General features: G+C 53.2%; 1 protein-coding gene across 1 annotated transcript; it reads right to left on the reverse strand.

Moving 5' to 3' along the window:
• Positions 1–14137: 14137 nt before the first annotated feature.
• Positions 14138–40839, reverse strand: CRACDL (CRACD like; the record flags this gene model as incomplete). The annotated part of the gene is made up of 9 exons (XM_080711461.1): positions 14138–14280; positions 14675–14819; positions 15751–15905; positions 20181–21735; positions 25709–25918; positions 30286–30444; positions 31451–31586; positions 34286–34457; positions 40770–40839. 9 exons carry the CDS (start codon positions 40837–40839, stop codon positions 14138–14140), a joined length of 2745 nt encoding a protein of 914 aa, XP_080567587.1.
• Positions 40840–71052: the final 30213 nt, after the last annotated feature.

The following is a 71052-nucleotide window of genomic DNA, read 5'->3' on the forward strand; positions in this document are numbered from 1 at the left end:
ATCCTATCTCAAAATAAAACATATAAAGGACTGAAGGTGTGGGGTGTAGGTCAGGATACAATTGCCAGGGCTGCAAAAAAAGCGAAACAAGAACAAAAAAAATTAAAAACCAAAGAAATTACTGCTAGGCAGAATCTCCAGAGAAAGCACACCTTGAGGAGGGGCGCACACAGGTGTCGTCCTGCTTACGGTAGGCTAAGTCCCAACAAAGCCACGCGCTGAGATCAAGTGAGGCTGGGCGTGGTGGGCACGCTTGTAATCCCAGCATTTGGGAGGCAGAAAAGGGAGGATCGCGATTCACAGACAGCCTCAGCTACTACTTAGTGAGACCCTGTTTCAAAATAAAGAATAAAAAAAACAGGGCTGGCAGTTTAGCTTGGAGGTAGACTGCCCCTGGGTTTCCATCCATCCCCAGTACTGGGAAGAAAAAAAAAAAAAAAAAAAAAAAAAACGAAAAAAAGAAAAGGAGAAAATATCACTGAAAAGTGCATTTTTAAAAATTTTTATTTATTTTGGCACTGGGGATTGAACCCAAGGGCATTCTATCTCTGAGCTACACCCCCAAGTCTATTTTTATTTTTTTTATTTTGAAATGGTCTCACTAAGTGGCTAAAGCTGGCCGGGAACCCGAGATCCTCCTGTCTCAGCCTCCAGTGGCTGGGATGGCAGGCGTGCACCACCACACCTGGTTCTAGGAGTGGTTTTCACCGTCTAGGCCCATCTCTGTCATAAAGGAGCACGCCGAGCAGTTATACTTTGCAGATGGTATTTAAGTGGTGCCCTATAGAAAATGTAGAGTTAAACGCCCCCCTTTTCCGTCCATTTTAAGTAACATTCTTGGCAACAAATGTCCACGCATTTTGTAAAGTGGATATAGGGAAATGTTGCAGAAAACCACCTGCATACCTTCCCAGGCCCTAACAACCATGGCAGCCGTCAGAGGCCCGGGAAGTCTCGGCACTACAGAAACACGCAGCCGTAAATCTGTAGTTTAGTCTCTCTGGAGGAAATGTGAGCTCCCAATCAATCAGCCTTGCCCAAGTCATTTATTAAATTTGTCCCTCAGATTTATAAAGAGAGCCAATTAATTATCAATGTTCTTTCTGGCACTTGCCGCTCTGGGTAGCTCTTGGCGGGGATATTCTGTTCCGGGAACTCTGACTCACAGCTTCGGTTCCCGCATCGGGGCCCCTGAGCAGCTTCTCCTTCTTTCAGCGCTTCCCGGGGCGCAAGGCTTGGAGGGACAGGCTAAAGGGCCCCGAGGGAGGGCGCTTCAGGCCAGCAGGGCCAACTCAGGACACACCGCTCCATCACCTCCCTGCACCGAGGTCAGAGCGCCTTCCCAGAGCCTCGCCAGGAGCACCGGCCGGGCCAGGCGCCAGGGGGCCGGCGTCTCCCCACTGAGCACGGCGTGGGCTTGGGCATCAAGCTGAGCCTTCCAGGCTGTGGAAATGATCGATACTTATCAAAGTCAATCACTGAGCTGAACATGAGGAGGGGAGGGGGAGGCTACTTGGGTGATGTGCGCACGTGCCTCCGCCATCTTGCACTCCATTAGAATGTACGGCTACAATGCACCGATTAAGAAATGGAAAAATAAATAAGAAACGATCGATACCGTCAATGCACAGGGATGAAGGAGAAAACAGGTCAGTCTAATGGATTAATTCTATTTCCTTATATGTCCCAAGATACGGAAAACTGAGTCCAATAATGTATTATTTGGGAAAGAATAAAAAATTAGTTAAAATTGCCGGGCGTGGTGGCGCACGCTTGTAATCCCTGCATTGGTGAGGCCGAAAAGGGAGGATCGCAATTCACAGCCAGCCTCAGCTACTACTTAGTGAGGCTCTTTGCAACTCAGTGAGACCCTTTTTCAAACATAAAAAGGACTAAAAAAATTGGGCTGTGGGTGTAGCTCGGAGGTAGAATGCCCCTGGGTTCCATCCCCAGTACCACACACACACACACACACACACACACACATACAAATATGGCTGGGGGTATGGCTCAGAGGTAGAATGCTTCAAGGTTCAATCCTCATTATCACTACTACTACTAATAATAATAACAATAATAATAAAATCAAGAAGTTGAAGAAACATACACAAGTCGAGAATCCTGTATCTGAAATGCTTGAGGCCAGAGTGTTTTGCATTTTGGGTTGTTTCAGATTTTGAATATCTGCACATACATAAAGAGATATCATGGGTGAGGGACTCAGGTCCGCAAGTGAAATTCACTCATGTCTCACGCAGTCCTGGTCCACAAAGCCTGAAGGCGATTTTATGAAATATTTTAAATAATTTTATGCATAGAACAATGTTTGTGTACATTGAGCTATCTGAAGTTTCCACTCATGGTGTCATATTGGTGCTGAGAAGGTTTGCACTGGTTTCCACGGTCCTACACTGGTTTGATCTGCCCTGACCGCATTCCTTTCTTTGTCCCTACGCAAAACCTTCCTTCGGCCATCTCACTTTCTTCCACAACATGGTCTCTCTGGGCCCCAGCTTTACACGTGACTTTCTGGCCCAAATGCAAATCTATGAGTTCTCTGTACTTTGCATTCTGCTCCTGTTATCTCAGATCATCTGGCTGAACGAGAGCACCAATGTCTGTAATGCAGTCTGAATACTTTGCTCTTTTGAGATTTCCTCCACCAGCCTAATCAGCATATCATCTTTAAATAGGCCTCCCACAAAGTTTCAGGGGCAAAGTGCTGATAAACTTTTGCCAGAATGCAATGCATGCGGCCTCAACTCCATTGTCCTATGGTACCCTCTGTGCTCTCTGAGATCTCCTGAGCAGGCTTCCGTCTGCCTTTCTACCAGCACGCTGGTCTGTTTCAGTGTTCTCACCACTGTGACCCAAAACACCTGACGAGGAAGGAAGATTTATTTGCTCACAATTCTGGAGACTTCAGGGGTCCAGTCCATGTTAGGCAGGTGAAGTCTGCAGAGCTCAGGGAGTGACACAGGGAGCGGAGAAAAAAGAGAGTGTAAGAACTCTGCTCTCACATCATGGAGACCAGAAGCAAGAGAGACAGCAAGAGGAGAAGGGACCATATATATTCCCCAAGGCCACATCCCCAGAGACCCTGCCTCAGCAACAGAACCCAGCCTCCAACATGGCTGCCTCGTCTCTACGAGGTCTAGGGGCTCATGCTCTTCCTCCTCCTCCTCCTCCTCCTCCCCCTCCTTCTCCTCCTCCCCCCCCTCCTCCTCCTCCTCCTCCTCCTCCTCCTCCTCCTTCTTCTTCTTCTTCTTCTTCTTCTTCTTCTTCTTCTTCTTCTTCTTGCAGTAATAGGGATGGAACTCAGGGGCATTCTACCTCCATGCTACAGCCTCAGCCCTATTTTTTCAAATTTTGAAACAGGGTCTCGCTGAGTTGCAAAAGACGTCACTAAGCAGCTGAGGCTGTCCTTGAACTGCAATCCTCCTATCCCAGCCTCCCAGATGCTGGGATTCCAAGCCTGCACCACCATGCCCGGCTGGCACATTCTTAATTCAAGCCATAACATGGTCCTTTCAACTTCCTCTCACAAACCAGTTCCAAAGACTCACAGAAACAAAAGCTAGTGGCAACTGGCCAGAGGGGAGAGAGTGAAAACTGGGGCAATTCTTTTTGTAATAAGTGACCGCCCGCCAGAAGGATCAAGCTGGCCTACTTGCGGCTCTTCACAATGGCTCGGGGATGCTCAGGCCCAAGAAGTCGCGTGTCGCAGCCCAGACCCAGGGAGGCAGCCCTCAGCCCAACGCAGACGGCACCAGACCTGAGCGTGCCCAGGCGGCCACGCGCAGGGCGAGTCAGGCCACCAAGACCGAGCGCACAGGAGATGGGCGAACGGGAGACGATATGCTAAGTGTGGGCAGCCAGGCACGGGAAGTCAAGTCGGATGTTTGTTCTCTTAGGGGAAAACTAGAGAGAACAGGAAAGAAAAGGACTTGAGCTAAAGGAGGAGAGAGGCCAGCAGAGGAGAAGGGGATGAAGAGGGCCGTGTTGGATACCTATGTGCAGCCGGGCGCCGCGGGCACCTCGTCATCCCCGCATTTGGGAGGCTGAGACAGGAGGATCGCAGTTCACAGACAGCCTCAGCTCCTTAGCGAGGCCCTCCACAACTCAGTGAGACCCTATTTCAACAATAAAAAGTCTAAAAAAAATAGGGCTGAGGGTGTAGTTCGCAGGTACAGTGCCCCTGGGTTCCATCCCCATGTGGAGGAATCACCAAGCCCACTAACACGCACGGGGCAGGATGTGGAGGGAGACACACCGAGGCTGTGTAAGTGCACGCCTGTATCACATTGAACTCCGCTGGGATGTATGATTACAAAGCCCCAATGAAAGTACAAGAAGTCTGCAAAAACTGATTTTCCTTCAGTTATGGAGGCCAGAGGTTAGAAATCAGAGCACTGACCATGTCTGCGACCATCTCCCCCACGGGGTCTGCTTCCTCATCTCATGACGCCAGGCCTGTGGAAGCAGGGCCCCTAGTGACCCCCTCTTTACCCTGATTGTCTCTTGAAGGCTGTCTCCACGCACACTCTCCCTCTCCTGCCACACCAGAGCTCGGGCTTCAGCCCATGGATTCGTGGGACAGACGCAGCCTGACAGCTGGGACGCCCCCGGGAAGAGATGGTAAAGAGAAGTCCTGGAACTGCAAGGCCAGCACAGGGCTGTGCATGGCTGCAACCCATACCGCCAGTGGACCGCGAGGACTCGCCCCCAGGTGCCGGTGACCCAGGATGCGCTGCCGGGAGGGGAGGGCCGGCTCTGCACTGAGCTGCGGTACACTCTGTTCCCACTGTATTTTAGCGCCACAGGTGGGCAGCGCTTTGAGAAGACAGGGCAATTCGAGGCTGAGGCTCCTGCAGGCTGCATCCTGTGGGCACCTGACCTCCGCCTCCTGCTCTAACCAAACCCTGAGATGTGGGGGTCAGCAATCATAGAAAACCTGATCCAGCCGGCGCGGTGGGCACGCTTGTCATCCCCGCACTTGGGAGGCGGAGACAGGAGGACTGCAATGGTTTGAAGCCAGCCTCGCTGGCTTAAGAGACCCTGTTTCCAAAAATAAAAAGAAAATAGGTCTGGGAGTGTAGCCCAGAGAAGGGCTTCCAGGAACCCCAGTACCACAAAAAAAAAAAAAAAAGAAAAGAAAGAAAGAAAAGAAAGAAAGAAAGAAAGAAAGGAAGAAAAGAAGAGAAAAGAAAAACCTGACACAACCTCCTCGGCCCCTTCCTTGGGGAGATCAAGAATCTCACTTGAAAGCCTCGTGCCTCTGAAAGATGGGCTTCATCCTGTCTCCAGGCCTCCCTAGTGACTGGCTTTGTGTTTTCTTTGTTTTGGTAGTGAGTTTGCATTTATTTTTTAAGTTTAACACCAGGATTCTCATCTCCACGGGGGATCTTTCAGAGGAAACTTGTCCTTCCCTGGGTAGCAGGCTACAAGTGGGGCTTCTGTTTCTGCAGATGTACTAGCAACTGCCAGTGACATGCGGCGCAGGGAGCTCCCCCAGGACCGAGGCTCTCCCTGCAAATACTGAAGCGTGCTCTTCTCTCTGGAGAGGTTAAAAGGCAGGCTCCTGGGGCTGTCTTCTTAAATAATCTTTTGGGCACACATACATCTCCCCTTTGTTTCCATGCTAACGAGGATCATTTCCCAGTGGGGATGGCAGGACACTACAGCGCAAAGTAAATGTCAGCCACTGCCCATCACAGGGGAGACTCCAGACCACGCCCGCAGCTTGAGCCATTTCTGCTATTCAGTCCTAAAATGTCTGCTTACTAGGGATTATTTTCATCTGCCCAGAAAACAATTTTCTTCCTCATGGGGGATAGAAAGAGCCACCCAACAGGTTTCAGGGGAGGGTCAGGAATTGACTTGGCCCTCTCTTTGATGCTAGAGCACCCGTCCTTTTTTTTTGTGTGTGTGGTACTGGGGATTGAATCAGGGACATTCTACCTCCAAGCTATACCCCCAGCCCAATTTTTTATTTATTATTTTGAAACGAGGTCTCACTAAGTTGCGGAGGGCCTCACTAAGTAGCTAAGGCTGGCTGCGAACCCAGATGCTCCTGTCTCAGCCCTCCAGGTACTGGGATGACAAGAGTGCGTCACCACGCCCAGCTAGAGGCCCCATGTACTGCCTGGCCAGTCGAGCATGGCTTCCCTCTGGCCACGAGAGCCTTTCTACATAATAGCCTGTTTGGATTAATTTCCTGGTAATGTAATCGTGAGGGCAGTGTGGAAAACGCTGGCACCCAGGGTCCCGCGTGGCACTGATGTCTAGACGCAGGGCAGCCTGGCTGAAGAGCCAGTCAGGCCTAACTTCTTGGGGGAGCAAAGACCATTCCAGCACCCTGGAGACATGGCTGTGCTCCATGGCTGCTCACCGTGGGTGTGGAAGGGCTCACTCCCAGCCCAGCCTCCTGTCCCATGCAGGGCGAGGTTTGTTCCTGGTAGACTTCCTTCCTTGATGGGGTGTGTCCATACAGCGCCTAAGGAGAAGCAGCCTCCCTCGCCTGAGCAGCCTGCAGCCTAAGGCAAAACTTTAAGTAAAGTGATTCAGCAGAAAATGGGCTAAAGATGGCGCCTGGAGGAAGCTACGAAGGCGTGGTTTCCCTTTCATTATGGGTAGGGAGACTGAGCGGTTTTTCCCTTTCTACCTTTAAAGGAGCTTTCTGCACACATGAATGGCTCATGTACTGGCCTGGGATTGGCTGTAAACTACGTGCTAGTGATCTTTATATATATGATTGCTTGGAGAGAAATAAATGAGATCTTGCTTGACTTGACTCCCGGCTCGTGCTTGTGTGTGTTCGAGTCGTCGGTTCATCATCTCTCCAAGCCCCGCCGCTGTTGGGATGGATTCCCGACACTTCCTTCCTTCCTTCCTTCCTTCCTCTTTCTTTGTTCCTTCGTTCCTTTGTTCCTTCATTTCTTTCTTTCTTTTTTTGGTACTGAGGATGGTATTCTACCTCTGAGCTACACCTCCAGCTCTATTTTTTATTCTTTATTTTGAAACAAAGTCTCACTGAGTTGCAAAGGGCCTCACTAAGTAGCTGAGGCTGGCCAGGAACCTTGAGCCTCCTGTCTCAGCCTCCCAAAGCTGGGATTACAAGTATGCGCCACCACGCCCGGTTCTCCTGGTAGATTTTCACAGAATGAATCACATCTTTCTTTTTCCTTCAAGACCAGAGGAAGACATCTCTCCTGCTTCCTCCTGGGGTCTTTCAACCAAACACCTCTCTCCCTTCTCTGACGCCTCCCACAGGAACGTCCTCGCCTGCTGTCCAGCTGTCCTCCCAAGCCGTCCCTAGGAAGTCGGGGTGCGTATGGGGAGCACATCTCTTCTGCACACGTTCCATTAGACTGACACTCACTAGGGTGCCTCACACAGGTAGGTGTGTGTGTGTTGGGCGGGACGGGCTGGGGCTGGGCACCCGCTTCCCGGAACAACTCTAAGCGGTACCAGGGGATCTCGGGTCCTGGAAGTCCCCTTCTAGCCATGGCTGCCACCCAGCCCAAGACAGACTGCAGTCTGGGAGGAAATAAATACAATATTTTCATACTGCACTTATGGTCAGTATCCTGGCTTGGATCAGAAGTGTCCCCCAAAAGCTCATGGGTGGGAAGCAGGGACCCCAAGACAGCAAGGCTCAAAGGTGGCCTTTTAGGCAATGCCAAGATCACGGGGAGGGGTCCAGTCTCATCAGTGGATTATTTTGATGAATTAACCCATTGGTAGCTGAATGCACTGCTGGGAGTTGGAATCTAGTTGGAGTAAATAGGCCACGGAGGCTGAGCCCTGGAAGGGCCGCATCTTCTCCTGGCTCCTTTCTCTCCCTCTCTTTTTCTGCTTCACAGCTGGCATGAGCTAAGCAGCTCTCTCTGCCATGATGTTTTTGCCTTCAAGCCGGTTGAACTGACCCTTTGAAATCGTCGGCCACAATAGATCTTCCTCTAAGCTGTTCTTGTAGATATTTTGGCTATCATGGTGAAAATCTAACACAGACAACTAACCTGTGATCCTAGTACTTGGGTAGAGGACCGGGGGTTTGAGGACAGCCTCAGCAAGTACTGAGATTCTTCTTAGCTCAGGGAGACCCTGCTTCAAAATAAAAAGAAAATTGGCCTGGGGGTATAGCTTACAGGTAGAACACCCTTGCATTTTTATTTTTTTATTTGTTTGTGTTACTGGGAGTAGAACCCAAAGGCTTTCTACCTCTGGGCTATACTCCAGACCTACTTTTACTTATTTGGAAACAGGGTCTCACTAAGTTGCCAAGAGCCTCACTAAGTAGCTGAGGCTGGCTTCGAACCTGTGCGATCCTCCTGTCTCAGCCTCCCGAGCGCAGGGATTACAAGGTGTGCCACCACGCTTGGCTGAACACCCCTGGGTTTAATTCCTAATGCCAAAAAAGTAAAAAAGTAAGTAGGTATTTTTCACTTCATGGGCCCAGAAAAAGCAGAATAAAAATCGGATGTACTAGTTACCTGTTGCTGTTTAAGTAGCCCAACACTTACGGGTTTAACATGATGATAAACATGGATCGCCTCCCAGGATTTGGGAGCAGCCTGGCTGTGAGGTCTGGCCTGGGGTTTCTCGTGAGGCTGTGGCCAAAGTGTCAGCTGGGCGGCTGTCACTGATGGCTCAACGAGGGCTGAAGAAGTCAACCCCAACGCGTGTCACTCACGCGACCGGCAAGCTGGTGCCACGGGCCTCAGCATCACAGCAACTTGCCAGCCGTGTCCACGAGCAACACGGGTGCTTCCTTCTCAGGAGGGTGCCTCCAGTCTCCCCGGTAGCCTCAAGATCTGCCCACTGACTTCCTCCAGTGATCCGAAAGGACAGAGAGAGAACGCAGCGACGTCTTATCCACTCACGGTTTCTGTTTCCATGGTTTTGCAGTAAATTAAATATTTCTGGAAATTGTAAGTGAAAAACTCCAGAAATAAACAACTAGCAAGTTTTCAATTGCCTGCTGTTCTGAAGAGCAGCTCTCCCATCATCCTGCTCCACACGAAGCATCCTGCCGTCCAGGGTCCATGCTGTATATGCTACCCTCCTGTTAGTCACTTAGTCGCCATCTCAGTTATCACCTATTGCTGCAGTGTTACGGTGCTGGAGTTCAAGGAGCCCTTACTATACTTAATAATGGCCCTAAACTGCAAGAATAGTGAGGCTGGCCACACAAAAGCCACAGAGTGCTTCCTTCATGTGAAAAGGTAAGAATGAATCTCAGGTATATGAGAATAGGAAAATATAGTTTACCTAGTACTGGGTCCTCTCTGCGCTTCAGGTGTCCATTAGGGGCTTACGATCCATTCCCTGGGATAAGACAGGACTATCATCGTTATTATCGTTAGAGAACAATAAATCCAATCTGCACTCAAGCATTTTTTTTCTGTCTACTGGGGACTGAACTCAGAATCATTCTACCTCCAAGTTATACCCCCAGCCTGATTTTATTTCTTATTTGGAAACAGGGTCTAAGTTGCCAAGGCTGGCTTTGAACCTGTGATCCTCCTGTCTCAGCCTCCCAAGTACTGGGATTACAGGCGTGCCCACCACGCCCAGCTGTAGGCTCCACATGGAGAGAAGGATAAAGGATGTGTGGACATTGTAAAGCCACTGCCTAAATGTGGTACTGAGGCTGGGGCCCGGGGGCAGTCTACCTCCCAGCTACACCCCTAGGCTTATTATTTTTTTATTCAACACAGGGTCTCACTGAGTTGCAAAGGGCCTCACTAAGTAGCTAGGCTGTCTTTTAACTGTGATCCTCCTGTCTCAGCCTCCCAAATGCTGGGATTACAAGCGTGAGCCACCACGCCCCACGCCTGGCTAAAACATTTAATTTAAATTTAAAACCACTCCCATCAAAATATTTACCTAGAATGCAATCTAAGGATTGCTGTCTTCCCCCACCCCCAGTAGTCAAGGCTGTCCTGGAACCGCAATCCTCCTGCCTCAGCCTCCCAGATTACCTCTCAGCTACCACGCTGAGCCGGATTACTGCCTTTCGATGTCCTGTTCTCCCATTTTCCATTCAAAACTGATGGAATCCTAGAAGCCCCATGGATCGCATCTTCTTGAGGTTGCGGGGGCATGAATGTTTGCTATTACTTCTTGATGGCTAGTCCCTTTGGGTGGACAGACACCTTGCCCCACGGTTCCTGGGGATGCCTGGGCTGTCATCAGGGTGGTGGCCTGCCCCGCCCAGAGAAATGACCACAGCCTCAGGAGAGGTTTACCCACCGGATGAAGCGAGAAGGGAGGTCCTCCGGGATGTTGACACTGGGTCCCCTGGACTGCATGTCCTGGGAGGTGCAACAACTAGGGGCGGACGCAGTCTCAGGAGCATGCTGGGAATTAGAGACCGGCTTGCTGGTGGTCTTAAGGGTCTGCTGAGGACAGGCTCGAATGAGGTGGGAGCCGTGCTTCACTGGGCTCCCCTCGGCGAGGTGGCCCCGTACGCTCCAAAGAGATGCTCACGGCTCTTAGAGCCCTGCACGAGTGAGAGGCCAAGGGGCTCCGGACAACCGAGGGAGCTGTGCCCTGCCGGGCGGCCAAGCTCCGAGGCGAGGGTCAGATGTGTCTCTTCTTTGTGATTCCACCCCTGAATATTTAATAGGCTTCGCTAAAGAATGCTAGGTGTGCACAGAATCCTCCTGCAGACTGCAGAGCCACGGACACCCTAGCCCCAGTGCGCAGGGGCCACCATGGCGAAGCCAAGAACCACCCGGAGAGCTCTGCACCCCAAGCACAGAGTCCAGTGGTGCCGCGCGGACCTTACACGGCTGCTCCAGGGGACAGATGACCTTGGGGTACATATACACAGGAAACGTGCCGTGAGCTCGAGCCCCCGTGCACCCCGGCAGCACCCTGCACCGTTCGCCCGAACATGAAAGCGCGTACTAGACACACAAACCGTGGTGAGGAGCCGGTCGGTGTCCAGTTAGCTGGGGCTGGCGGGCAGCAATGACCAGGTTGCCACTGCCATGGGCCCTCCCGGTCAGCAGGACCAACACCCAGGGCTTCTGTTTCTGGAAGGACAAGGGCAGGTGGCGGGTGTGGGATTTCCTCCTGGCCTGGGTCCACGGAAGGTGCGGTGTGCTTCCGAGAGACTGCCCTCGGCCACGTTCTCGTGTCCTCCGCGTTCATTCCCGTGACATATAAACTTACCCTCGTGGGTCTCTGCTAACAAGTGGGGCTCCGCCGGCCACAAACCCACCAGCCACCGCCACTCCTCCTGTTCTCATGCCTATGAAATGTCTTAGAAGTTTTAGCTTGCCAGGCGTGGTGGCTCACGCTTGTCATCCCTGCGCTTGGGCGGCTGAGACAGGAGGATCGCGCAGGTTCGAAGCCAGCCTCAGCTACTGAGTGAGGCTCTCAGCAACTTAGTGAGACCCTGTTTCCAAATAAAGTAAAAATAGGTCTGGGAGTGTAGCCCGGGGGGGGGGTCCCGGTTTCCATCCCCAGTACCACCAAAAAAAAAAAAAAAAAAGTTTTAGCTCGAAGAGCAACTTTGACCTCGGCGACCCGCACTCTGCGGCAACGTTTCCTTGAAAGGACAGAGGACCCCGAGGTCAAGCGCACGGCTTCCCGTTACCCTTTCTTTTTCTATTTTTGGTGCTAGGAATGGAACCCAGGGGTGTTGTAGCTCTGAAGCTCTGAGCTACGCCCCAGCCCTTGTTATATTGAAGCCCAGCCTCACTACACGGCCGAGGCTGGCCGTGAACCTGCGACCCTCCTGTCTCGGCCTCCGCAGGACTGGGGCTGCAGGTGTGTGCCACCACACCCGGATGGCTGCTGTCCTCGGGCCCCAGATTCACCTTCGTGACCGTGACCCATGCGCTTTAAAGACGGAGCTGTCACCGGCGGGTAGCGGTTAAAAGTCACTTTCCAAGCACTTACCTGCGGTGATATCTTGACCTTACCCTCAATGTGCCTCAGTTTCTCCCCTGAAAAGTTAAGACCAGCACTTACCCCCGTGCCCGTGGGAAGGACTTCCAACAGCGGGCCTGAACCTTCTGGGCGGTGCCCGGTTCCGTTACTGCGCCTCGTGTTTTTCTTAGGAAACCCAGGCGGCCGATTCCTCATCGGCTTTCTCATCTCCGGCGCCTCTCCCGACTTCCAGTCACGCCCAAGCTTTGGCTTGTCTTAGCTCCTCTTGTTATGGTGGATGGGTCTCCCTCCACCTCAGTGCAGAGAGGGCCAGGTGCACGGCCAGCCCCGGCAAATCCTCTCTCCTGTCCTAAAAGCCTGGACCCTTCCAGCTCAGCAGGTATCAGAGAAAACCAAACCAGTCCTGAAACAGAGAATCGCAACATCTGTTTGAACAAAACTGAACTGAACACTGTTGTTCTTACAGTGAAATCTTCTGCCGGGTGTGGTGGTACATTCCTGCAATCCTAGTTCTGAGGAGGCTGAGACAGGAGGACTGCAGGTTTGAGGCCAGCTTCAACAACCAGTAAGACCTGGTTTCAAAATAAAAAATGTAATTGGGCTGGGAGGTGGCTTGGAGGTAGAATGGCCTTGGGTTCAATCTTCAGTACCAAAAAGGAAAAAAGTTTCATCTGTCACATTTATAGCTGACATGATTTTTTTCCAGTTAAAAATATCATCTAAGTCAGGCGTGGTGGCGCACACGTGTAATCCCGGTACTTGGGAGGCTGAGACAGGAGGATTGCAGGTTCACAGCCAGCCTCAGCTACTTAGTGAGGCCCTCTGCAACTTCATAAGACCTTGTTTCAAAATAAAGAATAAAAAATAGGGCTGGGGGTGTAGGTCAGAGGTCAAATGCCCCTGGGTTCCATCTCCAGCACCACACACACACAAACTCATACTCACCGTGGGATGTGGTGGGATGTTCTCTAAGAATGCAATGATTAAATCCATTTGACTCGGAAAAAGCTGTCCCCGGACTTTGTCAATAAAGGTCGACTCAGCAAAGTTGTCTAGTACTGACATCTAGCAAGGTAATTTTCATTAAAATGGAAAACACAATAAAAGTAGCAGCCCTTAGGATAAAGATGATCTTAGGACAACATTAGATTTTAGTACACCATGAAGTCACGATTCTGATGTGAGCGTCCACCTCCCCCGGAGCCTGGCTTATTCAAAGGAACACAGTGGAACTGTTTTGAAACCTGCCCAGGCCGGGTGGAACAGGCCTGGAGCCCTAGCTGCTCGGAGACAGAGGCTGGCTTGAGCCCGGCCTCTGAGAACGCAGTGACGCCACGTAAGAAGCCAACAAATAGGCCACGTAACCGGAAGCCAGCGCTGAGGTCCGAGCGCGCGCCTCCGCCTCCATCCACTGCCTCGCTGCCAGGCCCCGGGAGCTGACACACCAGCCCCGTCCCAACGGCAACGCCAGGGAGGCGGGCCAATCAGACGCTAGGACACCGTTAGAGAGACCTTCTACTTTTACTTCCTTGTCCTGTCTAGATGAAGAGAGCTTACGTTACCCTCTGCCTTCCAAAAGGAAGAGCAAAGTTTTCAGGAATAAGAACCTCGGAAAAGTCAAACTTCCAGCCCGGCCCCGCTGGCCTCGCCACGGAATGCACAGAGGGTGATTCCCGCGGCGCAGGGCGCCCCCTGCGAGCAGAAACGTCTCCACACAGGACAGAGGCTTGTTTGAAAGCATTTATTAAACAGGAAATGCACTGCGCACGGCGGAGGTCACAGACACCTAGTGGAAAAGTTTAAAAATGTGTTTTGGAGACAGTCTAGGGACGGCTGAGTCCGGCTCAGTTGCTCTCCTCTCCTCCGAGCGGGGGGTCTTTGGGAACTCGGGGTTTGATGCCTGCTCCTGGAAACGGCCCCCCGTTCTACGGCGAGTGTCATGCCTGGTCGCAGTAGACACAAAGGGGAGGACAGGCTCCAAGGCCGGCCCGCGGCTCACGAGCGGCTCCTGCGCGGCCTTGCACGGAGCATTCGCCTGTGTTCCCGTCTCTGCCTTGACCGAGGCCTCCTGGCTTGAGGAACTCTGTTTTACCTGCTTCTTCCCTGGCTCATTAGAACTTGCAGAAAATCAATCTTGAGTTTCCCAGTCTGTTTGCCCTGATTTATCGGCAGTTTTAAAAACAAAGGGGACCTCTCTCAAGGGAGCGGACGCTCCACGGACACGCCGCGCCTACTTTATGATGTGGGGCCTGTCGCTCCACGCTTGAGACTTCTTCCTGGCCAGCTCCATCCAGGAGGGCTGATCGGCACTGGCGTAGCTGGCTCGCTTGGGCTGATGCAGCTCCCTCTCCGTCATCGCTGCAGACTGGGCGGCTGGCAAGAAGACAGGGACGTGAGGCAGGCCGGGGGCTTTCACCTGAGCTCTTGCACTTTTTGAAATCGATGGCAAGATCTTAGCTAGGTCCCTGAACATAAAACTCACCCCCAGGCCCCCCTGCTCCCTCGTGAGAGGCTCCACACTCTCCCTTGAACGTGTATTTCTTACTGTCCTAAAGGAAATCTCGACGCCTCTCACTGGCCTGTGCTGAAGTCCTTTTCTGTCTTGTTAGTCAAGGATCCTGCTGATCCTGAGATCTTGAGTTGCAGAATCAACCCATCACCCTGACACACACACACACACACACACACACACACACACACACACACACAGCTTCGGAAGCAATCAGGTCAAGCTGCCAGTGTTCTGCAGCACCAGCCCATCGCGTACCCAGGTTCTGGTGGGACAGGGAGACCCCTCTTTGCAGCCCCTCTTTGAGGCTGAGCTTTGCGCCCTGCCGCTGGGTCACACTGGGCTTAGCAGGGGTCATCAGGAAAGACTTGCTGCGGACAAAGTCGGCCTGCTTCTTGGGTTCCTACGGGGACACAGAAAGACGCATTATTCTGCTGCAGAGATGCCAAGAGGGTGCACACACAGAAGAGGAAGAGGCGTGAGGCATCTTTTCCAGATGAGCTGCTGAGAACAGTGCCTGGCTCGGCCTGGCTCCGGCCCACTCTGGCACGGGCCTCTTCCCTGTGCCCACATGCACCCTCAGCCCACAGGCTGGAGGGCGGGGCTTCCACAGGCAAATCAAAATGAGTTGGCCTGCCAGGCGTGGTGGGCACACTTGTCATCCCAGCATTCGGGAGACTGAGACAGGAGGACCGCGGTTCACGGACAGTCTCAGCTACTTAGCGAGGCCCTTTGCAACTCAGTGAGACCCTGTTTCAAAATAAAGATTAAAAAATAGGGCTGGGGAATGTAGCTTGGACATAGAATGCCCCTGGGTTCCATCCCAGTTCCGCTAAATGAATGAATGAATGAATGAATAAAGTAATTAATTAATTAATTAATTGGCCTTGGAAATCATTTTGTGACTTTTCTGCACTGGGTCTGACCACACATGCTCCAAACTGTTTAACATTGCTGTATACATCCCCTCAACTTGTGTGAGTCTGGAGCTTGGGTACAATGGTGGCTTGTGTAGAAATGAAGGGGGTTAGGTCTGCGGCAGCTCACATGGTCAAAACACGCTCCTGGGTGTCTGGGTGGCTTAGAGACCCGCCTGCTTCTGAGCAGCTGTGTGGGCCCAGCTCGGCCGCGGCACAGCAGGTGAAGAACCAGGAAGCTGGTGGACCGCCAGCGAGCTTCACACCGTGGGACGACAGCTGCCTATGGGGGCCTCATCTGGCCCGGCTTCCCAGCGCCCAGGGCCAGGAAGAGCAGGTGCCCGCCCCGCCTGGAGGCTGACCTCAGGCGGCCTCGCCCTCCCCGCGCCCACGGAAGCAGGTGTTTGCTCTCCTCACCTGGGCTTTCTCAGGGGCCTTGGCTGGCTTCCCCACGGCAGGCTTGAGGAGCTGGGCCCCGGGGCTGTCTTCCTGGCTGGCGGGCGGCTCCGGGGCCCCTCGCCGCTTCTGCCGGGCCGCGGTGATCCAGGGCGGCGTGGGCGGCCCGTCGGCTCCTGTGGGGGCAGAGTCCTGCGTTACGGACGGCCCTCCTGTTTCCCCTGGCTGGCCCAGGCTGGCCGGCGGGCCGTCCGTGAAGTTGGTGCTCGCTTTCTTTCTAAAGATGGACCACAGACATTATGCTCCTCTGGTGAAAATGAAAATGTAACAGAGAGAGAAGTGCAACTCTCCCTCTCAGTCAGAGGGCTTTGAAAGCCAGCTCCCTCCAAGGGACCTCTGGAAAGACAGAAGCAGACATAGAGAAACAGAACCGCTTCCTTTTACGGTCCTGGGGATGGAGCCCAGGCGCACTGCATCTCCGAGCTGCACCCCTGCCCGATTTTTTAGTCTTTTTTTTGTGTGTGTGGTACTAGGGGTGGAACCCAGGGACTTTCTACCTCCGGGCTACACTCCCAGACCTATTTTATACTTTATTTGGAAACAGGGTCTCACTAAGTTGCTGAGAGCCTCACTCAGTAGCTGAGGCTGGCCGTGGACCTGCGATCCTCCCATCTCAGCCTCCCAAGCTGGAATTACAAGTGTGTGCCACCACGTATGGCTTAAAAGAAATCTCTTAAACAACAGCACAGCCAGGCGTGGTGGCGCACACTTGTAATCCCCGTGCTTGGGAGGCGGAGACAGGAGGATCACGCAGGTTCGAAACCAGCCACGCTGGCTTAAGAGACCCTGCTTCCAAATAAAAATATAAAATAGGTGTCTGGGCGTGTAGCCCGGAGGTAGAAGGGCTTCCAGGAACCCCAGTACCACCAACAAACAAACAAACAAAACAAAACCCCCCAAAACAGCACAGGTCACACGGCTCAGCTATGTAGCACTTGGTTCCGGCAGAGAGGGGCCTCAGAGGGAAGCCAAGGAGAGCCCCGTGGCCGGGCCCAGGGCGGAGGCCATTCCGGTTCTAACAGTTTTCTCAGGGGAACTCCAGTCCTGGAAACAACGCAACTAGGCCGGGTGTCCCTCTGCATACATCAAGAGCGCACCTCGGTGTCTGAGCACAGCAGGCCCCTGAGGGCCTGCCCCTGCTGTTAGTGCCTATTTTCTTCCTTCCCAGCTTCCTCGTCAACAATGCAGATGGGCCAGGATGAGGCAGGAACCCAGGATGGCGTCTCCTGGCACCAGCCACAAGGCTCTAGGTGGTGCTGCCCGGTCCTTGCCCCTGCCCTGTGGAGGCCAATGCAGGAAACCAGCTCAGCGGAGGGTAGCCGGCTGCAGCTCCCGGGGCGCCCTGCCTGCTGCTGACCGCACCCACACCGGTCCGCCGGGACATCTGTACGGTGACGCCCTCCGGGGATGCCGGAGCTGCGCTCTGCGGCTCACGGTGAATAAGCTGGCGGCCCCTGATCCAGCCTCTGCGTCTTTAATCTCTGTGGACCTGATTCTCCTTCAACAAGAGGCCTGTGACCAGCTTTGCCATTTAGTGAGACCCTCTTAAAAAGGAAAAAATGTATATACTAGGGCCCGGGAGGAATTCATCTAACTTTATAATTTCTGTGGCTTTGAGGATGTTAATATAAATATACATAGATGTACAATTCTCTTCTACTATTTAAGAAAAGCCCTTAATAACTACTATACTGCACTTTATAAATAAAAGAAAAAAAACAGCGGGGCGTGGTGGCGCAGGCTTGTAATCCCCACACTTGGGAGGTGGAGACAGGAGGATCGCGCAGGTTCTGGCTTATGAGACCCTGTTTCCAAAAAATATATTAAAAAATAGGTGTCTGGGAGTGTAGCCCAGAGTTAGAAGGGTTTCCAGGAACCCCAGTACCACCAAAAAAAAAAAAAAAAGAAAGAAAGAAAAGAAAGAAAAGAAAGAAAGAAAGAAAGAAAGAAAGAAAGAAAGAAAGAAAGAAAGAAAAAGGCACGCGAGGGTTCACTGCAGACCACCGAGGCGCTTTGTAGCAAAGACAGCCGGCCGCTGGGCCCGGGGCTCCTACGTGATTAAGGGGCTTCACTCCAGCTCTGTGGCCCCGAGTAGCCTGTTCATCTCCGCCCCTGAGACACGGTTTCAGTCCGGCAGACGTCAGATCTCAAGGGCGCAGAGCAGCTTCCCCTGCTCTTAATCAGCCCTTGAACCACTCTCTGGTCACCTGGAACATGTGCTGGAAGTGACCTGAGATGCCCCCAAGGCTTCCTGGGGGGTGGATTCTAATTCAGCCACAGCCCAAAAAGCCCCAGCTGAGCCCGAGGCCCAGGAAGGCCACGCCCGGGATCTCTGGGGCTGTGCGAATCTGAGTCTCCTCCTGGTTAGAAGCGCCAGGGTTTTCACACATTGCGTGCTGACCGCCCTGGAATGGAGCGTGTGAGCAGAGGTCTCCAGGCCTGCGACCCACAGCTCCGTGGGAACGAACGCTCCTCCCTGTGCGCCTCGAGCGTGCAGGATTCCCCAAGAGAGCCACCAACTATCTCCTCTCTGTCCCACCAAGCAGAGCTTAAGTGGACTCCTGCAGTAGCCACTTAAAAGAGCCTGACACATATTATTATTATTATTATTATTATTATTATTATTATTATACTGGGGATAGAACCCAGGGGTGATCTACCTCCGAGCTACACCCCCAGCCCTATTTTTTATTATTTATTTTGAAACTGGGTCTCCCTGAGTTGCAAAGGGCCTCACTAAGTAGCTGAGGCTGTCTGCGAACCCTGATCCTCCTGTTTCAGATTCCCAAATGCTGGGATGACAAGTGTGCGCCACCACGTCCAGCACCCTGACACATTTTAAAATAAAAACTTGTCATGTTCTTGAGGGTCCCATCACACGCACACACACACTTACACACACACACACACACACACACACACACACACACACACACACACACAATCTGAGTGTGTAGCCCCAACTTTTGGCATACAGATTCCCATTAATAAGAGAACACGGCAGCGAGCAACTCCCTATCTCTGCCGCACCTGTCTATTTCCACCAGACTTCTCATTCCGTCTGAACCATTCTAAAAAAGTGGTGGTGCTTAGCCGGGCGTGGTGGGCACGCATGTCATCCCAGCATTCAGGAGCTGAGACCGGAGGATCGTGGTTTGCAGACAGCCTCAGCTACTTAGTGAGGCCCTCTGCAACTCAGTGAGACTGTTTCAAAATAAAGAATAAAAAATAGGGCAGGAGGTGCAGCTCGGAGGTAGAATGGCCCTGGGTTCCATCCCCAGTGCCAAATATATATAGGGCTGGGGTGTCGTTTGAAAGCAGAGTGTTCCTAGGTTCCATCCACAGTATCACAAGGAAAATAAAGTAACAAACAGCAGAGAGAAAGAAAGAGAGAGAGGGAGAGGCGGGTCGCGTGCCTGTCCTGGCCCGCTGGAAGACGACTGCTCTTCAGTGCTCTTACACGCCTCTGTCTACCCTCTCTGTCTTGGGACAGGACGTAATGGCTGACCTGAGCTCTTCGGAGGGGCTTATGTTTTACAAAGACTTGGGACCCCCACCGTGCGTGGGCTGCTGGTCACGTGGCCCCAGGCCCCACAGGCCACACGGGCTGGTTACTGAACAGGAAGAAATTCTTCCCTGAGGAGAAACGTCAGGAGGACTCCCGCCCACTGAGACAGGTGGAGCACACTTGCCACCCCAGGGCTTGAGAGGCTGAGATGGGAGGAGCGAGGCTTGAGGCCGGCTCAGCAGCTTAGCAAGACTGTCCATAAATGAATAAATAAATAAATAAATAAATAGGCCGGGGATGTAGTGGAAGGGGGAGGGAGGGAGGGAGAGAGGGAGGGAGAGAGAGAGAGAGAGGGAGAGAAGTGCCTTATCTGCAGCTAGACCCTGGGAGAAGCTGCGCCCACTCGGGCATGGGTCCTGGGACTTGGGGCCTTGCTGTTTCTGAGACACAAATCGCAGATCAGGGGCCAAGCTGAGGGAGCGCGGAGGATGCCGCTGTCTCCAGGACCTGTGGCGAAGTCTGCGTTTCCATCTCTCTTGATGCATCTGCACGACTTCTCTGTACTCAAGTCCCGATCTGTCCGACACCCTGTTCCTCTAGGTCTCGCCCCCCCCAGTGCTGGGGTTGAACCCAGGCCTGGCGGAGCCTCATCCCCACCTGCTAACCACTGCTCAAACACACCAGAGGAGCGTCAACCCTTCCTTCCAATTCCCCATCACACCCGTCCAGCAAGAAAGCTGAACCAGCCACCGGGATTCCCAGTCCCAGCCATGCCCAGGGCTCCAGTCCCAGCCATGCCCAGGGCTCCAGTCCCAGCCATGCCCAGGGCTCCAGTCCCAGCCATGCCCAGGGCTCCAGTCCCAGCCATGCCCAGGGCTCTTACCGGCTCCCCTGGGCGACGGCTTCCTCTGGGCGGCCCTGCCCTCCTTCCTGGGGTCTGGGGCGACCTTCTCAGGCTCCGCAGGGCTGGCATCCGCGGAGGCGGCAGGCGGATACGGGAGCGTGAGGCTGGGCAGGAGCGGCTTGCGGGGCAGCGGTGGCCGGGCCTTGCCCCTGGCCTGGCTGGAGGGGGGCCGGCTGCCCTGCAGTGTGGGGGCCGGCCCGAGGGGCCGCGGCTCGTCCTGGGCGGGCAGGGTCAGGCCTCGCTCCAGCCTCACTTCTGCACTGTGCCTCTTGACGCTTCTGGCCTCCGGAACGGCACCCTCTCTGTACTTGAGGGACAGGGAGGTGGACCGCAGCTTGACCGGGAAGGGGCTCGTGTCCTCACGCGGGGATGACTCCTGGGTGGCCAGGCAGGGCTCCCCCGGGCCTGCCATGGTCGCGTCACCCTGAGGGCTCCTGCCTGGCCCAGCCTGGCCTGTCACGGGGTCCCCTGGCTCCTGGGAGTCGCCCTGCGCGGGCCTGGCGGGCTCAGGCTCGGGCTCAAGAGGAGGCTGGAGGTCATCAAGCGCTGCCTCGCTCTTCCAGGGTGGGCTGCCCCTCATCAGGGGCAGGCGGGCACGGCTGGGTCCCTGTGCCCTGGAGCCTGGCCGAGCCCGCGCCCGGCCCGAGGTCACCGAGAACCTTTTGTTGGCCCTCGGCTCGCCACTGCCTCTCCCACCCCTCCGTGGGGGCACTGGTCGCTCCGGCCCCAGAGGGGCCTCCACCTGAGGGGCCTCCACCTGAGGGGCCTCCACCTGCTCGGCCTCTGTGTCTAGGACCACCGCACTGGCCTCGCCAGGGCGCGGCTCCACTGCCCTGGGCTTCAGGCAGCTTCGGGGCGCCACGGGACTCGGGGCCTGGGCAGGGGGCGGCCCTGTCTCCGCTTCCTCAGGCCCCGGCACCGCCTGCGGAGGCTCGGCCTCCTTTGGGACACCCTGGCCCAGCCCGCCTGGGTCAGAGGCTGTCTCTAAGTCAGCGGCAGAGGTGAGCGTCTCTGGAGGTGGCACGTCCCCCTCTTCTAGGGCGACAATAGATGGTGGGGCTCCCGCGTCTCCGGGCTCACGGACGGCCTCCTGGGCTATATCCTCAGCAGCGTCCTCAGCCGGGGGACACGGGTCGGCGGCAGGGGGCAGCTCCTCCTCCTGGACGGCCCCGTCAGGACCAGGGTGCCGAGGGCTGTCTGGTGGAGTTGGGGACTCCCTGCACACGGCCGGGATCACCACGGGCTCGGCGACCTGGGGGACCTGGGGGGTCTCTGGGGAGTGCGAGTGGTCGTCCCCAGGGGCGATGGCGTCCTCCACGCTGGCGCTGAGCGCGGGGCTATGCTGCAGGCGGGCGCGTCTGGCTCGGGCCCCCCCAGGAGGCAGCAGGGCCACCGGCCCCCCGGGCTCCTCTCCGTGGGCCTTCATTTGTGGCTGCCCCCCGCCGGGGCTCTCCTCTCCGCTGCCCGCCTTGGGTGAGGGCTTCTCTTCATATTCCTCCCAAGTGAGGTCGCTCAGGATTTCAGACTGGGCTCGCTGGAGAGAGAGGAAGGCTGTCAGGGCAGTGGACGGGAAGCCCGTGACTGCTGAGGAGGCCATCGGCAGCGGGGCCTCGGCCCTCCATATTGGTATGCTTAGAATCTTCACTAGACAATGGAACATACACCCTCAAAATAAGTGTCCCCTGTCCAGGCCGCAAGCCCGGTGGCTACTGCTGCTCAGAGTGAAGGCGGAGACTGGCCTGAGCAGGACCGAGGTCAAGGTCGGCGAGCACTGGCGCCACTCTGCACCCGGCAGACTTCACCCACTGGAGCGAGGAGGGCACTGCACGCCCGTGTGCACTTGGGAGCACAGAGGCGTTGAGAGCTCCCTCAGGGCCGAGCTAACCGGTAGCTAAGAGATGGCCCAGATGAACGGCCAGGCTGCCCACAGCGAGGTCAGACTGACCCCTGAAGGGTGACCCGGACCACGTCCACGTGGCCAGAGCTACCTGCGGCTTGCAGAGTAACACCCAGATTCCAGCTAACAGCCTGGCATCTCGGGTCTTCGGTCAATTCAAGGGAAGCCAAGGCCCCACCTCTGCCACAGGCTGGGGCCAAGCGACCGCCCCACACCGCCCCTCTGGGACGCTCGCAGGACCACCCGGAGTGTCCCCAGCAAAGCCACCTCCCGTAGGACGCCGCCCGTGGCTGAGGACTCTCCTTCCTGACCCTCCAGCTCCTGGCTTGCGGCGCTACACCGCCTCATGGCATGTTTCTCTCCAAAGGTTTCTGGGATTCAGGCTAGCCTGGCCACCTCCTGACCATCACTAAGTCAATTCCTCCTTGCTCAGGAAACACACACTCACACACACTCGCACACACTCACACGCACGCACACACACACGCACACTCACAGAGCAAATCATTCATGGCGAAAGGTGGAAAGGACCACACACCGCACACACAGCCTGGTCTGTGCAGCAGGGTAAACGCGAGGTAACAATAGCGTCCGTCTTTTTCAACCTCTGTAGGAGAGGAGACAGGTCAACCAAATGAACTTGGGTACGCAGCTCAAATTTGTTAAGTGTTGTAGTCTCGGTAGCCAGACTCTTAAATTGTTTTTAAGATAAGAAGAACCTCCCTCTTTTTTTTTTTTTTTTTTGGTACTGAGGATGGAACCCAGGGGCATTCTACCCCTGAGCTACACTCCCAGCCCTATTTGGCTTTTTATTTGGAAACAGGGTCTCACTAAGTTGCTAGGCTGGCCTTGAACCTGCCACCCTCCTCTCTTAGCCTCCCAAGTGCTGGGATACGGTCATGTGTCACTGTGTCAGGCCCTCTGGACAGGTGCAGAGAAGCCTTATTTATCTCTAGAGCCCCAAGAGATGCAGACTGTAGATGATGTAAGAAAGGACTCCCCTGGAGACACATCTGGTACACAGCTGGAGCACACCTGGCCGGCAGGACCAGCAGCAGAGGGGCTGGAAGAGGCCTCGTGGAGACCAGCATGGCTGCGCTCAGGCCAGAGTGGGGCTGGAGAAAGAGCCCAGAGGCTGTGGGGGTCCGGAGAGCAGGGGCAAGTGGGACCCACTGTCCAGTAAGCCCAACGGGAACGAGGTCCCCAAGGACGGGAGGCAGCAGGTGGACGGATGCGGGTCTTTCCATCCCTGGAGCACAGGGGAAGCTTCTGGAAGCCTTGTGACCCCTTGAGTGGCCACGGCAACAGGGGATCCGGAGGGCTGGGAAGAGAGACCTCAGGACCAAAGGGCCATGGAAGCTGTGGACACTGGGCACAGGGACCACCACTGTAGGGCCCAGCAGAGAACGGAGGGGCCGTGGTGGCCCCTGGGAACACAGGCACCACTGAGAACTTGAGACGCCCCACCAAGCAGGGGAGGGGGGGAGGAGAGATGGGGAGAAGAGAGTCTGAACCAAGGGACGATGTTGACGGGTTTCCCAGACTGACCCTGTCAGACTTTCTGTTATTCTACAAAATGGGATTCAAGAATCAAGTCGATGCTGGTCTCCACGGCGGTCGTACAAGTCCACCGCCCACCAACTAGGAACGGAGCCCACGTGGCCCGGCTGCAGCTGCCCTCGGCGTCCTTCTGGGAGGACAGAAGTCAGCACGCTATGGGAACACATGGGTCGCCTTGTTTACGGCCCCACAATTCACGGGGGCCGAGGTACGGAACCCACCTCGGCATCTGTCGACAGAGGAGTGGGTGAAGAAGACGCGGCGTACACACGCCACGGAGTTGCGCCAGCCGCCAAGAACAGGTCAAGTCATCTTCAGGAAAACGGGTGGAATTAAGGGACAAACTAAGCGATGTCCCCGTGAGCCGGGGCCAGATGCGGGAGTTTAAAGACGAAACCAGAAACAGGACTGGATGATAAGGAGAGAGGCTGGGCTGGAAGGGGGTGGTGGAAGGAGAGGGAGCAGAGGGCGGTTTGGGAAGGAGACAGACCACTTGTGAAGGTATCAGTAGCCACCTCCCCGGTAAGAAGAGGGGAGGAGGGACGGCGTCCGGGGGAAGCCACACCAAGAACTGTGCGCACAGATGTCACCACGCGGTGTAATCACACGCACCACTAAAATTACATATGAAAAAGAACAGAGTCTAGACGGCCATGCCCCGAGCAGAGCCCACTGTGTGGCAGGACGCAGGCAGGCCTCGCACGGGCGGCCGCGCCCAAGTGGCCCGTCCCTCTTGCCACTCGCCGGCTGACGTCTCCATTCCTACCTCCACTCAGAAAACGGTTCCTGAGGGCCAGCTCTGTGGCCAGCTCTGGGGTCTGGACACACAGCCAGGCCAGGGACTCAACGTGAGCCATGCCAAGGTCACTTGTGCACATGGCAAGGCCTCCTACAGGTGGCAGGTCTTGGGAGCCTCGCTGGGCACAGAACTCTGAGCTGAGGCTTCAAGGCTCAGACGGAGCCAGCCGACAGCTCGGCAGAGGATGCGGCAGTAGCAACACCTGAGCCTGGGACAGCTGCCGGAGCTCAAGCAGCAGAGACCAGATTGCTGAATGGGACTAGCGGGTAAGAGAGGTCCCGATTGATGGGAATGTGCAGGTATTGGAAAACTGCTTTGGTATTCATTTCAAAATGTAAAAAACAGTCAGGGCCTGGGTGCTGCGCGGACACTCAGGCAGGGAGGGAGGCAGCTGTCACCAAAAGTGTTTGCCAAGTACACAGAAGAGTTGTAGCCCAGGGCCTTTATATTTTAAAGACAAGTTTGCATAATTAATAACTTCTAGCAGATAGCCCAAAACTCCCCAAGGATGTGGGGGGTTGGTACAGGTCTTCCTCAAAGAGGGCAGATACCATGGGACCCCCGACTCCGTTAACCAAGTAGCACATCTTGGTTGTAACAAAGGCTTGCGCTGGAGACAGTGGGCGGGCCACACCTGCATCATGGCAGGAAAAGGGCTTTTGGTCCAGCAGGATGGGAGAGAGTGAATCCTCATAATCATACCAAAAGGCTTGCGCTGGAGACAGTGGGCGGGCCACACCTGCACTGTGCGGGGGGGGGGGGGGAGTAAAAAGACCGGCGATTAAGCAGATGGAAGATAACGAATCCTTAAACAATGGTTTTTGCTTAAAAACTTTGGCGTCTTTTTCCAGGCACCCCACTGCGTGCCTCTCTCTGACGTAGTGCTATATTCTGTCCCTTCTCTGTACCTTTGTAATAATAAAAATTGCTGACGTTGAGTATAGTTCTGGCTATTTTTTCTAAACTAGCCCAAAACAAAAACCCACGTCACCATCTCAAGCCAATACACCGATAACGCCAGGCCCACGTGGGGCAGAGCTCCAGGGAGGGCGGTGGAGTGTACCAATGGCCGCGTGACTAAACAGGGTGGGCTCACGTGAGGAGGAGGGACGTCTGACCTAAGCTACAAATGGTGACCACCTCCAGCTCGCCTTGATGGCTGGTGCTCCAGGGCCCGGACCCCAGCTGGGGTCGCGGTGTGGGGCCGAGCCTGCCCGCCCCGCCCCAGCTCCCTTGAGGAAGCCCCATTACCGAAGACAGCCGCCTCATTTTGGAGCGCTGGTGGCGGGGCTTGACGAGGAGCTTGTGTTTGGCCGCTGAGTTGTCCAGGCAGGAGGACGACTCCGGGGGGTGGCTGAAGTCGGCCATGGGGGCCGGGCTGCTGTCGGAGGTCCGGGGGGAGCCCGTGGCGTCGCCGGTGTGGTCTGGAGTCTGTGGCCGCGATGAGGACACTAAGGAGACCTTGAGAGGGCAAAGTGCAGGCGCGCAGAGATTAACTTCATGACGAGGGGTGGCACCGCTCCCTCCCTGTGCCCCACGCTGCCTCCGGCCACCCCCAGGGAGGGAAAGCTGTTCGGTACGGTGCGGGATGGGGAACATTCTAGAGAGAAATGGCCAGGAGTTCACAGCGCGGGAGCAAACCCGCAACTGCTTTGCAGAGCCCCCAGGAAACTTGTGACCGGCTCCCTTTGCGGGGCGACCTGCCTCTGCCCTCCCCTCCCCACCGCTACCTTCTCTTGATTCGCTGGACCGGCCCCCAAGGGCAGGACACCTGTGTCTGTCCCTGGAAGCCACGGGCCAGCCCAGAGGGGGAAGCCAGGCCCAGGAGGCGCCCCGCCCCACCCGGCACCCATCGCCAGAGCCGTGTGTGTTCTGCTCGGAGGTCTCTGCCTCCGCTGGGGACCTCTGGCTCAGAGGGGCCATCTTGCAGATGACAGAGGACTAGTTGTACATCACCAAGGAAGAACTCACAGCAAAGCACACACGAGTTGCCAGGGGAAGGGGATTCTGGCACCCGCCGCAGCACGAGGGCAGCGCCCCAAGACAGTGCCTGCCAGCCGTGGCGAACTCCCTTACGGGGGTGGTTGGGCTAAGGGGATCTCCTGCCAAGACCCGTGCCAGCACAGAGCGGAGGGGATGAAAGCGGGATCCAGGAGCTTCCGGGCCCATGGCATGAACAGACCTTTCTCTCTGAACGTGGGGCTTGACCTCCCGGTCACGCTTACATACATTCTAACTTAAGAACAGAATTCTGTTCACCACACGACGATGTAGTGAGCCCCCGTGGAAACAGTCTCTTCAGGGAAAAGGCAGCAAATGCAACGGTGTGCCATCCCCGAGGGCAAGACCCATGGGTGCACCTGGCTTGGAGTACCCAGCACCTGCACGAAACTGGATCCTCCAGAGAGACAAGCCTGGCTCAGACTATCTCTACAAAGCGGCGACCCCCTGTGTGCATAAAGGTTCCTTAGAGTATTAAAGAAAAGATTCCCGTCCGCTGAGAGGAGACGACTACCAGGGTGAGGGAGAACGGACTGGAAGTAGATATAATCGGTTTTATGCTCTCTTAGCTACCTAGCCACTTACGGGAATAAAGCAAGGGAAATTTTCTCAAAGCAAACCCAGGCCTCGGGGTGTGCCCCTGCCTGCGCCCGCGCTGCCGCCTTGGCTTCTGCTCCTGGGCTGGACCTGAGCAGTTGTTTCAGATGATACAAGCGGCCCCTTTCCTGGATGGCCTTTCGCGAGGGCTGCCAACAGGGTGTGCATATTCCAAAGCATACAGGACCCCCTTTTTTTTTGGTACTGGGGTTCCTGGAAGCCTTTCTACCTCCGGGCTACACTCCCAGACCTATTTTATGCTTTTTTAAATTTTTGGAAACAAGGTCTCTTACGCCAGCACGGCTGGCTTCGAACCTACGCGATCCTCCTGTCTCCGCCTCCCCAGCGCAGGGATTACAAGCGTGTGCATGCGTCACCACGCCCGGCCAGGACCCTTTTTCTAACCCCTGTCTGAAGGAACCATGCATAGACAAACAGCAAAAAACAAACAAAAAACACCCCGACCACGACCTTTTCCTCCACTCGCTGAGCGCAGACAGGATGAGGTGCCCCAAACGAGACTCCACAAATGAAACGGTCCTGTTGGCTACGACACACGGGCCTCCTACGGTGACCTGCCTACACCCGAAAGGCCGAGGGGTGAACAGCCTCTGCCCCCTGCACGACGGCTCCCTGCCTCTGTGTGGGCAGGCGGCCCCGGCCCTGGGCCGGGCTTCCCTGACCCCTGTCCCTGGGCAGACCCCGCACTGACAGGTCGACTTCCACCTCGGCTCTCACTGGGGTCCTGCTCCTGCACCAAGAGTTAAGGAGTGAGCTTTTAAAATCCACATTATTTCCTGGAAAAAAAAAAGCTTATCCTACCAGGAAATATCATCTTAGCTAGGTCAATATTTGTACTAGCTACTAAAGACTTTTTTTAAGCCGATAATCTTAAATGTCTCTGCTAAGGCTGCGAGCCAGGGAAGCTCTCACTCAGGATTAAGCTAGCCCATAATCCCATCATCTTGAGAATTAACACCCCATTAGGTCAACGCCGCGTGACACAGATGCACATTTGTAAAGGGTACCCGGCTCCTTTCCTCTCAACCGACGAACCATGCACAAAAACCATGATGGTAAAGTTGCCTCTGTGTGTGTGTGTGTGTGTGTGTGTGTGTGTGTGTGTGTGTGTGTGTTGCTGGGAGTTGAACCCAGAGGCATTCTATTTCTAAGCTACACCCTCAGCCCTACTTTATTTTTTATTTTGTCTTGTGGTACTGGGGTTCCTGGAAGCCCTTCTCCTCCGGGCTACACTCCCAGACCTATTTTTTATACTTTTTTATATTTGGAAACAGGGTCTCCTAAGCCAGCGCGCGCGGCTGGCTTCGAACCTGCGCGATCCTCCTGTCTCCGCCTCCCAAGCGCGGGGATTACAAGCGTGCGCCACCACGCCCGGCTTTTATTTTTTATTTTGAAACGGGGTCTCACTAAGTTCCCGAGGCTGACCTTGAACCTGAGATCCTTCTCGCTCAGCTTCCCAAGTACCAGGGTTGCAGGCCAGCGCCACCACACCCTGTGTTTTTTCTTTTTACTTCTTAAAAGACTCAAATTTTGTTTTCCATGAGGCTAGTGGATTGTGCATATTACCCAATAATTGATAAAATCTCAGAACTTTTTTTCTTCTGTGGTACTGGGGATGGAACCCAGGGGCATTCTACCTCTGAGGTATACCCTCAGCCCTATTTTTTATTTTTATTATCTGTGTGCGTGTGTGTGGAACTAGGGACTGATCCCAAGGGCATCCTATCTCTGAGCTATACCCCCAGCCCTATTTTTAGCAGATTAGGTGTGTATTGGGGGGCTTCTAGACACCTGAGTTGATCACCCAGCCCCAGGGTGAGGAGAACATCCACAGACGCAGGGCAGAAGCCTGGCCCTGACCGAAAGGAACTCCATGAATTCATACCTGGCATACCACCGACTCCACACCCCAGGGCAGGCTTATCTACCGGGGAAACAAATGACTCCTTTATCTAGGTACAAGGGCACCAAGGGTACTGGATGAGACGGACTGCTCTCACCACAGTCCAGTACAGCTTAAACACCAACAGCAGCGGGCGTGGGCACGCGTGTGATCCCAGCATCGGAGGCGGAGACCGGAGGATCGCGGTTCGCGGACAGCGTCAGCTACTTAGTGAGCCCTCTGCAACTCAGCGAGACCCGGTTTCAAATAAAGAAAATAAAATACGGCTGGGGGAGTTGCTCAGAGGTAGAGTGCCCCTGGGTTCCATCGCCAGTACCTCAAAAAAAAAAAAAAAAAAAAGAAAGAAAAAAAAAAGAAAAGAAAAGAAAAAGAAAAGAAAAGAAAGCCACCGCAGGAGCTGTGTTTATGCCGGAGAGCGCGGCGCCTCTCAGCATCCAGGGAGGGTGGCACTTGGGCTCAGTCCCCCGGCATCCAGGGAGGGTGGCACTTGGGCTCAGTCCCCCGGCATCCAGGGAGGGTGGCACTTGGGCTCAGTCCCCCGGCATCCAGGGAGGGTGGCACTTGGGCTCAGTCCCCCGGCATCCAGGGAGGGTGGCACTTGGGCTCAGTCCCCCGGCATCCAGGGAGGGTGGCACTTGGGCTCAGTCCCCCGGCATCCAGGGAGGGTGGCACTTGGGCTCAGTCCCCCGGCATCCAGGGAGGGTGGCACTTGGGCTCAGTCCCCCGGCATCCAGGGAGGGTGGCACTTGGGCTCAGTCCCCCGGCATCCAGGGAGGGTGGCACTTGGGCTCAGTCCCCCGGCATCCAGGGAGGGTGGCACTTGGGCTCAGTCCCCCGGCATCCAGGGAGGGTGGCACTTGGGCTCAGTCCCCCGGCATCCAGGGAGGGTGGCACTTGGGCTCAGTCCCCCGGCATCCAGGGAGGGTGGCACTTGGGCTCAGTCCCCCGGCTGCTGAGGCTGTGAAGTCCTCTCTGGCTCCCGTGTCCACCCTGAGCAGGCCTCGCCTGACCCCACACCAGGGTTTCACAGTCACGAGGCCGGACGCAACCTGGGCTAAGTGGTGCCTGAGGACATCCCTCCTTTCTCCAGCCAGTGTCACGCCGGCCGGAAGAGACGCCGAGACGCCTCCCTAAGTGGGTCTGGGTACCTGGACGGGACAGTCTGACTCTGAATCACCGCCACAAAAATGGCTCTAAACTGCCTCTCCCGACCAGACCTGGACTTCAGCTGAACAACAGAAGCAAGCGGACAGAGACTGCCCAGCCTGCTGCCCGCACCCCGGGGCCCGGGCAGGAGCCCACTTGCCTTGATGGTCACGCCCGGCCCCGCGTCGGGCAGCAGGGACAGCTCCGGGGGGCTCCGGGGCAGCCCGTCGTCCTCCGAGCTCATGCCCGCGTCCTCCGCCCGCTTGACCGGAAGGCCCCCCGGCGGCGGCCCCGCTCTCACTCCGCGCTGGATCTTCAGCTGGATGGGAATGAAGAACACCTGTGCTCTCCGCCTCTCCCGGAGGACGCCCGCCAGCCAAGCTCCGCACGGGGCATCCCCAGGTCCGGCAGGTGCGGAGCACTGGGCGGAGGCACCGGCCCAGCTCACCCCGCGCCTCGCTGTCCTCCAGCTGGGCCGTGACCTAGGAGAGTCCCGAGCCAGGGGCCACGACCACGGCGTGTGTCGGGAGGGCCCTGAGGGACCTGCTGCTTTAATACATTGTCAAATAAGCCGGTGCAGTGTGGCCCCACCTGTGATCCTGGTACTCGGCAGGCCAAGACAGGAGGGCCGCAGGTTCGAGGACAGCCTCGGCAACTTAGGCTCTCAGCAACTTAGCCAGACCCTGTTTCAAACTTTTAAAAAGGGGCTGGGGGTGTGGCCTGGAGGTAGAATGCTCCTGGGTTCCATCCTTAGTATTGCAGAAACAAAGAAACTAAAAGATAAATAAACCAAAGGGAAATAACGTGTTGTGTGTGCATGCGCACACATGAGCATACCTGTGTTTGGTCCTGGGGATTGATCCCAGGGACATTGTAGTCAGAGTATACCTGGGCCTGTTCTTTTTTTTTTTCTTTGCAGTACTGGGGATGAAACCAGGGACATTCCACCTCTGAGCTACACCCCCTGCCCTTATTTTTTATTCTTTATTTTGAAACAGGGTCTCACTGAGTTGCAGAGGGCCTCACTAAGTAGCTGAGGCCGACTTTGAACCTGCGCTCCTCCCGTCTCAGCCTCCCAAGTACTGGGATTACAGGCGTGTGCCAACATGCCTGGCTTGTTTGTTTGTTTTGAAACAGGGTCTCACTGGGTTGCTGAGGGTCTTACTAAGCTGCGGAGGCTGTCCTCAATCCTGCAGTCCTCCGGTCTCAGCCTCCTAGTACAGGGATTACAAGCACGTGCCCCCACGCCTGGCGGAAATCGCTTTAAAATCTCTGGATTGATCTGTGACATACCAAGGAAGTGACTCCACTGAGAAAATGCTTACCTGCAGAGCTTTAATCCGGTCGCACACATTTTCTTGGGAAAACACCCGCACAGGCCGAGCGGGATCCTGTCCCGCTTCGGGGATGAAGATACTGTCGTGTGAGAGGGCCCGGCTGCCCAGCGCGCCCCGGGACTCCCTAGGACAGAAGAGCCACTTGAGACCCTCGCCTTCACCAGCCTGGGCTGGAGCAGAAGGGAGGCAGGGTACCCGCGGGTCCTACGGGGAGCCCTGGGCATCCAGCACGCAGGGGTCCCTGACTTCAGAACAACCTCCACGCTGCCAAATACTACGACTTGCCTGGCACAGGGGCACACGCCTGTCATCCCAATACTTGGGAGGCTGAGACAGGAGGGTCAGGTTGGAGGCCAGCCTCAGAAACCTAGCAAGACTCTGTTTCTAAACAAAAAAATAAAAACTGTCTGGGGGTTCAGCTTGGAGGTAGAATTCTCTGGGTTCAATCCCTAGCAGAGCAGAGGAGGGCCTTTCTCTGGGAGCTGACGGCTCTGTGGGTTCTCTCCCTTAGTGGAAAGGCCAGGGCTGGATGAGGTGTGGGCTGCAGAGGCAGGGCCGGCGCCGCTGGCTCGGGGGACACCATCCCAGCCCTTCCCCTTCCCAGGCTCAAGGGTCTGGTGTGGGGCCAAGCACACAGGACATCCATAAGATGTCCAGAGGATGTGGAATTAGCGGTCAGCGTTTCCTACCGGCCCGAACAATAGGTGGAAGGAGATGGGGATGGGAGGTGAGGCGGGAGGCCCGTCCTGCGCGCTGCGCATCTGCGCCGCGCTGGCCCGGCCAGCCTGTCTTCGGGGCTGCGGCCCTGCCCTGCTACGGGCCGGATCTTGCTGGTCAGTGGCGCTGCTGCGGACGGCACCCAGGAGCATTCTGCCCTTTTTATTTTAAAACAGAGTCCTGCTAAGTTGCGGAGGGTCTCGCTAAGTTGCTGAAGGTGTCCTCACACCGGCGATCCTCTCGTCTCAGCCCCCTAGGTACTAGGTACTGGGATCACACGCGCGCATCACCACACCGGCCGTGGCTTCCTCGTCGTTAAGCCTCTGGCCTGCGAGGGCAAGCTGACATGTAGGAACCACCATGACTCCCTTAAGGGCCTGGTGTGTCCTCACATTTATGGGACGGACAGAGAAAGAAGCCTGCTGTCATGGTTCGAGGGAGAATGCCCCGGAGAGCTGAGGCATCAGTTCAGAGCGGATGCAGTTCAGCCGTGAGGCTGCCATCTCTCGGTGACCAGCCCACCGTCGTTGATTTACTGGGCGGCGATGTCGGCCGAGTGGGGTGTGGCCCTGGGGACTCTGCTCCGGTCGTGGAATTCCCTTGCTGGCTGGGCCCTGTCGCTTCTGGCCTCCGCCATGCGAGAGCAGGGCCTCCCTCTTTCCCTCTCTGCCTCCTGCGGCCATGCAAGCGGGAGTGAGCATTAGAGCCCCGTGGAGCTGGCCATAACTCAAAACTATAGTTCGTAATGGTTATTCACAATATAGTTATATGGTAAATTATATAAATGGGTTACAATGCAATTATAACCCACGGTTATACAATGATGCTCATAATCCACAACAGTAACGTTATCATGGAAACATCTCGCTCTCCAGAGGTAGTCAGCACACGCTGCCTAGAAACAGGTGCAGAGAGGTCACTCTCCGCTCCCTGGCAGACGCAGGAAAAATACACATATACGAAAGAATCAAAAGCGCCCGTTTCCTCCTTAGTTCTCTGGTGCCACCAAGCGGTCAGTGTAATTTCTACACCTCAAAACAGGCGGCCGCCTGGCGAGGAGGGACACCCTTCGGGGTGCGCAAACCCAGCCCTGGCGGGCGGCTGCTCCCGAGGGCGAGCATCCTGGCCAGCTCCGTGCTCAGCGTGGAGGGCCAGGCTTGAGAGGAGGCCGGAGGGCCGCCCCTCCCTTGCAGCCACGGAGGGACGGGAGCTTCTCACGCCCGAGCTACAGAAATCAGGATTCCTTCTCTCCGCCTCCCCGGATGTCCCTCGCCAGGGCGCGGGCCCTCACAGTAACACTTTGGAATGGTTTTCTGTGGTGGTGGTGCTACTGGGGATTGGACCCAGAGGCATTCTGCCTCTGAGCTGCACCTCCAGCCCTATTTTATTTTCTCATTTCTCACTAGCAGTGATGAGAGTCTGACTACGTCCTGAGGCTGTCCTTGAACCTGTGATCCTCCTGTCTCAGCCTCCCAAGTACTGGGATGACAAGCGTGCACCACCACACCTGGATTTTGGATAATTTTTCTAAGACTGAGCAAGAAGTCTTTTCGCTCCATCCTGCCTCTGTCTAATAAAAACGTTTTTAATAGATGGCGCACAGTTCAAGTTGAAAGAATGTCTCTCCTGTGGTCCTGGGGTCCTCAAAAGACTTAACTGAAGCAGGACTCATATCTGACTCCTTCTCACAGACTTATTTTCTTCTGTTTTTTTGGTACTGAGGAATGAGCTTAGGGGTTGTTCTACCTCTGAGCTACACCCTGAGCCCTACTGTATTCTTTACTTTGAACCAGGGTCTCCCTAAGTGGCTGAGGCTGACCTCGAACCTACGATGCCCCAGTCTCCGTCTCCCAAGTGCCGGGCTCGTGTTGCCGGCTACCGTGGACTTAGACTCCACGTAACAGTCGGCACAGGGCAGCTTCCCAGTCTTGCTTTTCCCTAACTTTCTTCATCCCTGTGTTCTCAAAGACAAACAGAACTTGACTGCGGGGAGCTCTAACGGAGGCGTCCACAGGCTCGGAGCCAGACCCACGGCAGGCGCGATGGAGCGGCGCCGTCCTGCGCCCGGACGCCCCTCCCTCTGGGGGGTTGTAGGAAGGCACTTACTCGAGTTCATCCTCGGAATCGTAGCCCACCAGGCCCGCCTCCTCCACGGCGATGACCTCGCTCTTGGCCGGATTCTGTTTCCAGGTGCTCTTCCCTGTGGCCGAAGCGGATTCCTTTCTCTTCTTCTTCCCAAAGAACTTCTTGAAAGTTTTGAACTTAGATTTTTTCTTTCCTATACAGAGTTAAAGTAGTAATAATAATAATTGGCAAGGGTGTGTGTTTATGCTAGACACGGTAGTACGTGCCTATAATCCCAGTACTTGGGAGGCTGAGATATAAGGACCACAGGTTCGAGGCCAGCCTCAGCAACTTAGTGAGACCCTGTTTCAAAGTTAAACATTATTAAAAAGGGCTGGAGGTGTAACAAGTGTGTGTCTGTGTGCAGATGTGGGATGTGCACACAGGACAAAAAGCACGGCTTCTGCCAGGGATCAGTCATGTGCTTCTGAAAGGTCCTTTGCCTTACAGAAGTACACTGCAGACCAGGTCTGCACACTGAAAACACTCTCAGCTTCTGTTTAATTGAGGATACTAAGAAATGAACCAAGAATGCCTTCAACGCAATCGCAGAATCGAGCCCTGATGATTTTCCTCTTCCATGAAATCAATCTAAAATACACAAGTCCCCATGCGTCAAAGGCTGGTGATAACCTGAGTTGTTTTTCTTTTTTAAAGGTCATTACTGAGGCAGGTGTGGTGGGGCACGCTTGTAATTCCAGCACTTGGGAGGCTGAGACAGGAGGATTGTAGGTTCACGGCCAGCCCCAGCTACTTAGTGAGGCCCTCTGCAACTTAGTGAGACCCTGTTTCAAATTAATGAAAATAGCCGGGCGTGGTGGCGCACGCTTGTCATCCCCGCGCTTGGGAGGCTGAGACAGGAGGATCGCGCAGGTTCGAAGCCAGCCTCAGCTACTGAGTGAGGCTCTCAGCAACTTAGTGAGACCCTGTTTCCAAAAAATATATAAAATAAGTCTGGGGGTATAGCTCAGAGGTAGAAAGCCCCTGAGTTCCACCCCCAGTACCACCAAAACAAACAAACAAACAAACAAACAAATAAAATAAAAACTGTTAATAAAACAAATTAATGAAAATAGGGCTGGGGGTATAGTTTGGAGGTAGAATGCGCCTAGGTTCAGTCCTTAGTATCGTTAAAAAAAGAAGAAGATTACTGTTTTAACTGTGCACATGTATGGAGTAGTGTGTGATAATTCAGTACTTGTGTACAGTGCTTACGGATCAAACTGGGGTAATTAACATTCCCAGCTCCTTGACTTTCAAATGCTCCGGTTGACACGCCGTAACTGCACACTGGTGGGGACAGTATGGCGGCGCAAGTCAGCCTACAGTGTGCTCCGGCCACATCAGGGTAGCTGACATTCCCATCTCCTTATCGTTACCTGGTGTTTGACACTTGAAAGTCCTCCCTCATGGTCATTCATAAACCAAGACGAAGTTATCATGAATACCAATTCCTCCCCCACTGGACTTACTGTGTTTGGGTCGCTATTACCCACTGTTCCAGGACTTTGCCCTTTTCCCTCTAACTATAACCTGAGCATTCGGTTGTGATATGCAGATCGTATGCTCCACTCCGAGTCTTCCAGAAGTCAACCAGCTTAGCTTTGGGCGTCCACAGATGACCTTTCGTTAACCAGGAGTCTTCCAGAAGTCAACCATCTTGGTTTGGGCCTTCTATCTTAGCTCGTAGATGCTTCTAGAATGCTAAGCTTTGTTTTAAATTTACTGCCTGTCTTGTAGAGTATCCAACTGCGCAGAGTTGTGAACCAAACCCTCAAAAATCAGGGTGAGGGGCAGGATCACGATAGGGTAAGAGCTGAGCAGACTGCCTGCCCGATGTGTTTGCTGAATGGACTCTGTGTTGGCTCAGGGCCTTCTGCAGATGTAAATTGCTTGCCAAACTACTTTGTTTTGTGTACCTTTATGTGACTTCCCTAGAACTCCTTTCTAAGCTTCCGGGACCCTCGCCATTTGGGGGAGTGTCATGGGCTCCCCACTTCGGGGAGACGCACCCTACTGCCTCGCTGTGACCTCTGGGTGCTGGGAGCAACTCGCCGAGGTCCAGCAGTCTCCTGGCAACGTGGGGAGGGATGCTAGCAAAGACCACGGTGACCAGGTAACTTCACGCACGGCCCACGGTAAGGAGCACCACAGGAGGTGCGAGAGTACTTCCCTGATGGTCGGGTCATCGCAGGGATTGGAATGCAAGAAAACTCAGACAGCAGGTTGAGACTCTGACGGCTTGTGTGTGAGTAGGAGTGAGGTGTGGCAGTCAGGAGAGCGCAGCCTTTCTTTTACCTTTTCAGATCCTGTATTAAGAAAAGCTGCTTTAGCGCTGCAACTGGAGTTTTCCCGACTCTTTATTTCTATATTAGCTGAGGAAAAGGACCCACTGTGACGCTAAACCATTACAATGGCTACATATGCTTTGAGTTTACAAATACTTTCTCCTGATGTGATTTATATTTTTACTTTCTTAAGCATGTCTTTCATGGAGAACAAGTTTTAAAGTTTGATGAAGTCCAATTTATCAGATTTTCCTTTTATGCACTGATGTGCTATATCTCAGGACTTCTGGTCTAATCTTAGGTCATAAATATTTTCTCTTTAAGCTTTCTTTTAAAAGCTTTACATTCATTGCTGTCCATCAAGGTCTCTCTTTGCCTTTTAAAGGGTCTGGCAGCATATGTGACCACACCGTCCTCTAGTGGCTGAACCAGGAGAGACTGGCAGCCTTCTGGCAAAGACTGTCTTTTATTATCTGGACTTATGGCAAGTGGAAAATAAAGAATATTTTTCTTAAAAAAAAAAAGCTTTAGAGTTTTACAATTTTATTATTATCATGTCTTTTGAGTTGATTTGTATACACTCTGTGAGGTGTAGAGCAACACTTTTTAAACACACGAGTGTCCAACTGTTTTCTTGCCATTTGTTGAAAACATTCTTCTTTCCTGATTTGCAGCTTTGTGAAAAGTCAGCCGAACATGTCATTGGGTCTCCTTTTAGACCGTGTTCTGTGCTACGTCTATGCACCTATCTTTTCCCAGTACTTCACTGTCTTGATTATCACAAGTCTTGACACTAGGTATTTTGAGTCCTTCCACTTTATTTCTCAAAAGTATTTCACCTATTGTAGTTCTTTGCTTTTTCATATAAATTTTGGAGTCAGCTTGTCAATATCTGCAACAAAAAAACAGCTGGGATTTTTACTGCTTCATATTTACCCATTTCCTTCTCACTTCCTGTGGGTTATTTCAAAGCAAATCATCCCTATATCACTTTAATTTCATTCCTTCAGAGTTGGCTTCTTCCTTAAAAAAACAATTCTGAACCTTCATGGGTGTTAAAAAAAAATTACAACGCTGGGGGTAGCGCTCAGTAGAATACATGCCTAGCACATGCAAGGCCCTGGACTTGATCTCAACACTGCAACAAGAAAAGATCAGTCGCTATATTTCTGACTTTCATAGCCAACTTATAAACAGCACACTACATCTACATGTACTAACGCAACATTTACAGCTCAGTTTGGTAAGGATGGTTAACATCTTAGCAACAGAGTCTTCTAAAAGACACAGTCTCTCTCCATGTATTTAGGACCTTTTTTTTTTTTTTTTTTGGTGGCACTGGGGTTCCTGGAAGCCCTTCTACCTCTGGGCTACACTCCCAGACCTATTTTTGCATTTTTATTTGGAAACAGGGTCTCCTAAGCCAGCGTGTGCGGCTGGCTTCGAACCTGCGTGATCCTCCTGTCTCTGCCTCCCAAGCGCGGGGATGACAAGTGTGCGCCACCACGCCTGGCTTAGGACTTTTTTTTAACTTTCTTTAATAATTGTTATTTTTGTGTGTGTTGTACTGGGAATGGAACCCAGGGGCTTTCTACCTCTGGGCTATATTTTCAGACCTATTCTATATTTTATTTGGAAACAGGGTCTCACTAAGTTGCTGAGAGCCTCACTAAGTAGCTGAGGCTGGCTTCGAACCTGTGCGATCCTCCTGTCTCAGCCTCCCAAGCGCGGGGATTACAAGCGTGCGCCACCACACCCGGAAATTATTCAGATTTCTCAGTATACAAACTCTATACATATTTCGTTAGATGCATACCTGAGTATTTCACTTATTTGGTGCTACTGTAAATGGCACTTTTAACATTTCATTTTTACTTTTAATTCTTCATTTCTATATACTGAAGTACAATTGATTTTTATATTAGGATCTATATTTTGCAACCTTGCTAACCTGTTTAAGAGTTCTGGGTACTTTGTGTATTTTAGACGGTCGTGTCGTCTGCAGATGGAGACGGTTCACCTCGCCCTTCCGTAGCTAAGTTCTCTACTCCTTCTTCCTGCCGTGCTGCACTGGCTGGCTATCATGTTGCTTCTTATGGCTCCCTGGAACTTTTCTTTTGTGCACTGATGTGTCATATCTCAGAACTTTAGACTAACCCTAGGTCATAAATATTTTCTCTTTGGAATTTCATACTTTACGATCATGAAGTCTGAGTTGATTTTATACACTCTGTGAACCCCTGGGATCCTCCTGTCTCAGCCTCCCAGGTGATGGGGTTACCAGCGTGCGCCGCACACCTGGTTCTTGGCTAGCATCTTAATTTTAAGAGAGGAAAGCTTTGTCTGAACACCTCAACCTCACCGTCACGGGGAGGTAAAAAGAATGCCCAGCTTCTCTCCTTATTTTTCTAAAACTGATTCTTCACGGTGACTTCTAGAAGTATCCTAAATTAGCATTTATTAAGGTTGTTTTAGGATAATGAAACACTTATTCAAATAGTATCTATTTAAAATAAGGAACAACTAAGTGTTTCATAATAGGAAAAGAATTGAAAACTTCCGTTTTTCCTCAGGGCTACTCTTTCACAAACCTTCGTCTCGTATTTGAGTTCATCGGTATCTACTGATGATACAAACTAAAGTGGTTCAACAGAGAATGATAAGAGAATTTCAATATATGAAACAGCCCTTGGTGAAGTTAATACCTGACGCCAGAGCTTACTCTTGTTGGAAGGCATTCTTCCTTAACCGTATCCAAGAAAATCACTAAGGTATCTTTTTCTTTGTGTGTGGCACCGTATACTGAACCCAGGAGCATTCTACCTCCAAGTTACACCCCCAGCCCTTTTAGTTTTTAGTTTGAAATGGTCTCGCTAGGTTGCTAAGGCTGGCCTCAAACCTGTGATCCTCCTGTCTCAGGCTCCAAGTACTAGAAACTACTGGCATCTTGACCCCCCCCCCCCGCTCTCCCTCCTTCCTCCCTTATCCTTCCCGCCTGCCTGCCTGTACTGGTGATTGAACCAAGGGGCATTCTGCCACTCAGCTACACCCTCTGCCATTTTAATTTTTTACTTTGAGACATGTCTCAGTCTCCCAAGTACTGGGATTACAGGTGTGACCCCCCACCCCAAGTTCTGGCATCTTGACTTTAAACCAGAGAGAGGGTTGGAGGGCTTTGCTAGCTAAATAAGAGGCGTGTAGATGGCCACCCTCTGGGGAGCGAAGTCTCGGGACCCACGTTTCTTACTGTGGCGTGGACGGCAGTGGCTGAGCAGCAGTGAGCCAGTGACTGCTGGCTAGTGCCAGGAGGGGTTCTGAGATGATGACTGCCGGGCCTGGATCCAGCCCCGAAAGGCCATCAGCAAAGGCTTCCTGACGGAGAGTCAAAAGCTACGGGAAGGGCTAGAGGCGGCCTCGGGGTGCCTCGATGATCAGGCCAGCCTGGGATGTGCGAAGGCCCCTGCTAGGACGTCTGCATACTCTTAGCTGAGAGAGGCGTCCATGTGCCTCCCCTCCTCTGCCTTCGTGCTCAACATGCGGACGTACTTGCCTCAGGAAGAGGAAATGAAAGGCAAAAGCCCCGTTTTACAAAGAAACAAGGAAGTACTGCCACCGCGGCCATCCGGCATCTGGGCGGCCAGGCATGGTGGCACCTGAATCCCAGTGGGAGGCTGGGGCAGGAGGGCCACAGGTTCAAGGCAGTGTGTAGTAACTTAGCGAGACTCTACTTTAAAAATAAAAGCTCAAGCCGGGTGTGGTGGGCACGCTTGTCATCCCAGCATGTGGGAGGCTGAGACAGAAAGATCACGGTTCGAGGACAGCCTCAGCTACTTAGTGAGGCCCTCTGCAACTCAGTGAGACCCTGTTTCAAAATGAAGAACAAAAAGATAGGGCTGGGCGTATTGCTTGGGTAGAATGCCCCTGGGTTTCATTCCCAGTACTGCAAAAAATAAAAATAAAAAAATAAAAGGAGCTGGGGGTGCAGCTCAGGGGTAGAGTGCTACAGGGCACCACAAAGCCCAGTACGGCAAAAAGGGAAAAGCGTGAATGGTTCCCGGTCACTGCGCGGGGCCTAGCGCCTGACCGCACGCGGGGCTGAACACCCTCTCTCCACAGAGCCCGAGAGCCCCAGCCCTCGCCTGCCCACACCCGTGGGCTCTTCCCGGGCCAGGCCTTACCTGAGCTGTCCTCCCCCAGGCCTTCCGCTGCCTCTCGAAGCTTGACGTCCATCAGCCTCGTGGAGATCATGTCTGGCTCACTACAAGCAGAGGGAAACGGGGTTCAGAGAACGTGCTGAGCACAGGTTACCCAGGCGCGTCACAGCGGCAGGCTCACCGCCACGAGATGGATCCATGGGTGTCTGCAGAGGCTGCGCCTGCCCTGCACAGACAGACAGACAGACAGACAGACGAGTGTGGACAGTCTGGGGCCCGCACCCACTCGGGCCACTGGACCACCCACGAGTGCGCCTTCCGTTGCTGGCCTGCGTGACGGGTGGGGACCGCCGAGCAGAGGCTTCTCCCGTTCACGCGGTGTGCACCTTGCCTTCCAAAGGGCCTTCCTTGTGTTGGAAGAAACTGTGTTCTCCTCTTGTGGAGAAAGAATCAATCTCTCTCACAAGTGCAATCTTTCTTGCTGGAGGCACTGGGGATTGAACCCAGGGGTGTTCTACCTCTGAGCTACACCCCCACCCTATTTTAGTTTTTATTCTGACACAGAGTCTCACTAAGTTGTGTGGGGAGGTGGTCACTAAGTTGCTGAGGTGGCCGCGAACCTGCAATCCTCCTGTCTCAGCCTCCAGAGGAGGACCGGGCCTGCAACCATGCGTCTGGCTTATGAAAATACTTTTTATACATACCCACAGCTTAGGAAGCTTGAATTTCTGCTTTTCTACTTACACCCCATTACTGAAATTGTTTGTGTTATTTTCATGACTACATGGTATGCCAATACAATTATCTACACTGAGTTTTTTTAATTTATGAAAAATTCCAAGCAGCTAGGAAAGTAGGGAGACCGTATGGTGAGCGTAACGTACGGCCAGTTCTTGCGCCATCTTTACCCATGACCCTCCCACGAGGCACCTGTGCACGCCAGGGTGAGGAGCGAGGGGCTCCCTGGGCGGCTCCACAGGTACCACGGGCAGGTTCCCTGGGGGCAAAGCCACCCACAAACAAAGGAACAGCCAAGGGCGCCCACCTCCCACGGAGCTCCGGCAGGGTCCACCTTGCCAGTCCCGAAGTCTTCCTACTAAGACGCGGGCAAGACTGTGTATTCGTATTGGAAAGGAGCAGAGGCTTGTGCCAGGACGCCAGGGCTCAATCCTCACCCCAGCACCCACCAGCACCGGCTCCGTCTCCAACACTATCCAAGGGGGCCGAAACAGCGGGCAGCCTGTGCTGGTGGAGAGCCGAGGCCGCCGCGGAGGCACAATGGCATCTCCCCCACGAACACACACACGCACACGTGCACACACAGGACTGTGTCCCCCCTCACATACACACAAGGACTGACGGGCCCTGGCGGGCGGCGGGCATCGTCGATCTTATCTCATGGAACGTCTCCCTGTGCCAATGGCCCACTGGCCACTCACGGTATTCAATCATTAGACGGCTCACCGAGTTTTCCAATCCCAACAGCTGGGGGACTCCATCTACTGCTAGGAACGGTAAAAAGGCATCCGAGGTCACAGCAGACGCCTGCTGGTGAGCATGCAGAACATGGGCCGCATGTCTCTGTTACGGGAGGGGATAGAACGGAAGCCCGACGGCTCTCAGCTCAGCAGTGGAATCGCCCTTAGTGGGCTGGTGGACTTGGGGGGTGGCAACGTGGCTGGAAGAGTTCTCGCTGCCTCAGGCCGCCATGCTCAGAGCATCGCAGACGAGCCCAGCCTAACATGGTCAGAAGCTTCTAGAACATGTGACATGTCTCTGTGGGGACAGATAACTCACCCTTCTGAACACAGTTCCCTGAGCCAGTATTGGGGAAATGGCTTCCAAATGTATTTCAAAATAGCTTTGGTATTAATGTGCCGGTATTGGAAAATAACTTTGGTATTAATGTATTGGTAAATGAATTTGGAAAATGACTTTGGTATTAATGTACTGAAAATCAGTTTCAAAATGTAAAAAGCAGTCAGGGCCTGGTTGCTGCCAGGCACTCAGGCAGCTGTTATAATGCAGAGTTCCCTCACTAAAAGTAAATAGCAAGTAGACAGAAGAGTTGGGACCTAGGACCTTCATAGTCTAAAAACAAGTTTATATAATAAATAACTTAGAGCAGACAGGCTAGAATCCTCCAGGAATGCAGGAGGAGGGCCCAGGCCTCTGTCAAGGGGGGCAGATACCTCATGACCCCTGACTTTGCTAATCATTCTGGTCCTAACAAAGACCTGCTCCTACACCTGCATTGAGGCAGGAAGACTTTTGAGCTAGGCAAAAATCTCCATAATCATAATCCTCATAACCATTAAAAACAGGGAGCCTGCACCGCGGAGCCATACCGGCGCCATCATGCCTCACAGCACAGGCTCCAGAGAGGAAAGGTAAACAGGAGCTGAGGTGAGCAGCTGCGGATCATTCGGGTGGAATTCAGCAGTTCTTTCAGCTCAATGAATGTCTAAAACTCCCAGTATCCAAGCTCATCACGCCTTCCAGGGACTCAGAAAGGAGCTCAAAACCAGAAAAGAAATACGCCAGCCTCACGGCCGAGGGCATGGCAGCAGTGCCATATTGCCAGCAGTGACGGCAAATTCACCATGCCCACGACAGCTCCAGATCAACATGCACAATAACTGTAAGTGAAACTGCAGCCCCTACAGGAGAAATCCCAGCACTGCACCCCCAGGGACTTGCACAGCTTTGATAATCTCCCCGGGTCTGAGATTTTGTAGTCCAACCCAGTGAAAGAGTAGTGGTGGCAAAGATACCACACCCTAGTCGCAGCCCCCCGTGGGAAACGCCCAGCTCGGCACCCCCACGGTCTCACACAGCCTCGATTAACTCCCTGGGTCTGAGTCTCTACGATACAACCCAGTGAAGGAGTAGTGGCAGCTGAGATTACCACAAACATGAGATCCAGAACACCCTAAGTGAAGTCGTGGTGACCCGGGGAAGAATCCAGAGAAGGCACAAACTTCTGACATCATGGGAAAGAGGAACAACAATAAAGCAATGAATGCCCACAACCCCATAATATCAGAACCTGATAACACCGAAATTTAGAGATCTCCAGAAGATCAAATCAGCAATTAACTGTAGAAATAATACAGGACTTTCGAAAAGAATTCAGAGAGTCTAAAAGAAATAAAGGATGCAATCATTGAAGTAAAGGCATCAGTTCAAACTATAAACAATCGATTAGATCACATGGAGAATAGAATCTCGCTCCTAGAAGATGATCACTCCAAAAATTAATGCATAATTTATAACTTAGAAAAAAAATCAGACAGCAGGAATCTGACATTGAAGAAATATGGGCCCATTTTAAGAGAGCTAACCTAAGAATAATTGGAATAGAGGAGGGAAAGGAAGGTGAAACCAAAGGGATCAACAATCTCTTCAAGGAAGTGATAGCAGAAAATTTTCCAAACATAGAGCAAGAGGTCGATACACAGGTCCAGGAAACTTATAGAACTCCCTTTAGACAGGATCAAAGAAGAGGATCCCCACGCCACATAATTGTCAAAATGACTAATGTGGAAGCCAAGCAGAGAATCTTAAAGGCAACAAAAACAAAGGGCCAAGTGACATTCAGAGGCAAACCAATTAGAATCACTCCAGACTTCCCAAACCAAGTCATGAGGGCCAGAAGGGCTTGGAGTAACATATTCCAAACTCTGAAAGAAAACAACTTCCAGCCCAAATTTTCCTACCTAGCAAAACTATCAAATTAGATACGGAAATAAGAAGCTTCCATGACAAACAGAAACTCAAGGAATTTATGTCTTCAAAACCAGCGCTAGAGAAAATACTCAAAGAGATTAACTACAAAGAAGAAATAGGTAACACACACCAGAACCAGAGAAACAAGATTTTCCATCCAGCAGACAACTAAGCAAAGAAGAATAAACAGTATTTCAAACAGAAATAAAATCTTAACATGTTAGGAATTAAAAGTTATCTCTCAATAGTCATACTGAATGTAAATGGCCTCAATTCCCCAATAAAAAGACATAAAGTGGCAAAATGGATTAAAAACCAGAATCCATCCATCTGCTGCTTACAAGAAACACACTTTACAAGTAAAGAGAGTAACAAACTCAAGGTAAAGGGCTGGAGCAAGGTAATTCATGTTAAGCAGCCATCCTAACAAATGTGAAGTAGTATTTCACTATAGGTTTTATTTGTATTTCCTTAGTGATTAGTTATATTATGATAATTATTAGTGATATTCATGTGTTTATTGATCCTATAAAAATCTTTGGAGATTCATTATCTGTTTTAGTCTTTTACCTATTTCTAAATTGTATTGTTTTGCTTTTATTGTTGCTAATTTTTAGGATTTCTATTTGGAATATCAATATACCTTCAGATATAACATTTGGAAATATTTTATCCCATTCCATCAGTAACTTTCTGTTTACATAGTCTTTGGATGTACAATATTTTTCTATTTTTTTAATTAAGTTTGTTTATTCTTTTGTTGCCTGTGCCTTTGGAATCATATCCAAGAAATCACTGCCAATTTCAATGTTGTGAAGCTTTATGACCCAGGTTTTCTTCTAAAAGTTTATAGTCCTAAGATTTACATTTAGGTCTTTTATCTATTTTGAGTTAATATTTGTATATGGTGTTAGGTAAGGGCCCAATTTTATTCTTTTTCATGTAGTTATTATTTTTCAACAATATTTAGTGAAAAGATTATTATTTCCTTCACCAAATGTTCTTGGAAACCTTGTCAAAAATAACTTGACCATATATGGAAGGAAAAAAAACCCATCAAAGTTAATCAGGAAACCAAGCATGGGAAGGAGGGAGGGGGAGGGAAGGGCTAGGATTTGGGAAGGGGCTGATTGGGTGATGTGTGCGTGTATATCTTCACAAGTTTTTTATCCCATTAAGATGTATGCCTACAATGCACCAATAAAAATTGATTTAACAACAGCAGGGCCTGCAGGGAGTAAATGGGCGGCTCACACCTAGTCAAAAGGTCACTGGTCGAGCAAGAGGAAGGTTGGTGCATCTTTACAAACACTGCTCTGTGTCCACAACTCCGTACCTTATCTTCTGGTCACTCCCCACACCCCTTGTGTGTAGGGCTTTAATATCTATTTCTATCTTGCTGTCTTTGTAATAATAAAATTGCTTAAGCTTACCGCAAAAAGGAGGGCTGGCTATTGTTTTCCACAAATAGCTGAGAACAAGAGCCCGCGGGCACATCTCAGGCCGGCAATTTCTCTGTTCCCATGCCATAATACTCCCCACCCTGGCGAAATTCACAGAAAAGGAGTGAATGACAATGTCAGCCGGAGCAGGCGGCGACCCAAGAGCTGTCGCCCGCTGCCTCTGAGGGAGCGCCACGTTCCAGCCAGAGCCCTCCACGGCACCTGCCTCCGCCCACCTGCCCAGGCCGAGGCCCGCAGAGGAAATCTGATTCTTTGACTTAATAGGGCCTGGGGGCCGGCTTCTAGTTGACTTCCAAGGAGGCCAGCCCCCTGCGGGCCCCTCTTTGGGACACAGCGCGATTATTCGTGTCTACGTGGGCGCCCACAGAACCCAGGGAGTCCTGTTTCCAAAGAAGCCTCCATGTGGGGCCTGCCCTGCCCCTCTGCTCCTGGCCTTCGCGGCTGCGCCAGAGCTCCAGGTGAGCAAACACTGCTATTGAAAACCCACGGGCGTGTACACATTAAGAAAAAGAGACTAATTCAGGGTTTGAAAGGTTGCAAGCCACTCTATTTACCTACACAATGCAGAGGAAAATATCTGTACGCCTGCTACACACGCCCGAGCGTGGGCTGGGGAGAGCTAAGGGCTCCCCTACAGAGGGCTTAACTCTGCAGCCGCCCTCGGGTTCTGCTTGGACCCCTGCGATCCTGTCGGAGCCCCGCACCTGGTCACAACCCTTCCCAAGCGCTCCCTCCCAACACTGGCCTCCCGGGTCAGCCCTTTGCCGGTGGAATTCATCACTATCCCAGGAGGCCCTGTTTCAAAATAAAAAATAGGGCTGGGGAGCCAGGCGTGGGGTGCATGCTTGTAATCCCAGCATTTGGGAGGCTGAGACTGGAGGATCGCAGTTCGCAGACAGCCTCAGCTACTTAGTGAGGCCCTCTGCAACTTAGTGAGACGCTGTTTCAAAATAAAGAATAAAAAATAGGGCTGGGGGTGTAGCTCGGAGGTCGAATGCCCCTGGATTCCATCCCCAGTACCGCTAAATAAATAAATAAATAAATAAATAAATAAATAAAATAGGGCTGGGGGTGTGGCTGAGAGGTAGAACGCCCCTGGGTTCCTCCCCCAGTACTGGAAGGAAAAAAGAGTCAGTAAGGAATGAAAAGAGATGCTGGGCAAGTGCCTGGAGGAGCTGGGCATGGGGACCACCTGCAGTCAGGGGCCGGGAGGCTGAGACAGGAGGACTGCAGGTTTGAGGCCAGCCTCAGCAATCTGGTGAGACTGTCTCAAAGTGAAAAGGGTCGGGATGTACCCTGGGGGTAGAGTGTCCCTGGGTTCAACCCCCAGTGTCACAGCAAAAAAAAAAAAAAAAAAAAAAAAAGGACCCAGGGAGGTTGTAAAGGAATAAATGAAGAACAAAGTTCTCAGGAAATAAGTGGAAGAAAACAAAGAAAACTGGCAAACACAGTGGGAGCGTATCAGCAGTACACCGCGTGCGAATGGACTGAGCTGCCGGCCTGGCAGTGCAGGCGGAATCCGAGTACTTGGGAGGCTGAGACAAGAGGACTCGGGCTCAAAGCCAGCCTCACCACGTTAGTAAAAGCCCTCTAGAACTTGGAGATCCTTTTTAAAATATAAAGGGCCGGGGTGTGGCTCGGAGGCAGAATGCCCCTGGGCTCAATCCCAGCCCAAAGAAGGGACTAATAACTCAAAAGGGAACGAGTGTCAGACTAAATGAAACAGAGATGCGGCCTGTGCCGCCCGCACGAGGCCGCTTCAGCTTCGCCAGGGCAAGTAGTGAGAGTCAAGGAAGGCAAAGCCGGCGGTGAGCGCTGGCTGTCAGCAAGGACAGAAAGACTTTGAGGGGAACCGTCATTTCAACGAGTCGTGTTGGACAGGTGACATCAACACACAAGACTCATCTGTACTCCTGCCTCACACCAAGATAAGGTGCCTCAAAACGGAGCGCAGACCTAAGCGCGCTGAACTAGAATGCCCTCAGAAGGACGGGAGTGAGTCTATGATCTCAGCCTCGGCGATCACCGTTCAGGTGCGATATCCAGCACACCGGGGGATATAAGCTCTGACTTTAGCTGAACCACAAGCTTTTGCTTCAAAGGAATATCAAGAAAGTGTAAAAATGGTTCATACTGGGAAAAGACATCTGCCAACCACGTATCTGGTAAGGACACTATATCCATTATATATGAAGAGTCCTTATAACTCAACAATAAAAAGACCCCATTTACAAAGGATTTGAACAGAAACTTGCACAAAGAAGGCAAACGAGTGGCCGCTAAACACATGAAAAGGTGCTTCTCATCCTCGTCACCAGGGGATCGGAATCCAGCCACAGTGCGCCGCCGCCCCACACTCAGTACGAGGCTTAAATCAAAGTGCTGGACGGACAAGAGCAAGGTAGAAGGAGAAGCCGGAACCGTCTGCTAGGGAAATGGACACTAGGACGGTCTCTGGAAAAGCCTGGCAGTCCCTCTAAGTGTTAAACATAAAATTACCATAACTACCCAGCAATTTCGCTCCTAGGGCTCTACCCCAGGGAAACAAAAACCTCTGTCCCCGAGGGATTCTGGTAAGACGGGGAGTGAAAAACACCAGGAACCTCTTTCCCACCCAGACAACAAGTGAAGGCCCACCGCTCTGAGCGGCTGCGGGACGCTCTGAGTCCCCGGGAGGCGCGCCCCGTTCAGGGGTACGGCGGTCTTAGTTTCCAGTCCCCTTCTATCAGGCCCTGCCCAGGCCCCGAGTTCTCAGCCAACGGCAGGCCACTGTGCTCGGGGTCCGGGAGCAGCCTGACATGCAGAGAACCAAGTGGGCAAAGAGCCCTACCCCGTGGAGGACACGGGGCCTGCGCTCGGCTGCGGGAGTGCTCCTTACGCCTCTCCGGTGCGGGCTCCTCCCAGATCCAGGTGAATTCCTGGGGGCTTGGGCTAGCACCCTTCCCCCACCCCTCCACACTTCTCTGTGCCCCCTGGAGAGTCAAGCAGTAAAGACCATTCAAAAGCACCCACACTTCAGGGGAAATTAGAGATTCACCGTGCATGGCCAGCGAGAGGAGAGGCACGGGCGCAGACAAGATCTGCGGCCCAACTACACCTCACACTGCTCATCAGCGCCGAGAGCCTACGGCCATCAGTCAAATCATGACGAGAAGCATCCACACCCCTGGGGGAGAAGCTGACTTCCAGAGTTACCACATTGTTAGACCAAAATGTCCAGTGTCCACTCATACCGAAAAGAAACCACAGTAGATACAGAGGAATAGAAAACCATTCAAAGGGAAAAGCAAACCGATAGAAACTGTCTCTGAAAAAGATCTGACGGTAGATAAAGTAAACAAAGACATGAGAACAGCAATATTAAAGACGCTCCCGAAACTGAGGGGTGAGGAGACGGTCAAGAAAATGACGCCCGGACAAGACCAAACGTCAACAGAGGGACAGGAAAAGCTAAAAGACAGCAAAAGGAGATTCTGGGGATGGAAAGAAGGACGGCCAAAGTGGGAAACTCACGAGAGAGGGCTTCTACGAGAAGACGAGGAAAAGGGACGACGGGAACTGTCGGGTCGGAGGAGCAGAAAGAAGAGACGGCAGAGACGGCACGGAGCGTCTGCACTGTGGGAGTCTCAGAAGAGCAGAGAGAGAAGGGGGAGAGTAGAGATTTGAGAAAACAGTGGCTGCCGATCCCGCGTTAGTGAAACACAGAAATATAAACATCCAGGAAGCTCGGTGGAATCCAAGCAAGAGGAACCCGCCCTGAAGTACACTGCAATCGAGCCACAGGAAGACCAAGGATCTCTAAACAGCGGCCAGAGGAACCGACGCGGGACGCCCAAGGGCGGTCAACACGTCGCAGATCACGCCCCAGAGCCTGCGAGAGCGAAGGCCGGGCGCCGCTGCCAGAGGAAGGAATGCCGGCGCAGCCCACACCGGCCCTGGGCGTCGAAAGAAAGAAATCAAGACGTCGCTGGGTAAGCGAAAGCCGGGCGCATTGCTGCCACGCCATCCTGAGAGAAGGCAGGCTGTCCTGTGCGATGGAGCAGAGAAGGCCGGCTCGGCCCTGACGCTGAGTGACAAAATACGGACGTCCCAGAGGCAAATCCGCCAGACGGGGAAAGCCACGGTCGCCGAAACGTGGCCGGCAGCGCCATCTACCCTCTACGAGACTAGGAGATGAAGACATTTTACAAGTCCTGAGTAGCCTAAAAGCCAGGACTAGCCTGGCAGGTGCTGCATACCTGTAATCCCGGCACTTGGGAGGCTGAGACGGGGGGCCTGAGGGTCTGAGGCAAGCCTCGGCGATTCAGCAGGACAGTCAGCAATTTAGTGAGGCGCTGGATCAGAATTTTAAAAAGTAATAATAACAAGGGCTGGGGGTGTAGCTTAGAGGTAGAACACCCGTGGGTTCAACACTCAATACTAAAAAATGCATATTATTATAACTTTGGTTTGTATCTCCATATTTTATCGTCTCTATTATTTAAGATATAAATTTTTAAAATTATTAATTTGCATTAATTTGTATGTAAATAAGTAATTTCATAACACCAATAGCCAAAGAAGAGTTAGGCCTGGTGGTACATGCCTATGATCCCGGTACTTGGGAAACTGAGACAGGAGGATCACAGGTTCAAGGCCAACCTCGGCAACTTGGTGAGGTCCTCGCAAACTTGTGAGACTCTGTTTCAAAATAAAACAGAAAATAGGGCTCGGGGTAATCCCAACACACACACACACACACACACACACACACACACACACACACACGGAAAAAATGTAAAGCTGAAGCATTACTGAAAGTATGCTAATACGAATCCAAGTGTTATAATCTTAGAATGTGAAATGCAGTCCCTATGGTAATAAAGAAAATAGCTACAGAACATACACAAAAGGAAAGAAGATAGTAATTTAAATATTTCACTATCAAAAAATCAACAGGGGGAGTGTGTAAAATGAGGGATAAAAAGGCTTTAAGGCATATATAAAACAAATATCTAGCTGGGCATTTTGTAATCCCAGTGCTTGGGAGGCTGAGTCAGGAGGCTTGCAGATTCAAGGGCAGCCTCAGCAATTTAGTGAGACCCAGTTTCAAAATAAAAAAATAAAAACAAAAAGGGTTGGGAGTGTAGCTCCAAGGTAGAATGCCCATGGTTCAATACCCAGTCGTCGTCGTCGTCATCGTCGTCGTCGTCCTCCTCCTCCTCCTTCTCCTTCTCCTCCTCCTCCTCCTCCTCCTTCTCCTCCTCCTCCTCCTCCTCCTCACACACACACACGCGTGCACGCGCACACACACACACGCAAGGGGCAGACGTCGATCTCCTCCGTCAGCCTGAAGATAGTCAATAAGAGAATTCTGTCGTGTGCTAGACCATGGATGAACCTAGGGGCATTAAGCTAGTTGAAACAAGCCGGTCACGCACACACAAAATAACACGAAGGCTGCACTCGCGTGTGGCGCTCAGAGGGCTCCAGCACCACAGAGGAGTGGAAAGTGGAGGCCAGGTTGGCGGAGGACCGGGAGCCAGTTGTTGTTTTTTTTTTAATCCACCCAAAGTATAGGTTATTTATTTTCCTTCTAGGGGAGCCAGTTTTAATAGGTACAGAGTTTCCCTTTTGCAAGATGAAGGGTTCTGGAGATGGATGGATGGTCAGCACAGAACAGGGGTCTGGGTGTACTTAATCCACTGAACCGTGTACTTGAAAGTGGCTCAGATGGCGAATTTTATGGTAGCTGCATTTTATAACAATAAAAAACTGAAAGGAAGTGTGTACACCGAAACTTGTACGGCAGCGTTCACAGCATCTATGTGATAAGCCAGGACACCCGGATCACCTGGATACCCATCTGTGGGTGGACATATAAAAGTGGGTTGCATACATAGACTAGAATATTGCTCAACAATAAAACACAGTATGATGCCCGCCACAGTCTGGGTGAGTAAAGAAACCTCGTCTCCGAAGGGCTGCGAGTGTGCTTAAGTGGCAGAGCTTTACAGAGCGCTGAGGAGGAGAGGCGGGGTGCGTCGGCTGCCCGTGCTGAGGCCCCTAGTGTGTGGGTGTGCGGGCACCGGATGGAACCGGGGCGTGCTACCCCAAGCTACACACCCAGCTCTATCTTATTTTTTATTTTGAAACAGGGCACTAAGTCACTGAGAGCATCGCCAGACTGCTGGGGCAGGCTGGCCTCCACCTGCGCCTCCCATCTCGGCCTCCAGCGCGGGGCACAGGTGGAGCCGCCGCGCCCGCCCCTAGAATCTTGAGATTGTTCTTTTCTTGGTACTGGATCCTGGAGGCGGAACTGAGAGGTGTTTCACCACCATGCTCGCTCTGAGCCCGAGCACGTTTAAGAAGGGAGGAAGCCAGTTCTAAAAGGCCACGTGCTACGTGGTTGTTTTCTGAAATGTCCATTTAATTGCACCCATAGAAACAGGCAGACGCGGTGGCGCCTGGATGTGGGGAGTGGGTGCTGGGAGCAGGTGCCGCAGTGGGCACAGGTTTCTTTGAGGGGAGATGGAAATGTCCTAAAATGAGATTATGCTCCTTAGGTACACAACTCTTAAACCGCCCTGACTGTATATTTTATTTTATTTTTTGCGGTACTGGGGATGGGACCCAGGGACATTGTACACCAGCCTTATTTTTTCAGTCTTTTTAAATTTAATTTTGTGTGTGTGGTACTGGGGTGTAGAACTCAGGGGCTTTCTCCCTCCGGGCTACACCCCAGCCCTATTTTATACTTTATTTGGAAACAGGGTCTCACTAAGCAGCTGAGGCTGGCTTCGAACCTGTGCGATCCCAAGCACTGGGATTATAAGTACGCACCACCACATCTGGAACTTTTTTTTTTTTGAAACAGGGTGTCACTGAGTCGCGAAGGGCCTCGCTAAGTAGCTGAGGCTGTCCGCAAACTATGATCCTCCGGTCTCCACCTCCTGAATGCTGGGATTACAAGTGTGCGCCACCACGCCCAGCTCTGATGGTATATTTTAAACAGGCAAACTTCGTGGTACATGAATTGTCATGGTACGTGAATGTCAACAAGGTGGAAGAAAAAGTATTATCCCCCCAAAAAAGGAAAATGTAAAAGCATTTTCAGGAGAGAAGACCCCCGCAGCTTGCTTCCCGCAAACCCACACTAAAAGGACGTGGAGTGGGGCCGCGGCGTGGAGAGCAGGCAGGGACGGGAGCCACGGGGCTGGCGGCCGGGCAGCAGGCAGGGGTGGCCGGCACGGGACCCTGTCCTCGCCGGGCCGCGCCCCTGCCTCCAGGGCGACGGGACCCCTTGCCATAGCCACACACGGGCTCAGCCTTCGCTCACACAACGTCCCGTCGGCTGTGAGTGAGTCTGTGGGGCGCGGATCGGCTCCCTGGATGCGGGCCTGTTCACATTCCCTATATAACTAATCAATATTCTTTTCCTTTTCTCAGGGAAGAAGGTGAAAATAAATTATGACTTAACTATTGTTCTCCAGTGAGTCATGCCGGGATCTGCCTGCTTCTTTTCTTGGAAAAGTAGGCTTCACGTTATTGAAGCAAATGGGATGTGGGGCGCTCAGAGTTCCCGGAGACTCGCTGCTCAGACCAGAGCCGGCTCGCTGCCTGCAGGTCCAGGGCAGGGCGGCCGGCCAGGCGCTGTGCGGAAGGGGCCGCCGCCAGCTGCTCCTCACGGCGATACCTGGCTGTCTGCAAAACCTCCTCTGTCCACGGTCGGCAGGACAGGGAGGGGCAGGGCCACAGCTAAGTCAACATACAGGAGAAAAGAAAGAAACCGGAGGGCTGAGACAGAGAATAGCGCCCCAAGTGACTCAGTGCAAAGAAGGCAGGGAGGAGAGGAACCTGCTGGCTGGTCAGGGCTTAAGGGGTGTGTGTGTGTGTGTGTGTTACTGGGGATTGAACCTGGGGCATTCTACCTCCAAGCTACACCCTTAATCCCTTTAATTTTTAAATTTGAAACTGGATCTCGCTAAGTTGCTGAGGGCCCCACCAAATCACTCGGGCTGGCCTCTGGCCCACGATCCTCCTGCCTCAGCCTCCCAGGTAGTGGGATTACAGCCTCCCAGGTAGTGGGATTACAGGTGGGGTCAGTGCAGCACCCAGCTGGCTGATCAGTTGTGAAGTGCCCTGGCTATCTTATAATTAATATAATTAACGTTCTTTTTCTTTTCTTTTTTTTTTTTTTTCAGTACTGAGACTGAACCCAGAGGTGCTCTGCCGTGAGCTACATTCCTGGCCCTTTTTATTTCTTATTTTGAGCCAGGGTCTCACCAAATTACCCAGACTGGCCTTGAGCCTAACCTCCTCCTCCTTCAGAGTCCCTGCCGGGATTGCAGGTGTGCGCCCCGTGCCCAGCTAGGCTCATGGTTTCTTCTGTTTTTGAGACAAAGGTGGAGGTTTCTTAGGAAAGCGGGGTACACATTCAAGGGAGCACACGCCACTTGGGTGTCGCACAGTTTTCCTTTTACGGGTGACCCAGGAGGGGTGGGTGGGAGCTGGCTTTTCCTCGGAATTCTCACGTTCCCATCATCCCATTGGGGGCGGCGGGTGGTGCCCGGGCTTGACCAAGTGTCAGAACTTCCTCACAGATGGATCCTCTGTTCACCAAACACCGCAGGAGCTCTAGGTGGGGAGACACTCGTCATTTTTTTTTTTTTGGTGGTACTGGGGTTCCTGGAAGCCCTTCTACCTCTGGACTACACTCCCAGACCTATTTTTATATTTTTATTTGGAAACAGGGTCTCCTAAGCCAGCGAGGCTGTCTTCGAACCAGCGCGATCCTCCTGTCTCCGCCTCCCAAGCGCGGGGATCACAAGCGTGCGCCACCACGCCAGGCAACACTTGTCAATTTTTAAAAGCTAAAATAAGGCTTGGGCTCATGAGTCGTCCTCCTCTGGGCTCAGAAGTAAAACTGAAAACTAACCCTTGAAGAGAGAGGATACGTAGGAGCCAGGCTCTGCCCAGTGGCAGGTGCTGAAGAAATCCTGTTACACAAACGCACGCTCGGCCACTGGGTGGGGCTCTCAGCCACCTAGAGGATCCTGTCTCCAAGTAGGTATCAACTTGGGCTGGGAGTGTAGCTTGAAGGGAGAATGAAAAAAAAAATCTGTGACTGCTAGACGCTCACAGTTCTTGATGCCCGTCCTCTTTCTTTCCTTTCTTTTTATTTTGAAACAGGGTCTCACTGAGTTGCAGAGAGCCTAAGTACCTGAGGCTGGTCTTGAACCTGCGATCCTCCCGTGTTGGCCTCCCAAGTACTGGGATTACAAGTGGGTGCCACCTCGCCCAGCTCTCCTGTCCCCTTTCAATGTCACCCACCGTACAGGGGGCTTTGCACACCCTCAGCTTAGGAGTCCAGACGTGTAGGTGCCAAGGGGCCTCAGGGGCACAGCGGCTCCCGCTCCGTGGCCGGGCAGAGCCGCGAGGCTATCCAGGGAGGAGGCGCCAGGCCACAGTCCCCGGGTTGTCCCTTTGCAAAGAAATACCACGGTCCGTCCTAACAAAGGCGGCTGTCCACAAGATGAAGCGCAGCGTTCGTTCATAAGCGCATAAACAGGGCCTTACGTAAGACTAACGACACTGTCTCTGAAAAGCACTCACAGAACGGCCGACCTGGTGGTGTTCCGAGTCCTAAAGGAGCGAAGAGCGGCTGTTCCTGGACTGCGCACGCTACTCGTCCGTCTGCACATCAGTCCGGGACCCCGGGGGCCCGCGTCTGCACACGCACCAGGGTGAACGCCCGTCCGCGACCGCGGCGCACACGGCTTTCACAAGGGCCGCCTGTGGTTACGCGTCCGGAGGTGAATTTTTTCATACGAGATTTGAAAAACATTGGTTTAGACATTTTCAGGTTGTTAGAGTAAAAACAAAAAGTCAAAATCGATTAGAAACTTTTACAAAAGCCTCATTTCAAAAATAGCTGAGCAGCGGAGCTTCAAACTTTAAAACAAGCTTATTTTAGAAATTCCATTTGCATAATTCTGGGGGAAACAGAATATAAATTCAATCCGATGCCGGGGTGCATATCGCAGAGATGCCGCTGAAGCCGGAGGCTTCTGACCTCGGCCAAGAGCCAGGCCTGTGCCGACCCCGAACGCCCTGCAGGGCGTGGACCTTGGAGGTCAGGACGTGGGGAGCAGTGACCAATGCCTGGCTTCAGTTTAACTTGATTTATTTTGCAATACCAGGGGTTGAGCCCAGGGGCATTCTACCTCTGAGTTACACCCCCAGCCCTGTTTTTTATTCTTTATTTTGAAACAGGGTCTCGCTAAGTTGCAGAGGCCTCACTAAGTCGCTGAGGCTGTCCTCGAACTGCGATCCTCCTGTCTCAGCCTCCCGAATGCTGGGATGACAAGCGTGCGCCATCACGCCCGGCTCAGTTTAACTTTATGAGCTTATTAAGACCATACACTCTCTTACTCCTAGGCAGACATATTTATTATTTACATATGTCATATACATAAATAATGCTAACCCGGAAAACAGGATGAATAGTGGTTTAAAAACATATTTTTATGAAACAGAAATGATGCCTGTCGGAGGTGACATGTCCACACAGGGGAGCCTCCGTTCCTGTGTGACAGAAGGTGGCCATGCTGGGGGGGACTGTATCCCCAAGCCCTTAAGCGCCTCCACGGCCAGGAGCTAGGTGGGTACCTCCAAAGATGGGCAGATGTAGCAATCGCCCGGATGGACAGAGACTCCCACACAGAGAAGGATTCATCTGGGGCCCAAGACACACCATTGTATATCTGGGCTGCACAGACAGATTTCTTTCTTTCTTTCTTTCTTTCTTTCTTTCTTTCTTTCTTTCTTTCTTTCTTTCCAACACTGGAGATGGAACCCAGAGGCATTCTACCTTGGACCTATGCCCCCAGCCCTATTTTTTATTCTTCATTTTGAAACAGGCTTTCACTGAGTTGCAAAGGGCCTAAGTAGCTGAGGCTGTCTGCAAACCGAGATCCTCCTGTCTCAGCCTCCCGAATGCTGGGGTTGTTACAAGTGCGCGCCACCACGCCGGGCTCACAGATGAATCTCATTCAAGCCACAGCTTATTTCCCTGTACGCCCTGTGCCTGGAATCAGAACGCATGGTGGCCCAGCGCAGGCTCCGCCTTGAGGGCCGCCCCTAGCTGTCTGCTGAGCCCCGGGCAGTGACGAGGTGCGGGCCGGGATGGGGAGAGTGTCCTCGGTCCCCAACACACGCACATTCTCTGTCTTATAGAAAATAGACACTCATGTCTCTGCTCCAGAATTCACGTAAGCTCAGGAGAGGGGTCAGGTCTGCAAGGGAGGAGGGCACAAACATTTCAGAGCATAGGACAGTGGGTGCTGAAGGCCTGGCCCCGAGGCGCGGCCTCCCTCCCTCGAGCCCGCCAGCTCTTGGCCCACCTGGGGTCAGGCCTGACGCACTGGTAAAGAGCAGCCATCTTGGGCGTGGGCCGAGGCTCCAGCTCCTTCATCCTCCTGGGGCTAGCGGCAGGAGAGCGGCTCCGGTCCTGCTGCCCGGTGCCTTGGTGCCTTGGGCCCTGGGGCTGCCGCCGGGGCTCCCCTCACAGCTCCACGGCCCAGCGGCACCCCGGCCCCAGGAAGCGAGCTTCTGCCAAGGGCCGCAGGTGAGCAGGCGCGGCCAAGGCGCCCTCTGAGCGCACTTCCTCCTTGGCCGGTGGCGTGGCCCGGCTGCTCAGGGAGGTGGCCGGGAGTCACCTGCCTCCCTAGGACGAGTCCCCGCTGAGGGGAAGGCCTCCGACTCTGGCTGTGTGTTACTGCGCTCACCATGGCAGCCGGCAAAGGGAGGAGGCCCGGAGGAAGGGCAGATCCCAGAGAAAGATGCCCCAGCACACCCAGCCGGGCTGCCCGCCGCCCTCGCCGCCCGGCGCCGGTGTGCCCTTTCTGTCTTTCCCTCATCGTGTCACCTTGGGCCCTAGATAGGTTTGACAGCGCTCCCGGAGGCCTTCCCGACGCTGCGGCTAGCCGGGCACCTTCTTATCCCGGGGCCCCACAGGACCAGGCCTCTGGGGCCCAGCCTGACAGGAAGGCAGGCCACACCCACCCGAGGAATCAGCCGAGACTGAGGCGGGCCTGGTGACTTTGCTTGGCCTCTGATTACCTGGGGCTGGCACTTCAAAATAAGAGCCACCTGCCAGCGGCAGGGACGCTCTGGGCGGCAATCTGTCCCACTGGCCACAACCTGCGGTTTCCGGGCAACGGGAGAGGCTCAGCATCGCTGAAGCCCAGGAGCAGGCACAGGAAGGACTTCTGATTCTAAACAGCCCTGGTTCACTGCACTGGTGCATGCCCGGCATCCCAGGAGGACCACAGGTTCGAGGCCAGCCTCAGCGACATAGTAGTGAGACCCTCTTTCAAAACGAAACAGGGCTGGGGTATAGCTCAGAGTTGGAATGCCCCCGAGGTCAATCTCCAGTACCAAAATAACAATAAGGAAGTCCTAACTAGCTTCTCCTGTTTCCCAAAATGCCAGGTATCCAGAGTTTTAGTTGAGTAGTTTATGGTTTGAGGAGGAAAGCCTCAGGAAGATATTTAATGGTGACAGAAAGAAGCAGAGGTTTTTACACTCTTACACTCGCCCCGGAAGTGGACGCAGGAGTCGGGACCTGCAGGCCTGCTGCCCCAGCCAGCAGGAAGACCGCAGCCTCACCTGGCAAGGGCCAGCGGGCTGCAGGGGCACCCTGTCTCTGAGGAGGCCATTCAGGGTCCACACAGTGGGGTGCATCGCTGCAGGGACAGGGACAGGCTCCCGTCTCTAAGGAGAGGTCCCAGCTAGCAGCACCTGGCCAGGGGCAGGAGCGAGCCCAGCCCAGCGAGCCCACAGAGGCACCTCTGTCTTGGCCGCCGGCCGGGCTGCATGTGGAGTCTACCTCGCCACCTCCCGTGTGACTGTCCTGGCCCAGGAGCCTTGCTGACCATTGTCGCTGTGGTGGCCCCCTGTCCAGGATGGTACCGAGCAGCCTGATGTCCCTGGCAAGACACCCCACACACGCTGGCACAAACGGCAATGTGACCTCGCATGGCTGCCCAGGGGCCCTGAGGTCCCTGAAAAGCAGGCACTGAGGTGGTGCACAGAGTGTGTGTGTGTGTGTGTGTGTGTGTGTGTGTGTGTGTGTGTGTATGTGTGTCTGCGCGCACATGCGCATGCACACGCGTGTGTGTGTGTTACTAAGGAATGAACCTAGGGCGGTCTACCTCTGGGTGACCCCAGCCCTATCTTACTTTCTGTCTTAAAACAGGGTCTCACGCCGGGCATGGTGGCGCATGCTTATAATCCTTGTGCTTGGGAGGTGGAGACAGGTGGATCGCACAAGTTCGAAGCCAGCCGCGCTGTCTTAAGAGACCCTGTTTCCTGTAGCCCGGAGGTAGAGGAATTTCCAGGAACCCCAGTACCACCAAAAAATAAAAATAAAAACAGGGTCTCACTAAGTTGTCGACCACCTTGCTCAGTTGCTGAGGCTGGCCTCAAATCCACGGGCTCCATCTCAGCCTCCCCTGCCCTGGGATTACAGGTGTGGACCACCGTGCCCACCTGCCTCCGTCTCTTCCTTGACTCTTATGCAAGTGGCCTGGGCCCCGTGACCTGACATCCTCTTGTATTAGCTTGGGAAAATGAAGGTCTCTAAAACTGGCACATGCTTCTTTTTATGGAAAGATGTTCTAGGAAGCCAGCACGTGAGACGTGGTGCAGCCGAGACCCACGTGGGAAAGCCTGCCTGCCTCCGCACGGCACGGGTGCTGGGGAAGTGCGTGCCGACGCCACCAAGGCCGAGAGCCTCTGGCAGCCCTACCTGCGCTCAGCCCCGACTTGCCAAGGTCAGAATGTTCCCGGCCCAAGGTCAGAATGTTCCCAGCCCGGACCCCGAGCTTCCTGAGACCAGCCCCTTTCATCTTCCGGCTTTAATGCCCACACACAGTGGGGCTGAATCAGTACTTTATGAGCGCATGAACCTTATCCCCAAGGCTTATAAAACCCAAGGCCAGCGCTGAGCAGATAACACACCCAGACTCACTTTTAATAAAGTCTTTTCTGTGTTAACTTCCTACCAAAGATTGGGGGTGGGGGAAACAATATTCCCAACTAGCTTGACTTTGCTTGAGCCGTTTGGTGAGATTTTCTTGACAAAGCGGCGCTGTGTGATTCATGCGGGGGCTGGTTTGGTTAGACATAAATATCTTCCTCTTCTGTGATTCTGAGACACTGCATTGGAGTGAGGACGTGCAGCCATATAGAAACATATTGGGCTCATGATGTGAGGACACCTAATATTCCAAATTATTCCAGCCTAAAAAAAAAAGAGAGAGAAAGAAAACAGCACAGTCCTCTTTCTCAAGTGTTCCACAGCGGGCAGCACAGGCTCTGATCAACGGTTCTGCCTTGACTCCTGGCGATAGCTGGTCGCACGATTAGATGATGAAGTCTTCAAGGGCGGCAGCAGTAAACCAGATGATTTCTCTACGTCTGATGGCGCTGAGTTCACGGTGGTGCTTAATAAATGCACAGTTAGCCGGGCGTGGTGGGCACGCTTGTAATCCCAGCATTTGGGAGGCTGAGACAGGAGGATCCCGGTTCTCAGACAGCTTCAGCTGCTGAGGGAGGCCATCTGCAACTTAGTGAGACCGTTTCAAAATAAAGAATGAAAAATAGGGCTGGGGGTGTAATTTGGACGTAGAATGCCCCTGGGTTCTATCCCCAATACCACAAAAACAAAATCAAACAAAAACAGCCGGGCGTGGTGGCGCACGCTTGTCATCCCAGCACTCGGGAGGCTGAGACAGGAGGATCATGGTTCACAGCCATCCTCAGCTACTTAGCAAGGCCCTTTGCAACTCAGTGAGACCCTGTTTATCAAAATAAAGAATAAAAACAGCTGGGGGTGTAGCTAGGACGTAGAATGCCCCTGGGTTCCATCCTCAGTACCAAAAAAAAAAAAAAAAAAAAATGCAGTTATCGATGCCATGCAGCCTAGAAAGCGTCCCGTCCTACGGCGAGAGTCGCGTGGACCCAGAGGGGCAGAGGAGCTGTGTCACCGGGCGGCTGTGCTGATCAGGCGCCCTGGGACTCCACACGCTCGCTCCTGTCTTCCAGGAAGCCACGGCGTCACAATGACAATGACCGGGCAGCTCACCATGAGCGGAGCCGTTCCAAATCCTCACTGCGTGTTCACTCCTTCAATGGAAGCCTTTAATCCAAGCCTGGCAACAGAGTCATCCGCGGAGGGCGAGCCAGCCTGGGGCGGGGCTCGGTGGTGGAGCGCTGGCCTGGGCCAGGCCCTGGGTTCCAGCGCCAAGGCTGCCAATAAACCAGTCGACGGGGTGGAGGCAGGAGCCTGAGCACAGGCTGGGAGAAGAACGCGCCCCAAGGTCTTGTGGACAGGGACCCCTGCTTCGGAGAAGTCTGTGGTGCCGCTGGACGGCCTCCCGGGGAGGGTCCAGCCTGTCCAGTGGCCTCAGCCCCTCTCGACCAAGACCGGGAGGCTCCTCGCAGCCGGGGTGGCAAGGTTCCCTGGCAACCTCTAAATGCAGCCAGGTAGAGGCCACCATTCCAGAGGTGCAGCGAGGCCTCTGGGTGTCACTGGCGGGCAGCTGGGCGTGTCACTCCCAGGAGACCAAGGAAACCCAGGGTGTTTCCGGGTCTGTGACGGGGGTGGCAGCCAGGCACATAGCCTCGCGGGGTGGGGGAGCCCTCGGAGCTGACCCTGTCCACTTCTGAGCTGCCCCTTGCCCGACAGCCTCGGGCTAGCCAGTGAGAGCCACTGGGAGGGTGGCCAGGCCGCCCAGGAGGAATGGGGAGCTGGAATCCCAGGCAGAGGACGGAGCCTTTGGAAGGCTGGGCCAGGACTGGGCGGCGAGCAGCGCCACACCCCATGGGCACAGGCTCCCGAATAAGAGGGTTTTCACCAAGTTACCTACAGTGGGGTGAAGCAGGCTGCGTCCTCTAGAAACAAGAATCCAGGGTGGCTGGGCACAAGGGACAACTCAGGGTCACTTAAGCTGCCGGAGGAGCGCACACGCTTACGGTCTCAGTACTTAAGCGGCTGAGACAGGAGGATCACAGGTTTGAGACCAACCTCAGAAACTTAGCGAAATCCTCAGCAACTTAGAGACCCTGCTTCAAAATAAAACACAAGCTGGGCGTGGTGGCACAGGCTTGTGATCCTAGTACTTAGGAGGCTGAGACAGGAAGATCACAGGTTCAAGGCCAGCCTCAGCTACTTAGTGAGACCCAGTTTCAAAATAAGGAATAAAAATTAGGGCTGAGGGTGTAGCCTAGAGGTAGAATGCCCCTGGGTTCCATCCCCAGCACTGCAAAATAAATAATAAATAAATAAATAAATAAAATAAAAAATAGGCCTGGGGTTCAGCTCAAGGTAGACCGTCTCAGAGTGCCATCCCTGGTACCAAAACAAAAGAAGGGCATGACACCGCCTGCCGCTTGCTCGGGCTGCCGGCCCTGCCAGGAGGTGTCGCGGCAGAGGAGGGCTGGCACTAATGGAAGGGGGTATTTTTGGCAACTCTGAAACGCAGCACATGGGGCCGCCCACACCCCCTCCGCACAGTCCTCGCTGGCTGGTTCAGGAATAGCGCCGCCCACAGAGCTGATCCGTGGCGGGGAGCGGTGTGGCGGGATGGACGGCAGGCCCTCGGGCCCTGGACTCCCGAAGGGGGCCCGCAGAGGGCCTGAGGGGCTCTGGGCGCCTTGGAGCCCGGAGCCCGAGGCCAACACCTGCACTTCATTGCCGCGATGGCTGGCGAGGAGTCCCAGAGGGACTGGGGCACCAGCAAACTCCCTCCTGCACCAGCCCCACGGGAAGGAGGGCTCCTGTAGACGGGCCTGCGGCTTGACCGTGCGGAGCCAGGGACCCTCACAGCTCGCGCAGGCCTCTGGGAATGCATGCCAAGCTGAAGCAGGCAAGAGGAGTTGAGATGGAAGCGCTGACCAGGACCTCACCTTCCCCGCTCAACAGAGAGCCGCTTCCCTGGCACAGCCACCAGGATGTCCCCGACCATCCCTGCCACCCGGTCAAATCCCAAAGGAGAGAGGAGAATGGAGTGATATAAACCTGCCATGAACAAAGACTGTGTTGCCGGGCGTGATGGCACACGCCTATAATTCCAGGACTTGGGAGACTGAGACTGGAGGGTCGCAGGTTTGAGGCCAGCCTCTACAACGTAGGTCCTCAGCAATTTACTGAGACCCTGTTTCAAAATAAAAATAGGGATGGGCTGGGTGTGGTGGCGCACGCTTATAATCCCCGCACTTAGGAGGCAGAGACAGGAGGATCGCGCAGGTTCAAAGCCAGCTGCGCTGGCATAAGAGACCCTGTTTCCAAAAATAAAAAAGTATAAAATAGGTCTGGGAGTGTAGAAGGGCTTCCAGGAACCCCAGTACCACCAAAAAAAAAAAAAAAAAAAAATAGGGATGGGGTGTAGGCTGGAGTTAGAAGGCCCCTGGTTCAATCCCCAGTAACACACACACACACATACACACACACACACACACACACACACACACACACACACACTGCATCCCCTAAATTCACATACTGAGCCCTGATCCCAAGCCGGTGGCAGGGGAGGTGGGCCTTCGGGTGATTAGAGCTTAGAATGTGAGGGGCGCTCATGGAAGGAGTTCACACCACGTTAAAGATGCCCAGAGAATGCCCGGCCTCTGCCAAGTGAGAACCTGGCAAGAAGCCACCACCCATGGCCGGGGAGCCGACCCTCCCGACACCAGGTCTGCCGGCGCTCTGGGGGAGCTGCCGCCTCCGGAGCCGGGGCCCTCGGGACACGGTGCAGCTGACCGCGCAGCTCCCTCACGGGCCTGGGGGCTGGGCGACGGCCCCGGGCCTCCCACGGTGGCACCAGCGCCTGGGCCCCCAGGGCTTGGTGTTGCCTCCGGCTCACAGCAGGCCGGGCCGGCCGAGCTTGGCACAGAGAGATGCAGGAGTGAGAGGGGCGGCGGCAGCGATGGCACTGGGCTGAGGGACCGCCCGGCCCGATGGGGCTGCAGGCGAGGCTGGTGCACACCTGGACCAGGCAGCTGTCAAGGGCACAGGAGACGCGCGGCTTGGGTCAAAAGGCTCTTGAGCTCCAGACGTGGTACTGATGCCCTATGCTGAGAAAAACTGCAGTCTCCTCCTGGACTCCGCGGCTAGGCAGGCTAGGGGTTGACAGGAAAGGCAACCATATTTTTTCCGTGTGTGTGTGCATGCGTGTGCATGCGTGTGTGTTTGCTAGGGACTGAACCCAGGGTCATTCTACATCTAAGCTACACACCCCCAGTTCCTTTTACATTTTATTTAATTAATTTTTTTTTTTTTTTTGCAGTACTGGGGATGGAACCCAGGGACATTCTACCTGAGCTACACCCCCAGCCCTATTTTTTATTCTTTATTTTGAAACAGGGCCTCATTGAGTTGCAGAGGGCCTCGCTAAGTAGCTGGGCTGGCCGTGAACTGCGATCCTCCTGTCTCAGCCTCCTGAATGCTGGGATAACAAGCGTGTGCCACCATGCCCGGCTTATTTTTATTTATTTTGAAACAGGGCCTCACTTAGTTGCTGAGACTGGCCTCAAAACTGCAGTCCTCCTGTTTCAGCCCCACAAGTACTGGGATTACAGGCGTGCAGCGCCAGGCGGGCTTTTCTTTTCTTTTTCTTTTTTTAATTTTCTCAGCAGGAATAAACCACAGTGAGGAGCCGTGCCGACGCTGTTGGGAGCATGTTTACAATCCAGAATGGACTGGCTGTCATCAAAATATGATTGACAGGTAGGGCAAGAAAGTAGGCTCAGCACAAGCGTAGAAGGAAGCAGTGCATGAGGCCCGCCGTGAGGGCTCAGACTCCCAGAGGCGCCGCGCAGCGAGATTCGCCTGGCAACCAACCCGGCGCTCACTAGCTCCTTGCTCGCTCTTCCTTCCTTTTTTGCTTTCTTCAGTACGGGGGATGGAGCCCAGGGGCATTCTACCTCTGAGCTGCACCCCCAGCCCTATTTTTTATCCTTTATTTTTAAACAGGTCTCACTGAGTTGCAGAGGGCCTCGCTAAGCAGCCGAGGCTGGCCGTGAACCGCGGTCTTCCGTCTCAGCCTCCCGAGTCCTGGGATGACGAGGAACCCACCACGCCCGCCCTGCGTTCTTCAAGCCCCAGCATGGCGGCGGCGCCCGCGTTGACAGGTTCTGTAACGGCCGAGGGCATAGAGAATAACGGGAGGGAGCTGTCTCAGCTCATCAGAGAAGATGCTGAGCCTTTAACGCGATTCGAAACACTGTTAACAACGAACCCAAATCAACGGGCACCGGTCAAAACAACAGAACAAGAACTCCAAGTCTCCCAGCGACGAGAAAGAAAACACCAGACGTGACTGTGTCCGATTTCTAGAAATTAATGCAAGAATTCAGAGAGCACTTATTGGAGAGAAATGGCGGCGGCTCCCGGCTTCTAACCTCATCGGCTTCTAACCTCATCGCCCAGCTCCATGGCAGCCCGGCCCGCAGCTTCAGGGGAGCTTCAGGGGAGGCCGGAGGGCTTTCGGATGGCCAGGCGCCTTCAAAGCGCCATCCCAGAGAACTGTCCCGCTCACCTGCCCGGCCTGACTCGGAGCCCAGTGCCAGCAGCCTTCCTCCTCCCACGGAGCATTTGTTGAGGACAGTGAGAGGCAAGCACTCAACTGCACACGTCCACAGGCCCACGCCTGGAGTCCCAGCACCTGGAAAGCAGAGGGCGGAGGAGTGCAGGTGCGAGGCCAGCCTCAGCGACCCAGTGAGCTCCTTGGCAACTTAGTGCTTCAAAATAAAACAGGACAAGGGGTCGCCTCAAGACTCCAGGCCCGGGCCGCCCAGCCTGGCCACCCGGGCTTCTTTTAAGGCTTTACCTGGCCTCTGGTTTGCCCTGACAGTTAAGGACTGCCACTGACAACTGTGAAGTTAAATATATGCCTCTAATTGTTTTCAACAATGCTTGGCGGAGGACAAGGGCTCTCACATGGGGGAGCTCAGAGGTAGATGCCCTGGGCTCAATGCCCAGGAACGCAAGAAAGAAAAGAAATCCCCGTGTATTCCTGGGTATCTAGAAGACCACCAAGGGAAGTCCCGAGGACCCCAAATTCACCTCTGGTTGACGCCGAGGCTCTACCGGAACTACAGGCAGGAAGCGCCCCAGCAAGTCAAACACTCCGCAAACTCTACTTGGACGCTTCAGAAGATCTCTGTCCAAACACCTGCGGATCACGGAGCCGGCCCAGCGAGTCCAGTGTCACATGTGAAGATACAGACTGCACAGAGCTAGTTCAGAGTCAGTAACAGCCAGCGACCGACACAGTAACAACAAGCCCTGGGAGGAGAGGCCATCTAATACTCCAAGCTGCCACATCATCATCATCATCTGTAAGTGCATATATATGCACACATATAAAAGATATATATGCCAATGAACTCTACCTTTAAATGGTTAATTTTATATTAAATTAATCTCACTTTCATTTTAAACATGAGGGGAAATGAAGAAATCCCAGATAAACAAAAACCTGCCGAGATTGTTACTGTCATCTCTGCCCTACAGGAGTAATACTAATGGACACTAGATAGTATCAAATACAGGAGAAAACATGGGGCGCACAGGTGAAAGCTGTCACACGGTAAATACAGACAAAGCTTCCTGGCAGCTTTGTAACTCTTTTTAAATTCTAATTTAAAAGATAATCATGTAAATCTATGTACACCTGTGTTAATGAGCACATGATATGTAAAGATATTATTGGATAATAACAGCTCAGAGAGGGACAGATGCAGCGGGGCAATATAGACAGCTGTGCATGCTGCTGAACGTATGCTGCGCACGCCGGCCACTCCAGTGCTTGGGAGGCTGAGACAGGAGGATCGCAGGTTTGCGGACAGCCTCAGCAAGTAGTGAGACTCTGGGCAATCTAGTGAGAGTCTTTTTTTTTTTTTTTTCCAAAACACACACACAAAAAAACTTTTAAAAAAGGGTTGGGGTGAACAAAAGCATGCTGGTGTTAACACAAACTAGATAGTTATCGATTAAAGTATAAATTTTAAGCTGGGTTATGGTGGTATATGCCTGAATCCCAGTACTTGGGAGGCTGAGACAGGAGGATTGCAGATTTGTGGCCAGGCTCAGCAACTTGTAAGGCCTTTCACAACTTGGTGAGACCCTGTTTAAAAATAAAGAATAAAATAGGGCTGGGGGTGTAGCATTGAGGTTCAATCCCTAGTACCACACACAAAAAAACTTTAAAAAATGCCAGTAGCCAGGCATGGTGGTACACGCTCATAATCCCAGTATTTGGGAGGATGAGACAGGAAGATTGTGGTTCGCAGCCAGCTTCAGCTACTTAGTGAGGTCCTCTGCAACTCAGTGAGACCCTATTTCAAAATAAAGAATAAAAAGTAGGGCTGGGGCCAGGCGTGGCGCACGCTTGTCATCCCCGCACCAGGGAGGCGGAGACAGGAGGATTGCGCAGGTTCGAAGCCAGCCTTGCTGGCTTAATAGACCCTGTTTCCAAATAAAAAAGTATAAAAATAGGTCTGGGAGTGTAGCCTGGAGGTAGAAGGGCTTCCAGGAACCCCAATACCACAAAAAAAAAAAAAAAATAGGGCTGGGGATGTAGCTCGGAGGTAGAATGTATGCCCCTGAGTTCCAGCCCCAGAACCGCAAAAAAAGTAAGAAAGTAAGAAGGAAGGAAAGGGAAGAGGAGCCATCACCACCAACATCACAGAAATAAAAACGACAAGGACACCCCATGAACGACTGCATGCCAACAAACTCCCAAAAAAGCCTGTATGCCCAAATTGGCAATTTCTGAGGAAGAGACCAAGTCCCAAGTTTGACTCAACAAGAAACAGAAATGACAACTAGACCTACACTTGAGTTGTTACTAAAAAAGACTAATTAGGAATTTGAAATGTTCGACACTGAAAAGCCCAGGAGGCTTCTCAGGAGACCCGACCGCGTCTCCAAAGAATCCCGCGAATGGCGCGCGGTCCTGAGCTCACATCAGCTGTGGAGTGAGATGCCGGGTGGTTCACATCCTCCGGCAGGATATTGTTTTAAAGGCCATAAGGGAAGAGGCCAAGCAACCCAGTGCAGTAAAGGCATTCCATCCCTGGTCTGTCTGCCTTCCTCTTTCCTCTCTCCTTCCTTCCTTCCTCTTTCCTTCCTTCTTTTTTTCTTATTTGATCGAGTTGAACATAACTTTGAAAGCTGTATGCAAATTATGATTCCCTTTTTCTTTTCCCCCCCTAAAAGCAGGTAACTTTTTATTTCATCTCTTCCAAACCTTTTTGACACAGTGAAAGCTTTTAATACTGTTGAAAGGCCTGAGTTAGACCAGGAGGGCGTGTAGAGCTTATATTACAAATTAGAAATATCATAAATAAATACCCTTGGTATGGGAATGATGGGCTACCAGGGAATGTTTAAATAAACGAGGCTGATCTATCTACCGATATGAAGTATCTAAATAATACTTTGTGATTTTTCTTTAATCTGCAGAAAAATACAGACACACTACAGACTGACTGTCCCTTCTCTGAAATGCCTGGGACCAGAGTGGTTCAGATTACTGGAGTTTTCAGGTTTGAAACATCTGCATATGCGTAAGGAGATTCCTTCTGGATGTGATCCATCTCCCTCTTTCTTTCTTTCTCTCTCTCTTTCTTTCTTTCTTTCTTATCCCCTAGGACCACAAAAATAAAAATAAAAGCAAAAGAAGACAGCCATTGTTGTTACTCTTTTCCTCCAGAGAAGGAAGTGCTCACATCCGCCACACACTAACTTTTTTTTGGTGCTGCAGATTGACCTGAGGTGTTCTATCTCCGGGCTGTTCAATAAAGTACCGCTGCTGTCTGCCGCCCCTTCTCGCCAAGAGACAGAAGGGGACAGGCCTTCCGAGAGAACCAAGCCTGCTCCAGCCATCCTGACTGGGCACGCCAAAACGACATGCGAGCCCAGGCCCCCGGGAGATAGCCCTCCCACCAGCCCAGCCAGGCAGAGCAAGCCAGCCTCGCGGAATAATCAGGAGCTTGGAGGTGGCTGCCAGGACCCAATCAGCCAAGGAGAAGGGCGTCCGACTCTGCCTCCTGTGACGGGCAGCGGGCCTGTGAAGGAATTCCGCTTCCAGAGAGAGGAGCACCGAGCCCCTGTCGCCACTGGACGGGATGGGAGCCGGGGCTGGGGCCCTGGGAAGGCCTGGGGCAGGTTCCACAGCCCCATCCCCCAGGAAGCGGGACCCATCCTCTTGGCAGGGAAATTGAGAGCTGAATGTTGGCACGGAGACTGGCTGCAGACAGGGTTTAATGACCGTGAGCATCTGCACCCTGAGGAGGCGCTGGAGCCCCTGCCGCAGTGGGTGGGCTGCCGCCTGTGTGCGATAGGACCCCTGGGTCGAGTTCCGCCAGGGGTGCACCTGTCCAGCGTCTGAGCAGCCTGGGGGCTCCCTGAGCCGGAGCTCAGAGGCCTGGGGGGTGCAGCCAATGTGCTGGGGAGGTCAGCCACGCAGCAGCCTCCTCACCCACACACAGAGCACCTCATCCGGGGTGCTCACCTGCGCCCCGCAGGACCACACCAGAGGAGAGCCACAGAACAGTCTAGGAACTGATTCACAGTGACGGAGGGCTACGGAGCCTTTCTAAGAATCCAGAATCCGACCAGAAGGGCCAAAGCCACAAGCCCCATCGGGACGTGTAGCCCCAACCCAGCAGCAGTGGGTGCTGACCATGGCATCAGGCTGGGAGCGCCCCATGCCCCGGCATCTCAAAGCCAGTCCTCCTTACGCGGGACTCGAGGGCTGGGTGAGCTGGAGACACAGCCACACACCAGGGCCTGGCATGGCGTGGTGGACGAGGGCGTCGGCGCTGGGCGGTCGCAGAGGGCCACGCTCGAGTGGAGGAAGTTCCAGGGCTTAGCAAGACTTTCAAAATTAAGCCTTTGATAAGGTCTGGAAATATAGCTCAGAGGTAGAATGTCCCTGGGTTCAGTCCCCAGTAAAACACACACATACATACACACAAACACCTAAGGAAAAAATAAAGAAGTCCTCTACAATTTCCCTTTGAGGTATAAGAGAGTCCATTCTGTTCAATAATCCCACCCACAGAAAGAGGTAGCATCTCCCAGGCACATTTTAACTACAAATATTTAAATCAAGGAATATATACGCAAAAATGCATATTTCATATATGTATATATTTTATATACATATTTTGTATTTTATTTCTATATGTTTATATGTTTTATATATGCCTATATGTATACTTTTTTTTTTTTTTACCAAAAGCACAAGTTATCCAAGTGATAAAGAAAATCTGTGCTCTGATGAGCCCCAAACTCTGAGGCTGAACTAGGCAGGCTTCACGGGCCTCACCCCACAACTGTTCTCTGAGTTGGTCTTAGCCGTACTTTTTTATTCCAGGCCTGCCACTAAATTAGGAAGAAACATTCCTTCCGGCATCATCTTTCATCCCAATACAGTGAAATGCTGGTGGTGCAGGAAGCTCCGCTGCGGTAGTGCCCGCTCTCCTGGACCTCGGTCCAAGGGGCGCCCCTTCGTCTGGTCTCCGGCACGTGCCCAGCCACTCGGAGCCCAGGATGACATCTGCAAAGCCTCATGTAAGCGCCCCGGGCTTCACGTCCCGCGTCAGTGATACCCGGAGCTCGTGTGAGGACAAGGTAAGATGATCCCCAAGGGGGGCCACAGGGAGCCGGGTCGCCAGGTAACAGGTGCTGAGCGCCCGCCCCGCGACATCGACATACCTGCCTATTGTCACACCCTCAGCGGCTTGGGATCTGACTCTGGGCCAAGCAGATGCCATCGGAAGGTTCTGAGCAGAGGGCTGGCCCTACGTGACTTCGACTTCATTTTCCAATTACTCCCGCTCGTACACGGAAACGCAGTGTTTGCACGCTGACCACAGAGCCAACGATACTCTGTTCGCTTAGCTCTCAAGGCACACGTGCAGGTTACAGTCACTCTCCGTTATCCGTAACTCCCAACGTGAGGTTGCTAAGATGTAAAGCCCTGCTGTCCATCTCTTACCGTGCCTGATTCACAGATTCAATGTTACCACAGACATGTCTGATAAAAGCAAAAGCCTGG

This window comes from Muscardinus avellanarius (assembly GCF_963383645.1).
Source record: "Muscardinus avellanarius genome assembly, chromosome: 15".
Lineage (NCBI taxonomy): Eukaryota > Metazoa > Chordata > Mammalia > Rodentia > Gliridae > Muscardinus > Muscardinus avellanarius.